The sequence below is a fragment of the Vigna unguiculata genome, chromosome 8, assembly GCF_004118075.2.
Source record: "Vigna unguiculata cultivar IT97K-499-35 chromosome 8, ASM411807v1, whole genome shotgun sequence".
NCBI lineage: Eukaryota > Viridiplantae > Streptophyta > Magnoliopsida > Fabales > Fabaceae > Vigna > Vigna unguiculata.
The window spans coordinates 8882442-8954530 of NC_040286.1; the positions used below are offsets into that span (position 1 = coordinate 8882442).

The following is a 72089-nucleotide window of genomic DNA, read 5'->3' on the forward strand; positions in this document are numbered from 1 at the left end:
TTAACACAATGGTTACATGTTGTAATTGAATATGTGGATTGAAGAGATCTTTTGAAGTGATCCTAAACAACAAAAGTTATTTTCTTACCACTAGCTTTTGATTTTCTCTATTTTGTATTTTTTGAAAGAGGAACATTATGGCATGCTCTTACAAGTTTAGGTTCAAATGTAGGGTTGGGTTGATTAACTTGTGAATTTGGAGGCAATTCTTGATTATGTGTCTCCATTACAACTCTAACGAGAAAGTCATAATCAATAACTACCAATCACAAAGCACGGAAAAATGTAAAACATTTATCCAGTTATAGACTACACTACAATTCACAGGCGCCACACTAACCTCCCAATTACCAAGCGTATACTCAACCATCAATCCAATATATATTTCTTGGCATTTCATGCACACCCTGCTTTATAATTTTATATCCCACAACCAAGCATGCGTGAAAATCTATTAAATAATAAAACTAACACACTAATGGCATACATCATAGTCAAGTACTCTCGACCACTTCAACTAGTATTGTTCCTTATCATAATTCCCTGCATTAATCACCATAAAGATCCCTTTAATTGCATTTATATTAAATAATTAAATATTTATTTATTTATTTAATTTTCCCAAGTCTTACCGGTAAAGATTGTATTTGTGAAATTGTTGCAAGTGTTATGTGAATATTGTTATGTTGTTTGTCCAAGAAATTTTCATTTTTTCACCAAATTTTTATGTGTTACAGGTATTTTTGGGTTTCAAAATTTGTTCCATTGTCATTAGTACAATAAAAACTACTAGAAATTGTGGTTTGTATTCTATATGGAGGCATTATCGCAAGTCATTAAATTGATATATGCTTTTGTCCTTGAAAAATTATGTTACTTTCATTTTTTGACCCAATTTTCAGAGGTGATATGGGAGATTTTTTTTGCAAATGAAATAAATGAATTATTTTAATTAAAAATAGTTAAACAAAAATTAAATTAAAAAATTAGATAAAATAATGTAATGTGTGAAACCAATTAATAAAATACAGTAATAACTATAGCAAAAAAAATATTAATGTTAGTTTAATGGATAAAAATATCTAACACTCATAAATTTATTTAAATGAGTTTAAAAAGGTATACAAATATGTATTAATAGAGTTAATAATATATAATTATAAAAGATCTAGGTTCGTGGACCTTACTTAAGATTTTCATTAAATAACTTAAATTTTACATTACATTAGCATAACATCATATTACATTGTGAGATTGTGATAAATGAGTCAAAACATAAAAGAATTTAATTATATTTTAGGACATTTTGAAATTTTCATAGAATATTACTTGATAATGCGTATTCCGGCAATGATTTTTCTTGATAAATGCACTATTGTAACGTCTCATTTAATTATTAAGCGAAATTAAAGGAAAACGTCACACAATATAAGTACAGTAGCGTAGTCCTGGGGTCTTTAACCCAACCCCGACAAAACACGGGCACACCACGATGCCAAAGGAAAGTTGAATACGAATACAACATAGAGTGTAGCGTAGAAATACAGAAAGAGATACATGGGCCATAGCCCTAAATAAAACACAAAGAAAACTCCAGCCCAGATGGCTAAGCAGCGGAATCACCATTTGCTTGTTGACCATGAGAACCTCGCCCATCAGCTCCCATCAACCAAGTCGATGATCATAGCAAGAAAGAACAGCCACATACATCACAACCACGCAACAAAACGGGTAAGCTAGAGCCAACAACATATTCATCATGCAGTTAAAATATATATTCATCATCCCATATTCATATAATCAACCAAACGTGTTATGACTCTCATTCAATACACTACGACTCGACTCGACTCATCCGGATACGTATAACTTAGTCGGATTCAGCGGATGCTTGCGCTTGTGGTGGATATCCCTGCTCGACTCTGAGCTGCTCATCTCCGAGCTATGTGTTACAAGTGTTCCGATAAATCAAATCTCCCTCACCACAAGGTTAGCCCTAAATGAAATACAGGCCTCCTGCTACTCTCCCCATAGGAGTCAGTCTGCTCTAAGTGAGACTAACTGGCCCCTTAGAGTGTCAGGATGCAGTCCTTACCTTGAATCCTTACCTAGTTATACAGATGGGGCACCACCATGAGCACCCACTAACAGGGGCCATGGAATTACGTCCCGACCACTGAAGCGCGACCCCAGAGGTCTCACCTAGAGACCCCAAGGAATTTACACGCTGACACGGACCAACATTCATAGCTCAGAAGTGAACGAACATAAAATCATATTTACATTTCCATACCAACCATGGAGATTAATTCCTCATACGCATCATATTTCGAATCCCTACCTCTAATCATCACCACCCCATGAATCTAGGGCCTCATCTCATATTAATCACGTGTTCCTGTGGTTCCACACCACTCATTCATTTCACATGCCAATATCATACCCAACCCGTCATAATCATTTCATGAATCATGCCAACCATACTTCATGTTCCATTATATGCATATCACTCATCATACAATCATACTCAACCAAAACAGATCGTTCAGGAACAAACAGACATCCAAAAACAGTACGGTCTCGCCCAGCATCTCGCTCAGGCTAAGGAGTCTCGCTCAGGCGAGACGTGCTTGCTCAGGCGAGCCTCCCCCTCGCCTAGGCGAGAGCACAAAAACAAGGGCATGAGCAACACGGGATCTCGCTTAAGCGAGATCCCTCTCGCCTGGGCGAGTTGCCTGCTCGCTCAAAAGTTGAGCGAGTCGCCTGGGCGACCTTTCGTGCAAAATCTTAGGCGAGATGGACTCGCTTGGGCGAGATTAACAGGTCTCGCCACTGTTCTTCACTGCAACAGCCATGAAAATCGAACCAACAAAGCATACAAAGCAGTTAATCACACCAAAACGAATGATTTATCCGTGCAATCAGTGATTCACTCAAGAACAGCCAAGACAACACCAAAAGACTGAGACTCTAACTTCCCGTACCTGGAAATAGGTTCGTACAGGACCTTCGACGCGTAACCAAGGAGCACAGCAGCTCTAGGACTCACTACGGAGCTGAAAACAGAATGTGCACGGAACAAGGCAGATTAGTACTAACCCTAACTGCGAAAATACAAGGGAAAGCCAAAAAGGAAACTTCGGTGAGCTAGAGGGGTACTTACGTGGAGTAGAAACTGATTCGGAGCTAGCTCGAGAGGCTTGGGGAGGAACCCTAGCAGAGCGTTCTGTGAGGGGGTATGGGGAGTGGCGGCTGGTTCTTTTCTGAAAGTGCAAGAAATGTGGGATTAGGGCAACGCTAAGGGTCTTTATATCATGGGCCAGCCTTTTAGGCCCAATACTGTAGGGCAGCCCACTAACTTTTAGGGCAGGAATAAAATGGGCCTTACAACTATCACATGATTTTCTTAAGAGATTGCGTCCATTGAAGAAACTTTAACGCAACTTCAAGTTTGATAGATTTATTTTCTAAAACGCGTTTCAAAACTTGTTTTACAAAACTCTCCTTCTAAGATTAGTTATAGTTCATGGTTCATTCGTTAACAAAGACTACATTCCATTCCTAACTGATTGAGTTCCATTAGGAAGACTACTACTGCAAGATAAAAAAAAATTGGTGTTATTTGGACCTTAGCCCCTATTGGCTAAAATTGTGTATTAACTAGAAAACCACAACTACATAAAAAGCAATGAGTATCATTTGGACTACAATCACTCTTGGTTGAACACAAAGCACCTTTTAGATCATAACCACTTCTGAAAAAATAATATTATTGGAAACACAGTCACTTCTATAGAGTAATACTTATAACACAATCACTCCTTATTAAATATAGTATTATTTGCAATGTAGTCAGTCATTTCTGCTAAACATAGAGTACTATTTAAAGCACGATAAGCTCTAGTTTTAAATATATAGTATTTGAACATCAACCACTACTATTTAAAATTGAATAGTTTCAAAGGATGTGATGTAAAAGGTCAAAACTTTGGTCACTAGAAGAAGTGGTATCATTATATGACGTATACAAAGGTCATCACTCTAAAAAAATTATCATCTTTCTTAAAACATTTCATTTTAACCTTAATTTCTTCTCTCTAAATTTATGAAGAATTTATTCATCCTTTCATAAATATAAAGTTTTTGGTGAATAACATAACAAGTTTACCTTATCAAAATTTCTTTTGAAGTAAGTTCATCTTGACCCCTTTTTCTCTAAATTGATTTTTGGTTTTTGGCTACATGTATGTATTGTGCTTATATGAAGTCTTTCGAGCAAAAATGAATATTTGTTAGTTCAAGATCATAAGAGTATGTTCAAATAATTGATCAGAGTCATTTATATACATGTTTAACTTTCCTATGAGAATACTGGACTTAATAGTTTAAGTTGAGTTTGAGCAAAATTCAGCCTTAACAAGTAAGGAAATCTATCTTCCGGATGTATAAAGATATGAGATTTTTATAGTATGATATAATTAATTGTTATATTGTAAAGATTGTTAAAAGTGTTGAGTTAGTGATTGTTTGAAGTTTAAATAGTTATGAAGATTGTTGATCTAATTTGGTTGTTTAAGTTTGGCTTTGAGTTTGAAATTTTATTTGAAAGTTTTGGAGATACACATTGACTTATGAATTCAATGAGAATGTATATTATTCTTTTAGTAGTTTAGAACTATGTTGATGTTTTGAGTTGTTTTAAAGTGGAAAAACTTTGACACATTGATTTGGGTAAAAACTTGAGTAGAGATGTGGATTTAATTTATCATATGAGTGGAAAGATGTTTCAATTATGTAGCTTTGTTGTGATGATAGTTAATGAAGATAGTATGACATGAGCATATCTTTGAGTCTAATTCCACGCACGTGTCTTCCGAAAATGTAGCCAAGTGTTTATGGTGGTTGATATCAGTAGTATTCCAACATGAGATGTATCTCGTAGGAAAATAGTTAGACACTTGATTTTGATGTTGATTAAATGAATGAATTGAAATCAGATCCATTTGAATGTATATATGAGATGTAAATAGAATATGTGCGTATGATTTAATTTGTAGACATGTATGAAAATTTTTTTTCTTCTAAACTTTAACTTGCCTTATTTTTTTTGTAATTGTGTTGTTTATCAATTATAATGATTGTGTTTACAAGAAATCAGAAGATGTTATAAGAAAACAGTCTTAGCATAAATAAGTTAAAATAAATATGTGTAAATATATATATATATATATATATATATATATATATATATATATAGATTTATTGTGTATGAGGGGTTTTAAATATATAATATCTAAATATCAACCACTACTATTTAAAATTGAATAGTTTACAAAGGATGTGATGTAAAAGGTCACAACTTTGGTCACTAGAAGAAGTGGTATCATTAGATGACGTATACAAAGGTCATCACTCTTCTAGGTTACTAATGAACACAAGCGATGTTCGTTCTCACAACTACAAGCCTTAGAAGCTTAATTCTTATGCATGATTTTGTACCAGAACTTTCGTCATTATCGTTGATCATTTTCTTTAGAGATATCTTCTTTATACAGAGGTTGAGAATTACAAAATTATGATTATGTCCCAAATGTTAACATGGAAATAAGGTTGATGTGCCAAGATGGCGTGGCACTTTTCTCTTCACAAAATAAATGTCCAAGCCCAAAAATGTCTCATAAAAAAAACTGAAATAATTAAGAAACGATAGTTAGACCAAGTAAATCAAAATTAATTAAAATTAAAATTACTGGCCTAATAAAGCCCAATAAATGAAAATGCACTAATAGTAGACAACTAAACACTAAACATTTCTCAAGATGGGTACATAAATGTAAGAAAATAAGGGAAAATAATGGCTCATCATAGGTATAGTGTCATCAATATCAAAAGGATCAATTTTAATGACATCGGATGTAGTCAAATAATGTGAGCTAATTAGAAAAGAAAAGAATGAAATATGTTCTAAAAACATAACATTATGTGAGACATACAATTTTTTACTAACTAAATCAAAGCAACAATATCTCTTTTGACCAAGACCATGTCCCAAAAAGAGACACAAAGCATACTTAGTTGATAATTTAGTACGCTCAACATATGGTTTTAGAACAAAACATGTACACCCAAAAACACGCAAAGTAGAGTAATAAAGTTCATGACTATACAATTTTTCAAAAGGAGACAAACCAAAATTATGTGAAGTCGGGATTCGATTCACAACATGAGTTGTTGTAAGAATAACTTCCCCCAAAAGAAACTTGGAACATTGACAGATAACAGAATGATCTTGCAGTTTCAACAAGATGACGATGTTTTCTTTCAACAAAGCCATTTTTGTTGAGGAGTGTTAGTGCAAGAGGTTTGATGTATAGTTTCATTAGAGGCAAGTAAAGTGGTAAAATAATCGCATATGGACTTTCCACGAAGAAAGTTTTTCATAACATAACTCAAGTAAGAATAATTTTTACCATCTGGAGAGAATCATCTTTACAAGTCGCAATAACAAATTGAATGCAAAATAGAAATGCAAGCCACATAGTGGAATCAACAAACAAAACATAATACAATCCTAATATTAAAAGATTACAAATATCTTAAAATGGCATAAAGAACGTGGTGCAGAACCTCCAAAAACGCCTCAAAGTAGAAAAAAAAATTGTGATTAAAAAATTGAGAAAGAGGCTTAAGGGCTTAGGGTTTATGAAAGAGGAACTACTGCAAGAATCTCTTCTCAGTCATAAAAGTTGAGAAGTAGGCTTAGAGCTTAGGGCTTATGAAAGAGGAACTACTGCAAGAATTTCATCGCAATCGCAATCATGGATCATTTGGGATTCTTGATACCATGTAAAAAACAAAGAAATATTTGAAAAATGGGATTTGTAGTATTGATTATATATAAAATGTTACATGTGTTATATATACACACAAAACTAACTCTAAAAGTCACAAATAAATGGATTTAAAACATGGTTCTATACTAACAATTACCATATAAAAAACCTAATAAATCATTTACTTATACATATGGTTTTAATTCAAATTCAAAATTGTCTTTTTAATTTTTACTTTTTCCTTTCTATTTTATTTAAATTTTTAGTAATTTGAATTAAACATCAAATTATAAAAACTGTACTTGCAATTCCTTTTACATTTATCCGCTTTTTTCAAAATAAAACAATAAATCTTCTAATTTCTTTTATCATGTTTATCAAACACAAATTTTATTTATCCATATTTTCATATGTTACAAATATATTTCCATAATATCAAAATATAAACATTATTATTTAATCATTTTTTATTAATTTGTGAAGTAATTTTCTTTTATATATGCTATTTACATTTTTTTATATTTTAACTACTTAATTATATATTTCTAACTTTTCTTGATTTTCTATATTTTTCTTATAAATAAATTAATATTAATATCAAAATTTTTAATTCAGCACATAATTAAATAACTATTATATTTTATATATTTTAATTTTTTTATATTTATTATATAAAAAATCAATTGGTATATTTGAGATAAACCAAAATTTCAATTGATTTATCACCTTGAAACTCAAAAATCATTTTTGAAACTCAAAAATCATTGCTTGACTTCGAGTTTTTAGGAATTGAATTTGGAACATATGGTATAGAAGTGTTTCTCGGTTAGGTCGGCCAAGATTTGGATTGGATTGAATTTCTACTATTTTCTGTTAAACTGCTCAGGTTGGATTGAATTAGACCATTAAGATTTTGAATTTTTTGTTTTGTTAAAAATTATAATTTTCATGTATTAACTTAATACAAATGTAATTTGTTCATAATAAAAAAAATCTCATGTTGAATTTCGGTCAACGATGCCAAACTTATCATCAATTTATATAAAAATTGATTAATTTAAATTTTGATCCAATTTAATCTATTTATAAATAAAATTGAACCCATTTTTCATTATATTGGAATAGATCTATGAAGTAACTTGAAACATTGGTCATCTCTAAAGTCTGATAATAATATTTGAAGAATTAAAAAGTACAACAACCGTACTCTCATGGAAATCTTTTTCTAAACTAAACGTGTACGCAGTCTGAAAATACTAGTCAAAATAAAGGAACTCAATTTTTCTTATATCATTATTTCTTTCGATTCACATTTGTAGTTAGCTTTTTTTTAATGCCAATTCAATTCCACAAATTATTTCTTTTTTCTATTTTATATTTACTACCAAATTTTGTATCTATTATTAAAACTTTTTATACGATATTTCTTTCATTTCCTCTTAAGTGTCCAATTTTGAAATATTTTTATTTTATTTCCTCTTAGTGTCATGTCTTCAATCATGCAAAAAGGGCTAGTTACTTTTTAAGTTACTATTTGTTTTTACACTATGTTGGGTTGTGGGTTGTAAAGAAGGTATATGAAATTACATGTGAGTAAAACAAAGGAAAAGAAATATATTGAAAAAGTTGAGTTATTTATTTAAATGATGAATATCATAAAAATAAAATAAAATAGTTTAAAAAAAATGATAAATTAGTTAATTAAAAGTAGAGATTATACAATTACAAAGCTATATAATTAGAGAGACATAAGAGAAAAGTAATTTTAAGAAAATATTAATTTACTTTATATTTTCATTGTTCTCTCCTCATATTTAACTAAATAAAATAAAACATTTGAAACCTAATAGAAAGTGACACTATTCTTTATATTTTTTCTTCTACAAATAAGGAAAATATTTTCTTTTTTTCCAATTTTCTTGGACCAGTCGCTCTCTACGACTTTTCATTTTTCTTCAAATGGATTTTATCCCATAATTTTTTTATTACAAATGTTAAGAACAAAATATATATATATATATATATATATATATATATATATATATAATTATTTTTTCATAAATTAAATAGATTTATATAAATTAGTTTATGAAACTTCTCTTTTATATGTTTAAAATTTTTATTTTTAATAAAAAAATCATTTCAATATTTTTAAAAAAGATCTTAAAAGAAAAAAAAAATAGACTAGTTCAAAGAAAACCGATTTTTAGATCTGAAGATAAGATGAATATTTTAGGAATCGGAATATGAGAAAAGATTGCGCATTGATTTCCGATTCAATGTTTTGCGCCTTCATTTCGCACTGTACTCGCACCATGCACACGCTCTGTTTTTATTTTATTTATCTATTTATTGCATTTTTATATGTTTTTTCTTAAATCTTTCTCATGTAATAAGCATTTCTATCTTTTAAAACGTACATGTAAATGTGAATGTAAATTAGACAAAAAAATAATAATATTTAAAGAATTTAGAACCTACTTTCACATTCCTTTCCAAAAAAAGTTAAAATTACTCAAATAGATAGGGTTTTTTCTTTTTAAAAAAAAAGTATCAAAATTGACAGATGTTTGGAAACACATTTTTTATATCAAACTAAAATTGCATATATATATTTGAGGTATTATCTTTTACGACCTTCGTAAAATTGTTTGATATAAAATTTCAACTTAATTAATACTTTTTTGAGACTTCGTCTCTATTACGTTTTATTGACTTAGTGTCATCCACATAAATTCTATTGCATACAAACATAATTTCTTGACGAAGATTTACTCAACTTCATTCCTCCTCCAAAGATCTTTTGAAAAGTATTTCTCAATAAATTTTTACTTTAAGACTTCCAAAATAATTTGTGTCTTTTATTTCTCATCTTGATTTTTATAGGTTCAACATTTTTGTTTTTATTACATTTTTTCAATAAGGTTGTCGTTCGTGAAATTTCATGTTTAATGTTTGTTTGTTACCCATCTTTTCTTAAAAGAATGAGTTATTACTTTAGTTCTTTCTTGGTTTAAACCTTTAAGTTTAAGTGATTGCTTAAAAATTCTCCTAAAATAATTTACAAGTATTGATTGTCTCTAAATTGTAATTTATACTAATCTATTTATCTTACACTTATGTTATTTAACAAAAAATGTAAAACAAACAACTTATATTGGTATTTATGAAGATTTTATTATGAAGAACATTAATTATGACATAATATATATATTAAAAATAAAAAATTTGGAATGATTAAGTATTTAAAAAAAACTTTTACAAATCAACTAATTTTAAATTATAATTGTGATTAATATTGTATTCTCCTAAAAGTCATTCTTAAGAAAGAAAAGTGATGTATTTAAAACTACTACACAATTGATTGCATTGTTTTTAGTCCATCTTTTCTCCTTAGTTGAATATTCAACATTGGACTTATGAGTGTTGGATTGTATTTCAATTCAACCATTCTTCAAAGCTCATAATGTCGTTTAACAAAAATTAATGGCTTAAGCCTCATGATTTGGTGGTTTAAAGAATCAACCTATGTTTAAAGTTTTCATTAACATTAACTCTATAAAAACTTTAAGGTGAAGACTCTATGCTTAAGCTGACCACATCTACACTAACCCTAGAAATTTTTTGTTTTAAGTAATTTTTTTTTCTTTCAAACATAGGACATTTTTATTCTCATATGATAGAAAATTATCAAAAATAAATTTTGCATTTTTTTTTTATTCTCAAGAAATCGTATTCACAAGTTGTAGGTTATTTATTACTATAATTCCCATGATGAAGATATGAAAGTGCTATTCCTAAGAGAATATATACTCGTATAAATTTTTTATTTAAATTAATTTGAATTTAAAAACTATTTCCAGGAATAGAAAATATAACCAAATACTTTAAATATAATGCAAAAAATTAATAATAATACTTTTAGAAATATGATTCTTAAAAACATGATTTTGTGAAACAAACACTCCCTTTTACAAGTGAGTTCCATTGCCTGATACATGAGCTTATTAAAAGATTTAATTAATTTGAAAATGAAAGAGGTTTTACTAAAATTATTAGATGACAAATTAACAAGTTAAAATAATCTTATTTTTAAAATATAAATATTAATTGAACTCATCTTTTAATCCAAGTTATACACGGTTAAAACCGTATTACTTTTGTTAAATTGATCTTATTTTTAGAATATAAATATTGAATGACCTGATTGATTAATCCAAGTCATACTCAATTAAACACTATGTGTTTGAAACAATAAAGCATTGTTTTTTTTTTTAAATAAATTAAATTAAACTTGTGGAAAACTCCAATTTTATTTTAATCAATCAAACCATAAAAGCATTAATTATATTGTTTTGAAGACAACTTAGGTGTTTGAATGAAAAATATATTTGATTCAATTAAAAAAAATCAATTAAATAAATATGAATCAAGTATTTAGTAAGCTATTGAACATAGCCATATTGAATATGATTGTTGTAAGCTTGATTGTGTCCTATGTGTCATATATTTTTGTATGTAATTCTATAAAATTAGTTGCTCAACAAAAATGTTAGACCTTGGTATATATTATTTCATGTTATTATGCGTAGAAGATTGTACATTGCAATATATATATATATATATATATATATATATATATATATATATATATATATAACATGTTTCGTTTATTTGTATTTGTCTTCAAAATATGTTTATTAACATAGACCATAATGTAGGCAATCATTTGTATGTTTCAAATTTCTAGTAGAATTATCTTATAACCTTGAGCATGATTGATAAATAAATGTTAATCAAAATTGATGAACAGTTATATTTGTTATTGCTATTACTTACATTTTTTTTTTATTTGAAGCATTAGTGCTTCAAAACATAAATTTTTTACATACATCCATTGTCTCTTAGTACTGATAATAGTTGAAATTTAGCATAGATGTATTCATCTTTTAAACTTCAATTTGTTTTACATGGTGATAAATAATATTTATGACAATGATAATAAATTATTATATTACAATAAATGAAATGTCTTTATATAATTACAATGAAAAAATTACAGTTATGATAATGAGTTAGAAAATAAAAATAAATATATTAAAAACAATTAAAATTCTACTCTACATAATAAAATAAACAACAAATAAAAAAATTAAAAATAAGTAAAAATGATTAAATGTGCCTTAGAAATAATTTGATATACCATTAAGTAAAATTACACAAAGAAAAATAATTGTATAATTAAAGGTGTTATAAGATGAAAAATACTTTGGAGGTCTAAGAAAACTTTTCAAATGTCAAGCTAGTTGAACTCTTTAGAGATAGTGAAAATTGATTTAGAAAAACAAAAGTTCTTTAAATGAAACAAAAATTAAGGACCAAAGAGAATAAAAAAAAAAGATTTTAATATTGCCTAATGAAAAGGTTGATGTGACTGAATCCTTAAAATTGAGAGTCAAACATTTTCATATGAAAAAAATAAACAATATATAAAAATATTAAAAAAGAGTATAAATATTCAAATTTGAGACATAAAAATTATTTGATTCATTGCAATTGATGATAGAGTTGAGCAACAGTCGTGTTAGGTCGGATTCGGGTCCAACAAGACCAATCCACCCCAATCCAAATTTAATATTTGAAATTCATATCTAATTGTTTATGATATCGAGTAAGGCGGGTTCGTGTTATTTTAGATCCAGAAAAATGTGAATGGATGTGGGTTATTTGTAATGAGAAATATGAGGGAGGAAGATCAGAACTTTCACAACTTATAGCCATGGCTTCCTCCATCTTCTCTACCATTTTCGCTTCTCTCCATCACCATGTCATCGCACAAACCGCTATTGCACCGCCACCTACGACACAGATTGAAACAAATTTGTCACCTACGACATAGATTAGAGCAGATTTGTCACCTACGACCATGAAAGCATCGAAACGTGGTTGTTTTCCTAGAAAAATACCACATGCCCCGTCAGCAAACAAGCCTTGTTGGATTACATCGATCTCAAACCTAACCACACTCTTGGAAGACTCATCCAAGCCTGGTGTACCATGAATGCTTCTCGAGGCATAGAAAGGATCCCAACTCCAACACCTCTTGTTAACAAGACTCCAATTTCTAAGCTTCTCAAAGGCATTTCTCACTCTCCTCTCGTAAGCCTTTGAATACTCAAATCCATCGCTTCAAGAAGCGAGACAAATAAGGGGTGCATGGAGGCTATGGGTGTTGTTGAGTCAAAAAAGGGCAAAGAGAAAGAGAACAAAGAGTGGGACGATGCAAATTAGGATTTTTGAAAAATTTTAATTGTGTAAGTACTGATTTCGAGTCAGGTCAGGTCAGATATCCATGAAAAAATAATCTGGTATTCGTACCCGACCATTTATAATCACATTTATCCATATAAGTTTATCCATTTAATTCGAATATGAAAATAGCTATTCGAATTCGTTTTTTTCTTTTCAAGTTTTACGGGTTCAAACGGTTAAAAAATTTTGCTCACCCCTAATTGATAATACATCATTTGAATATAACCGTACAAAGGTTGTAATAAGAGATCTTAGAGATGTGAGTGGATTTCGTGGATATAGAACAAGACAAACAATTATAAGAGAGGAGGAAAAAGTGTAACATCTCAAAATTTATACCACAATATTTTCAGTATGCAAAAAAAAAAGTTAAATAGTTATGATAATTTTGCAGTCATAAATATAAATATAAATATATATATATATATATATATATATATATATATATATATAAATATTACGTACATATATTTAAATATCACGTACAATCATTTATATATATATATATATATATATAATATCAGATAAACATTATAATGGAATTACGTTTACAAGTATAATACAAGTTTATCTTGGAATAAATGGTGCAAGTACATTGTTCAGGAAGAGATAGAGTTTCAATTAATGATATTCCATTCTTGTATTGCAAATCTCTGCAAAGATTAGATGAATTTAATGTTCAAGCCTTTATATATATAGAGCTGGTTCACTGAAAGCCATATGAAGCAAAGGAAGGAGAAAAAAAAAGAGAGATCTGAGAGTTAGAGAGGCAAATCAGAAAAAGGGAAACGAAACAGTGAGACTCCAAGGAGAAATAAGAGTTGAATCGTGCATTTATTTAGACTTTTTTCAATCTCTAAGGTAAGGGAACGAGACATTTATCATTCTATCTTTTGACTTTTAATTTTTCTTATCTCCTCATAATTTTATTTTATTTTTACCTTTAAGTGAGGTGTCCCTAAGCTCATTCTAATTTATATTTAGTTCTCGTTCCTATTTATTTATTTAATTATATTCATCTTCAGTTATGTACTGGTCCTATTTATTCAATTTATATTTATTCTCATTTACTTATTTATATTTATCTCCAATTCTGTATTGGTCCTTTCTATTTATTTATATTTATTTAACTATTCATTGATTCTATCTATTTATTTATATAATTATATGGTTTAATATTCAAATAAAATTTATGATAAATAAAGATTTGACTATTGTAGTTGGAGGTATGACCTTGGGGATATAAACGAGTTAGTATTACTCAAGATGAGATGTTCTTGAGTTACTTTGTTGGCCATGAGCTCATTTATCTTGACTAGTCACTACAAAATTAATCAATATCTTTATAAAGTATGATAAAATTCAGTTTTATGGATTTAGGAGAATTTTCATTTCATTTCATTTTATTATGATATGTTGTATTTTTTTGTGATATTTGTCTCACTTCCCCATTTTTTATTGTGTGTGAAAAACAAAATTTTATAACCTTATCATAGATGGTTGCTCCCAACATGCCTGATCCCTTCTTCATTGACGTTATGGCTGTTTTCCCGAGAAATGCATGACAAACCAACGCAGTAAATAATTTTGTAACATTTCAGGGAACAAGAAACTGTACCATTACTTTTCTCTCTACTCCAAACGCGTCGATTGTCATCGAAGGACAAATCGGAATTACCTTTTATTTACCTCCAACAGTCCAAGTGAATCCTATCCATAACCTCTTCCCTCCACCTGTTTGATAAACCGTATATGAGGGGGAAACTGTAAATAAATAACACTTCTTCCTCTTCTAGTGTAGGAAATATAAAATGTACTAAACAATGTAGATATAGGATGCATACAGTATTGTAAATACACACACACACACACACACATGTATATATATATATATATGAGAATACTTTAAGTATGATTTTGCCTTTAAATTTTATAAGTGTATTGTAAGAAATAATAATAATAATTAAATAAATAGAAAATTTAATTTTTTTAACGTCACATTAGATGGTATCAGAGCGACGTTTCATGCAAGATCTGTGAAATTCTCTAACTCATACAATTCCAGATGGCAAACATTAGGAGGAACAATGAATTAACTGAAGCAATGCAAGCTATCCGAGACATGGCTGCTACTCTAATGAGGAATCAAAGACCTGAAGGAAACCCTGAATCACAAGGTTTTGCTGAATTTAGGAGAAACAAACCCCCACCATTTTTTGGAGGATATGATCTAGAAAAAGCTGAGTTATGGATTAAGGAGATAGAAAAAATATTTCGAGTTATGAACTGTGCTGACAACCAAAAGGTGAATTGTGTTGTATTTATGTTAATAGGAGAAGCTGAATATTGGTGGGATGGTACTAGGAGATTACTTAAAGGAGGAAGAATAGTTATTACCTGGGATATATTTAGAACAAAGCTTTTAGAAAAATATTTCCCTAATGATGTGAGGAGAGCAAAAGAAATAAAATTTATGCAGTTGAAGCAAGGAAGTATGACAGTAGGGGAATATGCTTCCAAGTTTGAAGAGTTAGGAAAATACTCTACTTTCTTTTATCACCCAGAGGAAAGGATGAAGTGTATAAAATTTGAAAATGGACTTAGAGATGAATTGAGAAAAGCAGTAGGAATACTAGAAATTGCTGATTTTCCTACGCTTATTCACAAGTGTAGATTTTTGGAAGATTTTGAGAACAACCAAAATATCAAACCAAAGTATTTTGGACCCCAAACAAATAAAAATAAACGCAATGAGGGAAAACCTTACAATCGCCCACAATGGAGGACCCAATCCAACCAATCTTCATCAGGAAATTCTAATAGACCTGTATATGATCATATTAGATGCTTTAAATGCGGACAAGGTCATCATGCTAAAGATTGTTACCTTAAGGGACCAATCTGTTTCAAGTGTGGGAAACCTGGTCACCTATTCTCTGAGTGTGGATAACAAAAGTCACATTTCAATCCAAGTGCAACCAAGACAAGACCTACCACAACAGGAAGAGTATACACCATGACAGGAGCTGAAGCTGCTGAAAACCATGATCTAATTCAAGGTATGTGTTTTATTAAAGGAAAAACTTTAAATGTATTGTATGACTCAGGTGCAACTCACTCATTCATTTCCAATTATTGTGTTCAACATCTTATTATGTCGACCTCCTTTCTAAAAACTAGTTTAGTCATTTCAACTCCCACAAATGACTCGGTAATTACCAATAAAGTTTGTTTAGACTGTCCACTGTTCATTGAGGATAAAAAATTCCTTGTAAATTTAATATTTCTACCTTTATCTCAATTAGATGTAATCTTAGGTATGGAATGGTTATCTTCCAATCAAGTCCTTTTGAATTGTGCTAAGAAATCAGTGATATTTCCAAACTCTGAGAATCTTCTAAAATCACCTACCAATTCAAAAAGTGAGTCTTTAAGAAATGAAATTCAAAGGTACTTGTTATTATCTTCTATGGAAATAAAAGAGGAAGTTGAGTTGAAAAATATAGCAGTTGTTCAAAATTTTCCTGAAGTCTTTCCCAATGATATTCCTGGTTTACCACCTAACAGAGAAATTGAATTTTCCATAGATCTGATGCCTGGAGTTGGACCAATCTCTATGGCACCATATAGGATGTCACCCTCTGAATTAGCATAATTGAAGAAATAATTAGAAGAGTTACTTGAAAAACAGTTCATTCATCCTAGTGTGTCACCTTGGGGAGCTCCGATTTTGTTAGTTAAAAAGAAATATGGAAGTTTTAGGTTGTGCGTAGATTACCGTCAATTAAATAAATTCACCATAGAGAATAAATATCCTCTTCCTAGAATATATGACTTGATGGACCAATTGAGAGGAGCCTCTGTATTTTCTAAGATAGATTTAAGGTCAGGATATCATCAAATTAGAGTAAAAGTAGAAGACATACAAAAAACTACTTTCAGAACTAGGTATAAATATCAAGTGATGCCTTTTGGTGTGACCAATGCTCTTGCAATATTTATGGATTATATGAATAGGATTTTTCATCCCTTTTTAGATCAATTTGTGGTTGTTTTTATAGATAACATTCTTATTTATTCTAAGACTCTTGAGGAACATGAGGAACACCTTCGGATTGTCTTGCAAATCTTGAGAGAAAAGGAATTGTATGCTAAATTGTCTAAGTGTGAATTCTGGTTAGAGAAAGTAAAATTCTTAGGACATGTGATTTCCAACAAGGGAGTGTTAGTGGATCCGACCAAAGTAGAAGTAATTTTACAATGGGAACCACCAAAAACAATGACCGAGATTCGCAGTTTTCTCGGTTTAGCAGGATATTATAGAAGATTCATTGAGGGATTTTCTAAAATAGCTACGCCTTTAACCCAACTCACCAAAAAAGGCCAAGCTTTTGTGTGGACAGAAAAATGTGAAAATAGTTTTCAAGAACTCAAGAAAAGATTAACCACCTCTCCTGTTTTAGCATTACCTGATCCTACTGGACACTTTGTTATATTTTGTGATGCTTCCAAAATGGGATTAGGTTGTGTTCTTATGCAAGATAGAAGGGTAGTGGCATATAGTTCTAGGCAACTAAGAACACATGAGAAAAATTACCCAACCCATGATCTAGAACTAGCTGCCATTGTTTTTGCACTTAAGATATGGGGACATTATGTTTATGGTGGTAAGTTTGAAATTTTTAGTGATCATAAGAGTCTCAAATACTTGTTTGACCAAAAGGAATTAAATATGAGACAAAGGAGATGGATGGAATTTCTAAAAGACTATGATTTTGAATTACATTACCATCCAGGAAAGGCAAATGTAGTGGCAGATGCTTTAAGCAGAAAATCTTTACATGTCTCTTCACTAATGATTCATGAAATGAATTTGTTAGAAAAATTTAGAGACATGAATTTTTCGGTCACCCTAAGCCATGATAAAATGCAATTAAACTCCATTTAGATCACTAACAATTTACAAAAGCAAATCCACGAGGCACAAGAAAGAGATGAGTTCATTAATAAGAAAAAGAAATTGATAGGTCAAAGGGGTGGGGAGAATTTTGGCATAGATAAAATCGGAATTTTGAGATTTAAGGACAGGATGTGTGTACCCAATAATGAGGAAATTAAGGAAATGATTCTAGAAGAAGCACATAAAAATAAATTAAGCATACATCTGAACACAACAAAAATGTATCAAGATCTCAAGAAAATGTTTTGGTGGCCCAAAATGAAAAAGGAAGTGGCACAATATGTAGCAAAATGTCTAGTTTGTCAAAAAGCTAAAATAGAACACCAAAAGCCAGCAGGAATGTTACAATCCTTAGATATACCTGAATGGAAATAGGATAGTATAGCAATGGATTTTGTAGTTGGCCTCCCACGAACCATTCAAAAATTTGATTTCATATGGGTTATCGTGGATAGGTTAACAAAGTCTGCTCATTTCTTACCCATTAACATTAGGTATTCATTGGAAAAATTGACTGAATTGTACATAAAAGAAATTGTCAAGTTACATGGATTTCCAACAAGTATTGTGTCTGATAGGGATCCCAGATTTACTTCTAAGTTTTGGGGAAGCATACATCAGGCCTTGGGGACTAAACTCCATTTTAGCTCAGCATATCATCCCCAAACTGATGGACAATCAGAAAGGACAATCTAATCTTTGGAAGATTTATTGAGAGCTTGTGTATTAGAAGATTCTGGTAGTTGGGATCGATGTCTGCCTTTGATTGAGTTCACTTATAACAATAGCTTCCATTCTAGCATAGGTATGTCACCCTATGAGGCATTATATGGAAGGAAATGTAGAACACCTTTGTGTTGGTTTGAGACCGGTGAGAATTCAATATTAGGTCCTGACATGATTCAACATACAACCGAGAAAATCAAAATGATTAGGGAAAAATTGAGAACAACTCAGAGTAGACAAAAAAGTTATGTTGACAAGAAAAGACGACCTCTTGAATTTCAAGAAGGTGATCATGTATTCTTGAAAGTAACACCAATCACTGGAATTGGAAGAGTGATGAAATCAAAGAAACTCACTCCCCGGTTTATTGGCCCTTACCAAATTCTTAGAAAAATAGGTCATGTTGCTTATCAAATTTGCTTACCTTCGTTCCTTTCCAACCTTCATAATGTCTTTCATGTGTCTCAATTAAGAAAATATATTTCTGATCCAACTCATGTGATAAGACCTGATACAGTACAATTAAAGAATAACCTTACATTTGACGCAATGCCTATACAGATTTTGGATAAGAAGGTTAAGGAACTCAGAGGCAGACAAATTCCTCTAGTAAAAGTCATTTGGAATCAAACTACTGGAGATACCACATGGGAATTGGAAGAAAAAATAAGAGAAATTTATCCTTATTTGTTTTAGTAAATAAAAAGCTAAATTTCAAGGACGAAATTTATGTATCTGGGAAGAAAATGTAACATCTCAAGATTTATACCACAATGTTTTTAGTATGAAAAAAAAATGGTTAAATAGTTATAATAATTTTTCAGTCATAAATATATATATATATATATATAATTTAATATCATAATATTATAAATGTTATAAATCAGAATATATATACGTAATATATTTGAATATGAGTACGTAATATTCAAACGTGTGTGTATATATATATATATATATATATATATATATATATCAATCAGATAAACATTATAATAGAATTATGTTTACAAGTATAATACAAGTTTATCTTGGAATAAATGGTGCAAGTACATTGTTCAGAAAGAGATAGAGTTTCAATTAATGATATTTCATTCTTGTAGTGCAAATCTCTACAAAGATTAGATGAATTTAATGTTCAAGCCTCTATATATATAGAGTTGGTTCGCTGAAAGCCATATGAAGCAAAGGAAGGATGAAAAAAAAAGAGATCTGAGAGTTAGAGAGGCAAATCAGAAAAAGGGAAACGAAACAGTGAGACTCCAAGGAGAAATAAGAGTTGAATCGTGCATTTATTCAGAATTTTTTCAATCTCTAAGGTAAGGAAATGAGACATTTATCATTCTAACCTTTGACTTTTAATTTTTCTTATCTCCTCATAATTTTATTTTATTTCTACCTTTAAGTGAGGTGCTCCTAACCTCATTCTAATTTATATTTAGTTCTCGTTCCTATTTATTTATTTAATTATATTCATCTTCAGTTATACACTAGTCCTATTTATTCAATTTATATTTATTCTCATTTACTTATTTATATTTATCTCTAGTTCTGTACTGGTCCTTTCTATTTATTTATATTTATTTTAACTCTTCATTGATTCTATCTATTTATTTATATAATTATATGGTTTAATATTCAAATAAAATTTATGATAAATAAAGATTTGACTATTGTAGTTGGAGGTATGACCTTGGGGATTTAAACGAGTTAATATTACTCAAGATGAGATGTTCTTGAGTTACTTTGTTGGCCATGAGCTCATTTATCCTGACTAGTCACTACAAAATTAATCAATATCTTTATAAAGTATGATAAAATTCAATTTTTGTGGATTTGGGAGAATTTTCATTTCATTTTATTTTATTATGATATGTTGTATTTTTTATGTGATAGTTGTCTCACTTCCCCATTTTTTATTGTGTGTGAAAAACAAAATTTTATAACCTTATCATAGATGGCTGCTCCCAACATGTCTGATCCCTTCTTCGTTGACATTGTGGTTGTTTTCTCGGGAAATGCATGGCAAACCAACACAGTAAATAATTCTGTAACATTTCAGGGAACGGGAAACTCTACCATTACTTTTCTCTCTGCTCCAAATGCACCGATTGTCATCGAAGGACAAATCGGAGTTACCTTTTATTTACCCCCAACAGTCCAAGTGAATCCTATCCATAACCTTTTCCCTCCACCTGTTCGATAAACCATATATGAGGGGGAAACTGTAAATAAATAACACTTCTTCCTCTTCTAGTGTAGGAAATATAAAATGTACTAAACAATGTAGATATAGGATGTATACAGTATTGTAACTATATATATATATATATATATATATATATATGAGAATATTTTAAGTATGATTTTGCCTTTAAATTTTATAAATATATTGTAAGAAATAATAATAATAATTAAATAAATAGAAAATTTAATTTTTTTTAACGTCACAAAAAGTGTTAGCAAAAGAAGAAAAAGTTATAAAACTAAAGTCTAAGAGAATAATATATACATATACATATATATATATATATATATATATATACATTTATATTCATACATATAAAGTTACCTAATAAATTGTGGGTACTTTAGTAAGTTAAACAAGGACATGGTTAGCTATTAGGACATATATAGGGTCATGGATTGAGTGGATATATAGATATCCATCCTTGTCCTCACACCCTATTGAAAAAATCAAGTATTGCCCATATTCATACTCGTATCGAGTCAATGCGGAGATTATCTATTAAAATGGGAACAAATTTGAACAATACTCATGACAACAAATTTATTTGTCATCCCTAGTTCTTGGTAAGCTTTGAGAGGTGAAAATTCAAAAGATGGCATCAAGAACATAAAATATATTCAAGAAATGGAATGTAAATTGACAATAGATGATAATGAACATGAGAAAAGTAAATGAAAAATGGGTAAGATAGTGTCTTGAGTATCTTACCAAATGTATACAATCTAAAAGGTTGAAAAGACCTTGAAGTCTCTTGACGCACTCTCTTAGATGACCAAGAAACATAAAGAGAATGAGACACTTAGGAAAACTTGAACTACACAAGTAAACTCTCACACAAAGAACATACAAAAGGTTTTTCAAGCTCTTAAATGTATATTTAGCTCTTAGGTGATTTCACAAGACATGGATAATCTTCTTTTGTAGCAAAAGAAGGCATATTCTATCTACTCTAAATTAGAGTCGTCAAAGTGGGTCAGAACCCGTGGGCCAACCCGGCTCACCATGGGTTGGGGTTGGGTTGGGTTGAATTTTTTTTACAAATGTCAATACGAGTCAATTTTTGATTCGGCCCACCAAGAACTCTGCTCACCCGGGTTGAACCCGTGATGAGCCGGGTTAGCCCACCAACCCGTATGGTCACACACATTATGTTGAGCTTTGCAATGTTGGCTGTTTTTTTAACCAAACACATTAGTGGGTTGAAAAATGGAAACCTAACTTCAACTCCAAATAGATGGGGATAAAGAATATGCTTCAAGAGATTAAAATATTGTGGATTTATCCATTCAAGACTCTAATATTATAGATGGATAAGTGACAAGAATGTTTTGATCTTAAATAGTATTTTTTTTTTTAAATTTTGGTTTGTATTGGAGTTTAACATCATTTTGGATTGTATTTAGATTGTATTGAAGTTTATTTAAACTTTAATCCGAATTATAATTTATGACTTAAAAAAATTATATTTTATTTTAATTAAGTGGGTTAGTGAGCCAACCTGTTTAACCCACCAATCCGTGGTGGGCCGAGTCGGGTTTGAAGTTTTTAGATTCGCTTATAAGTGACCCGGGTTGGGTTGGTCCACCAAGTGGCCAACCCGTGGTGGATCGGGTCGGGCTGGGCGGCCCATTTTGACAGCTCTACTCTAAATGGAGGTATGAGACTTTATTTTGTAGATATTCATCTAGGGTTATCTATTCTAATTTGGGTTAGCATTATTCAAACATTCAAATAAGTTGTTCTAACATGTCTTTTCCAAGCTATTTTTGTTTTCATATGAAAGACTTTGTTATATAGTTTTTTACATTTTTATATTATTTGACTTGTCTTCTTAGAAAACCTTTTAAAACCATTTTTTTTATTATTTTAAAAGTCTATTCTTAGGATCATGTCAAATACAAGAAGGAAAAATCATTCAACTTTAAAGGTTAAAATGAGGTAGCTAGAATGTGGAGACATACTATAAGAATAGTAAGATCTCCTTACAAAATGTGAAGTTGAAGGTGTAGAACTCACTACAAAAATAATCATGAATGGCTTGAATCAAGACAATGGAATTTCATAACTATAGAAATTTAGAGTAACTTGCCCACGAAGTTACTAATATAAAACCACAACTTAAAGAGGAGAAGTTCCTACATTAAATTAATATCTCATTAGTGTCGCATGAAAAAAGAGGCAACCTCTTACTAAAGAATGATAAACATTCTTTCAAGATTTCTGGTTAATATCCTTCTTTTAAACCTTTCAATACCCATAACTCAACATCTTCTTCAACAAACTCCAAATCTCAAGAAAAGATAAGTGAGATAAAAAAAAAAGTTAAATATTTAGATTCTAAAGACATCCTTTTCACTTTTCCAGACAAAAAAAAAAAAAAAACTATGTTAATGATGTTGAAAATTTCTCTTTATCTTCATCATCTTAAATTATTAGTAATATTGAGTTTGAATTAACTCTTATGAAAAATATTTTTTCATAGTGAGGTGTATGTTTGAGCTAATACAAATTTATTTGATGAAACTAAAAAGGAAAACATATTTGATATAAATACTAATTATTTATCATATATAATTTTATTAATTATTTCATCATTATATTAATGTTAAGGATAATTTAACCGTTGTTACAATTCCAAATATTAAACTAATGATTGAGAGTGAACTATGGTTAAATTATTTCTTAAATTTAATAAAATAACATACTATTTTGGCTTTTAAAATTATGTTGATAGGTTACGGCTTTTAAATTTATATTTTGTGGGACAAGTTAAAACAACATGTTTGAGGAATAATTTCAATAATTTGACTGTGACTGCAATCATGGCGAGGCCAATGTTACTAAATTATTGGATATTCATTGGATAAGAGTTAAAACAATGAAATAACTTGTCTTTTAAAAAATCTAAAAACATTGAAATTTCATTTATAACTGTCTTGATAGGTGTCCTGAATCATTAATTCTCTATCCTATTTTTCTTTATGAAAAAAAAAAAAACTTGTATTGTATGAGTATGACATTAGATGGAATTAACAAAAGGGTTCAGGGAATAATTTCTTTTCATCCGTACTCTTTGAATACTTTTATTATTAGTATGTGTTAGTGAGATATTTGAACTCAAAATTTATCTTTTTTTTTTTAATTTACCAAACAAATTTTATATTTTTAAATTGTTATTCACTAAGATAAACTCATAATCTCTCATATTTTATTTTAATTTACTACAAGTGTGACAGTATTCTTTATTTTTAAGATACTAAGTACATCTATCTTTAATTCAATATTTTCTATATAAAATGGTTGAAAATTTTGTTACAGAAATATAACATTATTAATCTATTTAATTGTGCATTTGGAACATCATAAAGAAAAGGGAAAATGAACAAAAATTGAATTTTGAACTGGAAGAAAATAGAAAAATGTAAATAGTTTAATTTTAGAATTTAAAATTTCAGTATTTCCTTTTTCATTTTATACAATAATATATATATATATATATATATATATATATATATATATATATATATATTTATCTATGTTTTCGTGCTTATGTTTATTATCTTTTGACATACAAAAGTATTGAGTTTACGACTTTAGACAAAGAAAAAAAACTAAAATGCCTAGAAAATTCTTATATAGGTTTTATCCGAAACTATTTAAAAATTAATGAAATAAAATATAATATAATTTTATTAAAAATAAGATCTAGAAAATTGCTTAAGAGTAAAAGTGGTATAATTGAGATAATAAATATTTTATTATTCTCCATCCAAAAAGAATATCATCTTTCTTAAGATTTTCACCTTCATTCATTTCTCTCTAAATTTATGAAGAATTTATTCATCCTTTCTTAAATCTAAAGTTTATGGTGAATAACATAAGTTTACCTTTTCAAAATTTATTTTGAAGTAAGTTCATTTTGACTCCTTTTTTTTAAATTGATTTTTGGTTTTTTGCTACATGTATAGTATTAGTGTTTGCATATAAAGTCTTTCGAGCAAAAATGAATATTTGTTAGTTTAAGATCGTTTAAGATCATAAGAGTATATTCAGATCATTGATCAGAATCATTTATGTACATGTTTAGCTTTCCTATGAGAATAACGAACTTAATAGTTTAAGTTGAGTTTGAGCAAAATCCAGCCTTAACAAGTAAGGAAAGCTATCTTTCGGATGTATAAAGATATGAGATTTTTATAGTATGATATAATTAATTGTTATATTGTAAAGGTTGTTAAAAGTGTTGAGTTAGGGATTGTTTGAAGCTTAAATAGTTATGAAGATTCTTGATCTAAGTTGATTGTTTAAGTTTGGCTTTGAGTTTGAAATTTTATTTGAAAGTTTTAGATATACACATTGACTTATGAATTCAATGAGAATGTATATTATTCTTTTAGTAATTTAGAACTATGTTGATGTTTTGAGTTGTTTTAAAGTGGAAAAACTTTGACACATTGATTTGGATAAAAACTTGAAAGTTAGTTAGGTCTTATAAGTGAGATTGATTTATGATAATTTTGCATAAGAGAAAATAGAACCACAATCGAGCCTTGTCTTTATTTTATTTTCACTCAATTGAAGGAATTTTCACTGAAGAGAAAACACTAATGTAGCTAAGTTTTTTGTTTCTACTAAATTTTCACTCAAATGGGGAATATTCCTCTCAAGCGTGGTAGTTTTAGCTCAAGCTGAAATAATTTATAAAAACAAAAACAAAATTTTTTTTTCTTCTTTTTTCTTTTTTTGTTATTTGTTTGTTGTTGGTTGTTTTAATTGATTTAAATATAAATTTTAACCATGCATACAAATGTTGATTTTAGGTATCTATGTGATAAGTCTCAAATGATGAATTGTAAACTTAGTTATTTTTAAGGAGAAAATATTACGTTGAGATGTTTAGGTTGTGTATTGAATTAGGGATTCGTAAGAAATATTTTGACTCTACTTTTATTGAAATCGCATACAAACAAAAATAGCATACAATGAGTTGAAAAAGGTTTCTATGACCTATTTTTTGTATAAAAAATAATTATGTTTGGTAGGTGATAAGGATTTAATTTATCACATGAGTGGAAAGATGTTCCAATTATGTAGCTTTGTTGTGATGATAATTAATGAAGATAGTATGACATGAGCATATCTTTGAGTCTAATTCAACGCACGTGTCTTCCGAAAATGTAGCCAAGTGTTTATGGTGGTTGATATCAGTAGTATTCCAACATGAGATGTATCTCGTAGGAAAATAGTTAGACACTTGATTTTGATGTTGATTAAATGAATGAATTGAAATCGAATCCATTTGAGTGTATAAATGAGATGTAAATAGAATATGTGCGTATGATTTAATTTGTAGACATGTATGAAAGTTCTTTTTCTTCTAAACTTTAACTTGTCTTATTTTTGTATGATTGTGTTGTTTATCAACTATAATGATTGTGTTTACAAGAAATCAAACGATGTTATAAGAAAACAGTCTTAGCATAAATAAGTTAAATATATATATATATATATATATATATATATTGATTTATTGTGTATGAGGGGTTTATTTTGTGAAAAACTTTAAAAGAAATAATATAAATATTATCTACTTGTTACTCAATAATAATATAATTGTTAGTGAGATGTTACAACTTCAAATAGAATTGATTGGTATTAATATATGTACTACACATGTTCGAGTACATCTTAGTCACGTGGATTGAAAGGTATTTGACCCAAGTGTACATGAATATAGCGACATTGTATTAACCTCTTCTTTAATATTGACAAAAATGAGATTAAGTTGAGGAAAATGCTAAAACATATTAGGAGAGTGTTAGACAAAGTTAATCAAAATAATTAAGCCATGTGGATTAAACTCATCCTCGTAAAAACCCATAAACATGAAATAAATAATCATGGTACACAAAGTAAATTAATTATGTTTTATTACTATTACATTTAATATTGTCTAACATAGGCTGACTTGGACGTCAAAGTGTTTTTAGCATGCACACCCATTTCTACTTTAGAGAATCAAGTACCTAGAAAAATGTGAAGTGGTAAATTGGAGTGTTTGCGAAGAGTTCAAGGATATCTTTCTGAAATATATTCGATTTTATAAGTAAAATATAAATAATTTTTTTATCTTACTTTAGGATTTTTTTTGTCTATCATTTTTATATATAAAAAAACTAATTATTTATCTCTTAAAGTTGAGTAAATTATAAATTAAGCTAGTGTATATTACTTTTAAAAGTGTATATTTTTATTACTTTTAAATTTAGGAAAAATAAATCTAACTGTAAAGCCCACTTATTTTTACTCTACCCTAATTCTAAAGGGGTTGCCCCATATTTGTTGGGCCTAGGGTTGGCCCATAAGGAACCAAAGACCCTAATCCCAGCTAACACTCTCATTTTCTGCCACTCTACAAAAACACAGTTGCCTTGCTCTCCTAATTCCTTCGACAGTGCTCTACTAGGGTTTTGAGACCCATTCGATCCCAAGAGAGTTTGACTCTTTCCCTCATCCACCTCCTCGGATTTGTTCTCAAACTGTGGTACTCGTAGCTTAGGTGTCGAGGTTTTCCGCTAGCTCTTTCCAGGTAAGAGAAGCTAGGACTTTGTTGTTTCAAGTTTTATATGCCTGTTTGGTTGATTTTACGTACTGGGTGGTTGATATATATTATTGGTTGTGTGAAAATGTGTGGATTGTACTACTATGAAGATGCGAATCTGTTTCTACACGCGAGAGAGTAGTGAGCTCTGTTGAACTCGCCCAGGCGAGCGGGTTGGTCGCTCAAAACGAAAGCTCTCGCTTAAGCGAAGAGCTCTCACCTGAGCGAGTACAGCAGCAGCTCACCCCCCTCTCTGTTTCAAGGACTCGCCTAAGCGAAGGCCACTCGGCTGAGCGAGAGTAGTCTCGCCTGAGCGAGTTGGGCTAGCTTGAGCGAGACCTCGACGTGCTTCCTATTGCAGTCTCGCCCAGGCGAGAGCAGGTAGCTTGAGCGAGGGGTTCCTCTCGCCTGAGGGCTCTCTAGCTTGAGCGAGATTGGGCAAAGTTAAGTGTATAAATGTATGCTTCACATGATTGGTTGATGCGCACTTTAAACACTTCAAGTCATGATGCTATATGTACTCTATACGTTATATTGAGGCTGGAAGTTGATGTGTTTGGCATGAGCTTGGGGTGATATATGCTTGGTTAGTTGGGTATATATATACATATTGGCATGAGATTTATGTGTATGAGAACTCTATGAGTGGTTGGTAAAACATGGATAAGGTATGGGTAGGACGTAATCCCATGATCTTCATAGTGAGTATTCATGGTGGTGCCTCAGCGTAAGGACGTAATTCCACGAGGGTATCGTGGTGGTGCCTCAAGGCCAGGACGTAATTCCACGGAGGCCTCGTAGTGGTGCCTCATGTACGAACGTAATTCCACGAAGGCCTCGTGGTGGTGCCTCACTACTAGGACATAATTTCACGGACTCGTGGTGGTGCCTCGTTGTACGTATTCAGATGGTCAATTCTAAGAGTCTTAATTGTTTTGGTAACTTATGTGTGGATGTCTGTTGTTTATGCTTGATTGTGAAAGGTACATGTTGAGTGTCATGATATAAGAATCTCTTTCATTAGCTTACCCTTTGCTTGTTTGATTGTTATGTGTGTGGTCTTTCTCCTTTGCGATGATCATCAATCTTTATTGATGTGAGCAGATGTGAGAATCCCTAGAAGTGGTAATAATAATAGGAATGCTACAACGGATGGAGTTTTATTAGATTAAGATTCTCTTGTTTTGGATTAGACTTTGTGCTACTTTTAACTATTGTACTTCGTTTAGGCCGTGTGTGACCTCTTTTCTTTTGGTATGGGTAGACATGGTGTGCTATATGCCTCCATATTCCAAACTTTGTATACTCTGAATATTTTAAGTATGCGACATTTTGTTAAATTGGATTTATCTTTCAGTGGAACGTTACACTAACAGGTGACACTAAAAGTTCTAATTATGCTAAGATTATTTTTAAAACTACAGCTTTTTAAATTTTTAAAATTTGAAGAATAAAATTACAATAGCAGTTATCACTATGAATAAATAAAAAAATGTCTAGTTTTTGCAACTCCAGTAGTATTAGTGCCAATTGGATAAAAATAACATTTTTAAATCAATTTTAGAAACTAAGAAATGAAATCTTAATTACAAAAAAAAATCAATCTCTTAAATAAATAAAAAAACTAAATCAATAATTTAACCTTTACAATATACTATAATCTAATTACAATATACTATAATCTAAGAAGATTAATAATCATAATATTATTGACCAACTCCAAAAGCAGTTTTGAAATAATCCAACAAATAGCCAAAATTAGATGCCGTTGTGTCAGAAGCACGGAAAGTTAGGGCGCGTGTAGCAGGTCAAAGGTTGGAAAAGTATATATGTAAATATTTTTATATTATATTTATTATTAGTAAAGCAATTTTATATTGACTAAAATAATTTTACATAATGCAAACTTTTAGTTCCTGCACAAAATAAATAACATTTGTGTTTTTTCAAAATGGATTTTCAAACAGACTATAAATTTTTTCACAGATACCGTGAAATTTAATGATTAAAAAATATTGATATAATGTAATAAATATTTTTGATAGTTTCAATGTAATAAAAGTATTTGTGACTTCAATTTTCATTTATATTTCTGAAAATTCAGTTCACCCAATTTATTTCTTTTAGATTTTTTTATTCATAATTTATTGTCAACATCAAATTGACTTCAAATATTGCTAAAATTTAATTTAAAAAAATAAAATAGAAGCTGACTACTGTTTTGTTTACTTGTTTGAGTTTTAATTAAATATTTTTAATGCTAAAACCGAAATAGTAGAAAAAAACTAAAATTTTTAAATTTATTTGAAATTAATTAACTTACTAAAAACCAATACATTCAAAAAATTAAACTAGTACGTAAAATTAATTTAATCGACATAAATAATTTAATGATTATAATATATTATATGTTTAAAATTTATTCATTTTGTCAAGTTTTATTTTGTAAAAGGACGTTACTTATTTTCGTTATTCAATGACAAACGGTCATGATAGGTTTATTAATTTTTTACAATTCAACTTTTTAAGTTTTAAGGTAAAGTTTTCTAATTCATTAAAATTAAAATAGGAACACACATTCACCATTTATGATATTTGAATTCTCAAGAACTTGTATAACGTTAACAAATATTTTTATTTTCATTAAAATTTTAATAGAAGTAGCTTAAGATAGAAAAATCACCAAACTCAAGCAACACCTAAAAAAACCTAACATTAACATTATATCAAAGAAAATAGTAGAATTAGATAAGATACAATGAGCCAATAAAAAAATTTATATAAAAAAAATTAAAACATCAACTATAATTTTAAAGTAAACATTTTTTTCTTATATTTTTTTTCTTTTTTATCTATTTCTACTTAATATAAAACTTCAAAAAAAAAAAAATACAAGATGATTCACCACCATCTTTTATATTGGGTATCAATTTTACAACTTTATAGATTAAATTCTGATTCTAATCCGTATCACAACATTCTCATAAAACATTTTTTCACATTCCCTTCTCAAGCATCTCATATTTCATTCCTATTTAACCACTGTTAGAACAATTAATCAAAAAAAAAAAAAATTCTTTACTCAGAACAATGAATCTAAAAATCATCTGAATAATATATATAATGCTAAATATTTATGTAAACAGTACATTTTTTTTTTCTAAACTTAAAATTTTTTTTTGAATAATTAAATTCTCTGTGATTAAAAAAAAAGAATTTAACTTATAGAAAACGAAATTTTGAACTAGAATTAACATAACACGATTTAAAATTCGATCTAAAAATCAAATTTTAACCTAAAAGAAGCTCTCTATTATCTATATAATTAATAAAATTTAGCAAAAACATGTTATATAAATCCGGAACATGATACTTTTGACAAATTATTTTTGATAATTTTGACAAAGTTTTCTTTTTAAATTAAACAAAACCTTTTTTTTTTTCCTTTTTCAAGTCGCACTGAATATTTCATTCATTGAGGTGTTGCCTCTTCAACGTTGTTAAAATTTTGTCAAAATATAAATTCTAAATACAAAGTATATCATTTGGATTTGAAAATCAACAAGCAAACAAAAAAACTACTCAAAAAAAATGATATTATATGAACTAAAAATAAAACTAATTTGCATATAAATGAATATAAATTTCATCTTACAGATCGATTATGTAAAATTGCTTCTTAAATGTATTGTTTCATTTAGGATTAGATATGTTTTTGGTCCCTTAGCTTTCAATGAAAATTGGAATTAGTCCCTCCTCAAAACATTGTTCCAATTTAGTTCCCCAACTTCAGAATTGTGTGAATTTAGTAAGCAAATTTTGTTAAGTTTATTTAAGGTTTTAAACGCATTTCATGATAACATTTGAGATGTTTACATCGTTTGACACATTTTTGCTTTAATATTAGCAAATAAACCATCATGAAACGCATCTGAAACATCAAATAAACTTAACAAAATTTGGTTAAAAAGACTAAATCCACACAATTTTGAAGTTGAGGGACAAAATTAGGCCAAAGTTTTAAAGATGGACTAATTTCAATCTCTACTAAAAGTTGAAGGACCAAAAACATATTTAACCCTTTCATATGCATCATAATGTTATCTGATCACTGATTAATATCTGATTTCACACATCCACGTCGCGAAATAATAATAACTATTCATGTTATAATCCACCTCTTAACACATGACTAATTAATAAGAAGAGATTATATTTAAGAATTAACCCTAATTATTTTTTGTTAGAAGATTCCTCAATGGTGGAATGTGGATCCCACAACAGAAACAGGAGGCACCCATGCCTAACAAATTTTCTGAGTTTGTTTTAGTTTGGAAAATAATAAAATTGTAGTAGAGTGACAGAAAAGTTTTGTACTCTCTCTGTAGCCACACATGCTTCTGCTGCAGCTGATGTATTATATATAAATGAGAATTGAGAAAGGGAGCACCCAGAGAGGTTCACGGCTTCACTCATCTTCTTCACCTTCAATCTCTTTCCTTCTGCTTCCTTTTTCCCCTCTCTGCATTTATTTTCTTTTGGACTTTTCCACTCATTCACCTTCCATTCCCTCTATTTAACCCTCTCTTTCTCCTTCACTCTTCATCTCTCTCATCATAATCTTCTTCTTCTTCCTTCTTCCAAAACATGGGTGGCATCAGCCTCGAAGAGATCAAGAACGAAAACGTCGATCTGGTACTTCTTCTGTTACTTCTTCTTCTCAGATCTTTATCTACCCTTTTCTTTTTTCTGTCAAATTCTGTGTTCCCTTTTCTTCTTTTCATCTCCATATCTACTCTTACCCTTTTCATCATTTTTATCACCATTTTCTTCTTTTCTTTTCCTGCAAAATTTCAAAAGAAACACCCAATTACCAATTCATTTTTATTTAAATTAAAAAATACGATAAATATAATTAAAGAATTAGATTGTTTCCTTGTAAAATAAGTTTTTTTTTTTCTTTCTGGAAAAATATAACTGCTCTTTTGTTGTTTCTTTTTCGTCCTTTTCATTGTTAAGAAAATGGTAACAGGTTCAGAAAAGTACTCTTTATTTTAGAAACAATTATTCTTTTAACAGTTCGTCATGAATTGCCGATTGTGTAAAAACAAATATTTTCATAATTTTAAATTATTTAACAATTCTTTTTTTACCGGAGTGACAAAATTTTCAGAGTATTAATTTTTCTTGCGGTGTTAACTAGTTTGTATGCTTTTTAATTTTTTTTTTCCTGGAAAATTCACGAGTTCTGAATGAAACTTTAACTTGCAGTGTTCCCCTCCAAACTCGATAAAAAAAAATTAAATAAAAAAACTTTTATGACAGTTATTTTTTGTGAGGTGGGTATATTCTTACAGTGTACTTGAAGAAGCTATAAATTCTCAGAACAAATAATTATTAATTATTTTTTACTAGGTAAGAATATCATTATTAACCTATGATATCTAACACCTAGATAATTCATTCGATATGTTTGCATATTATTATATTATTATTAATTAATCTTGTCTTCAATGATTCAGAAGATTCATATGTTATTGTTTGTTGTTCAAATATTTAGAATATACGTATTTGGTACGTATTTGAAAGAACACATGAAAGATGTGTGTTGAAATTTCTTAGGATATACGTAATTGGGTCGCTACCTACTTTTGGGAAATTGCTAATCTGTGATTACTCAAAACGCAATTTGGTAATTAAATGTGTGAACTTTTATGTGAAGTCAACAAAAATCTCTTTTTTTGTCTAGGTTCTTATCTTATCTTTGAATAACTTTCGTTCATGGTTGTTTCAAATTTCCACAAGTTATTAATAATGATCATTGTTCACAATTATTAACTATATAACCACCATTTCCTTACTTTTAATCGTAATTATTGATTACTAATAATATAAATTCTTTTTTTTTTCTTTTTTTATTTTATATATTAAAAAAATTAATATATTTTAAGACGTAAAAACTAATATATATCGGTATAATTTTAAAGAATAATAGAAAGAAAACATGAAAAAATTAATACAAAGTTCTGATTTATTTTTGAAGATAGAATCCATAAATGTTTGATAGAGACCACAAAACTGGTAACCTTTAGTTATATTTTTCGAATTTGATTTTTTTTTTTTTAACTTTTGGTGTTATCTATCTTCAAAGTGTGATTATATAATATTTTAAAATTTTAGTGTATCAAAATTAATGTATTTTAAAAATATAACAAAAGTATATTAAAAAAATCAACCATATTTCTTATTTTAAAAATTTTAAATTTAAAAAGGGATTAAAAGTGTACGGATTTTGTATTTAAGAGTTTTTATTGATATTTTAAGTAGTCGTTAATATAGTTGAAATTGAAATATTAAAATCCTGTAGGAAGATTGAATTAAATGTAATGACAGGGAATAAGGTTGTTGTGAATATGTTTTCACTGTGGAAAGAAAAGAAAAAACATTTTGTATTTTGTAAGTTCCGAGAAATCTGCACCGTACGATGATGATCATCAGTGGCGGCTAATCAGAACTAAAAATAGTTGTTGTTTCTTCAGCCACGGCACGCTTCTCCGTTTTCCTTTACACACTATCCGATGAACATTCTGAGATTATTTTTCTTTTTTCTTTTTTACTTTTTCAAGTATGTGAAATGCCTTTTTGTTTTTTCGCAAAATTAACCGTGAATTTAAATTTTATGTGAAATAAAAATAAAAAAGCTAACTATTTTATCAAAAAAAACGTATATAAATTTTACTTCAGTTGTAGTGTTGTTGATTTTTATTTTTCTGTAGATTTTTTCTAGAAAGATAACAAGAAGAATCCTGACATATTTCATTTTATTTTAAAGTGGATAAAATTAGACGCTTTAATTGAAATTAAGGTTAGAAACATTTGCTTTAGACACTTTTTCTTTTTACTTTAGTGTGTCATTAGAGTCAACACTTTGATCCAAATTTTATGTACAATCTGATTTTTGCACTAAGAGTATAAAATATAATTATTTACTCACTTAATGTTTTTCTATATATTTTTCTTATATTTTAAATAATTGGGTCCTTTGACATTGTTTTTAAATAAAAATCAACTTCCTTTATAGTTTTAAGAAATAATTTTTACTGTTTATGTTTTGAATAACGTGGTTCAAACCTTTTTTATTTAATTTATAAAAATTATTTTTTATTTTTATTTTCAAGAATTTCTTAAATTTTTATATTGTAAAAATCGATTTTCACAATTTTTATATAAGTTTTGAATAATATGATACTTTTGAATAAAATACGTGAAGTAAACCATATTAAAAATATGAGAAATGTGAATTTATATATTAAAAATATAAATATTTATTTAAATATTAGAGAAATGAATGCCATTTTATTAATAACATGAAAACGGTTCGTATTTATTTTAAAACTAGAAAGAATATGAGTTTCATTTCAGTATAAGTTAAATAGAAGTAAATAAACTTTAATCTTATTTATATTGCTAAATCTAAATTGAGTCCAATAATCTTCTTCAAAATTTAGGAAAATTTTAATGTTTAGGTTGATTTTTTTTTGTCTATTTTTACTTTATGTGTGTTCTGGTTCTAATCGTTATTCATTTTTAGAAATCAGTAATTCTAATAATTTGATGTTTACTTTTATCGTATTTTTTTATTCTTAATTTGATTATTTTTCTCTCAGCTTATTTGAGTTTTTAATCTTTATAGCTTTTATTATCGGTTTTAAATAGTTTCCAATTATTACGGCTTTGGTTGAAAACGAACAAAAACCTTAATGAGCAAAATTATAAAAAGGAAATATTAAAATTGATACCTATGTTTTTGTTCTTATTGTTTCATCCATCTATAGTATTTCCATATTGTTTTATTTTACTTTTCAAGATTTCAAGGCAAAATGGAAAACGAAATATTCTTTGAGTGTGAAACTCTAAAGTCTGCATCTTTTTCAATTGATTTTTTAAATCTAACTCAATTACAGTTCAATTTGTCGATTGGATTCCATGAAAATGTCTTAAGTATTTTTTCTTCTCGGTTGAATAATTTTGCAATTAAATTTAACCAAGTCATTTTCCCAAGAATTTCAATCAAATGCATATTAAAAAAATAATTGTAAAGAAGTCAGGTTAAATTTATATCGACTTATATTATTATTTTTTAAAATATAATTTTAAGGAAAATTAAAATGATTTATGAGCGATGTTACACAACGAAATTTGGGTACGTAAAAAACATTTTTTCCCAGTTAACACCATATTATTTTTTAGAGCTATATTTGATTTTATTTTAGAAACAAAATTCCATGCAATAGTTATTGAAAATTTCAGCACAAGCTAAGTATTGCTTATATAGAGAAACTAATTCAAAACTGAGTAGGGCGAGTAAAATAAAAAATAAAAATAAAAGTATTCGTCTAGGAAGATAAATTAATGAAATATTAATTTTAATTTTCTTTGGTGTTATTTTACTCTATTTTTAATGATTAGTTTGTGGGGTGGACACTACTGTACCTAACTGATTGAAGAACTTTGATGTGAAGTTTCGCAGAATTTTGAGAAACTAAACTTTTGAAGGAATGAACAGCTTAACCACTATTAGTAGCAGTATATCTGAAAGAGCAAAATCAATGAGCTACATAAAATTTGTACACATTTTGTTCATGTTGTTGAGTATTTTGAGGAATAACAATCATTGAACATAACCTTGTTCCCAGGAACGGATTCCGATAGAGGAAGTGTTTGAGCAGCTGAAATGTTCAAGAGCAGGTCTAACATCAGACGAAGGGGCCAACAGGCTCCAAGTCTTTGGACCCAACAAATTGGAAGAGAAAAAGGTATGTTTTTTCCACAAAAATCTCACTGCAGTTTATGTTTTTTCCTTCATTCGATGATGTCTTGTTGGGTGATGTAACAGGAGAGCAAGTTTTTGAAGTTCTTGGGGTTTATGTGGAACCCTTTGTCATGGGTCATGGAAGCTGCTGCTATCATGGCCATTGCTTTGGCAAATGGAGGAGGAAGGCCACCAGATTGGCAAGATTTTGTGGGAATCATTGCTCTGCTGGTCATAAACTCCACAATCAGTTTTATTGAGGAAAACAATGCTGGAAATGCTGCTGCTGCTCTTATGGCTGGTTTAGCTCCCAAGACAAAGGTTTTCATTTTATCCTCAAACTTTTTAACAAAGCTAATGCACAATTCGGTCCTTGAAAGTTGCAACTGGTATTGTTTGGAAAGACTTGATAATGAGTTTAAGACAAAACTTTAGATGCAGTCTCTTAAGTGTTTTTGGTGTTGTTATGGTATAAAAACTGGTTTCACTTCAGATTTGTGTAAGCAAGGCTTGCATTAATTGTCTACGTAGAAACTCCACTCTTTGTTGATTCAAGTGTTTGCATTATTTATGCAACCATTTTTCTTTTATAAGTGTTTCTTGAAACTTCTGTCGAATTAATTTCAGGTATTAAGGGATGGCCGATGGAGTGAACAGGATGCTGCAATTTTAGTACCAGGAGACATAATCAGCATCAAGTTAGGAGATATCATTCCAGCTGATGCTCGTCTTCTTGAGGGTGATCCTCTGAGTGTTGATCAGTCTGCTTTGACTGGAGAATCTCTTCCAGTGACAAAGAGTTCCTCAGATGAAGTGTTTTCAGGATCAACTGTGAAGAAGGGAGAGATAGAAGCAGTTGTGATAGCCACTGGAGTGCACACCTTTTTTGGCAAAGCAGCACATCTAGTGGACAGCACCAACCAAGTTGGACACTTTCAGAAAGTACTCACAGCAATTGGTAACTTCTGCATTTGTTCAATTGCTGTTGGAATCGCCATCGAGCTCATAGTCATGTACCCAATTCAACACCGAAAGTACAGGGATGGAATTGACAATCTGTTGGTGCTCTTGATTGGAGGAATCCCCATTGCCATGCCTACTGTGTTGTCTGTCACCATGGCCATTGGTTCTCACAGGCTCTCTCAGCAGGGTGCCATAACAAAAAGAATGACAGCTATTGAGGAAATGGCAGGGATGGATGTCCTGTGCAGTGACAAAACTGGGACTCTCACTTTGAACAAGTTGAGTGTTGATAGAAACTTGATTGAGGTGTTTGCTAAGGGTGTTGAGAAAGAGTATGTTATCCTTCTAGCAGCTAGAGCTTCCAGGACTGAAAATCAGGATGCCATTGATGCTGCAATTGTTGGCATGCTTGCTGACCCAAAGGAGGTAATGTACCGAAGTCTAAATCTTTTGAACTTGAATTTTGGATATAAGTATAATTTTGATGTTTTGATTGATCAGGCACGTAGTGGTATCAGGGAGGTACATTTCCTTCCATTCAATCCTGTAGACAAGAGGACTGCACTTACCTACATTGATTCTGATGGAAACTGGCATAGAGCTAGCAAAGGGGCTCCTGAGCAGGTAAATATGAGTTTCATTGGTACAATCTTGTGATGTGTTTTTGAAGATGAAAAACAATGCTTTTCTCCCGCTTCAGATAATCACCCTTTGCAACTGCAAAGAGGATGTCAGAAAAAAGGTTCATGCAGTGATTGATAAGTTTGCTGAGCGTGGACTTCGGTCTTTAGGTGTTGCAAGACAAGTAAGCAAAGTTGTTAACCTTGTGTCTATTTCTATGTTTGATTAGAAACGAAAACCCTTTCTTTATTGAAGCTTCATATGATATGTGCAACAGGAAGTACCTGAAAAATCAAAAGATGCTGCTGGTGGACCATGGCAATTTGTTGGTCTGCTACCATTGTTTGATCCTCCCAGGCATGATAGTGCTGAAACCATTAGAAGAGCTCTTAACCTTGGTGTGAATGTTAAGATGATTACCGGTAGGATTTGAAATCATGATCTGTTGTAGCTTGAACTGTATAATGAAAGCCTATAGCTCTAAACTTGCTTTTGGCTCTGCCTTACTGTAGGAGATCAGCTTGCCATTGGAAAGGAAACGGGTCGAAGGCTCGGAATGGGAACAAACATGTATCCTTCATCTGCATTGCTTGGTCAAGACAAGGATGCCTCTATTTCAGCTCTTCCAGTAGATGAGTTGATTGAGAAGGCTGATGGATTTGCAGGAGTATTTCCTGGTAAGTCCTTTAGATTTATATATGTAACGAGTGTACCATATTTGACTCAAAGAGTTATATAATTCATTTCATTGTTTAGATGATGATAGTAATGATGACCAAATCATCAAATTCTTTCTTTCAACTATTTCAAACACCTTTTATTTTTCCATGGCTTCTTCTAAGTTCTATGCAACTATTGAAATTGCTATATATTTATCAGCAATGTAATTATGTTTCAAATTGAACAACATCTTAAATGTTTTAATCCTGTACTCTTTGTATGATATTGTAGAGCACAAATATGAAATTGTTAAACGGCTGCAAGAAAGGAAGCATATATGTGGAATGACTGGTGATGGTGTAAACGATGCCCCTGCATTAAAGAAAGCAGATATTGGAATTGCTGTTGCTGATGCCACAGATGCTGCTAGAAGTGCTTCTGATATTGTCCTTACTGAACCTGGTCTAAGTGTCATTATTAGTGCAGTGCTAACAAGCAGGGCAATTTTCCAGAGGATGAAGAACTATACTGTTAGTTTCCCTGCTTCCCTTAACTTTCTGGCTTTGTTTTAGCGTTTTTAGCTGTCTGATATCTAAAAATTCAATTGTGAAACAGATCTATGCTGTGTCAATCACCATCCGTATTGTGGTAAGTGTTGGAATTGGGTTGATAGATACAAAAACTTGTCAGTTTTTTTTCTATACATTTATGAAGTTGAATCATAAACTAATGTGGTTTATTTTTTATTTTGGTAGTTTGGTTTCTTGTTTATTGCGCTGATCTGGAAGTTTGACTTTGCACCCTTCATGGTTTTGATTATTGCCATACTAAATGATGGTAAGATAACATTTTCTTGATTTTTCATGTTGTTTGCTGTCATTTCTGCCAAAATGTTTAAACTGATGTGATTATACTACCATGTGTTTAGGTACCATTATGACTATATCAAAGGATAGAGTTAAACCATCTCCACTTCCTGATAGCTGGAAACTAAGGGAGATATTCGCTACTGGCGTTGTGCTAGGCAGCTACATGGCTCTAATGACAGTGATATTTTTCTGGGCCATGAAAGACACCAACTTCTTCTCGGTAAATAATTTGTACTCTTGTTTCCTTTTTACCCAGAATGATCTCCAACTTGTTGAAAACCAAGGTCTATGAGCATAACTTTCACTCTTGCAGAACAAGTTTGGTGTGAGGCCACTAAGAAACAGTCCTGATGAAATGATGGCAGCCTTATACCTACAAGTCAGTATAATAAGCCAGGCTCTAATCTTTGTCACAAGGTCTCGTAGTTGGTCATTTGTTGAAAGACCTGGTCTTCTCCTACTAGGAGCTTTTCTGATTGCTCAGTTGGTAAGATTCTTATTCTCCTATCAGCAGTGTTACATGAAATTGTTTTTCAGTTATCTGATTTCAGTATTTTTATTTGATCTGAGCCAACCTAAGACTTTGTTTTTGTTGCCATTGTTGTCTAATCTTAGTATTGTAGAAGCATCAGGAATCACTTAGTTTTTTGAGTTGTCCTTCTACTGAAATTTTAAACTATGTTGATGTTTGTATATTAAAACGGATTTTAATATATTTTAAAATATCAAAATCAATGTCTATCAGTATAATTTAAAGGTTCAATAGAGAGAGACAACGTAAAAAATTCAACAAAGAATCCAAATTCAAACATCATTTGTTATGTTTAGACATGTCTGATCATTAAGTTATGCATTTATTCCTCTCCAAAACAACCAAAAGAAAAAGAAAAAGATCTACTACTAAATCCAAACGATTGTTTAGTTTTCTTGGCTTTCTTTGGTGGTAACAATAACTTGTGGTGTAATTGACAGGTAGCAACTTTTATAGCAGTATATGCTAACTGGGGCTTTGCAAGAATACAAGGAATGGGATGGGGTTGGGCTGGTGTAATCTGGCTTTACAGTTTGGTAACCTATATCCCTCTTGATTTTCTCAAATTTGCAATCCGCTACATACTAAGTGGGAAGGCTTGGGACAATCTTTTGGAGAACAAGGTATGTTCTTTCCATTTTCTCTTATTTAACACTTGCTACATTCTTGATCTACTCAAAAGGTGCAAAGGTTCATATCATGTTCATGTTCATGTTTCCTGATCACAGACTGCTTTCACAACAAAGAAAGACTATGGAAAAGAAGAGAGGGAGGCTCAATGGGCGGCTGCGCAGAGAACACTTCATGGTCTTCAGCCACCAGAAACTTCCAACCTTTTCAATGACAAGAATAGCTACAGGGAGCTTTCAGAGATTGCAGAACAAGCCAAGAGAAGAGCTGAAGTTGCAAGGTAACTCATGAACTTATACCATTATACTTACTCTTTCACTGCATAATAAAAATTGTGTTGAGAAGAGTGCCTGAGAGTTGGTGTTGCTAGATTTTTCAATGTGTGATACTGAGGAAAAATGAATGAGATGTATGATGTTTGTCTAACAATAGTTGCAATTGTGTCACAGGCTTAGGGAGCTTCATACTCTAAAGGGACACGTTGAGTCAGTGGTGAAGCTGAAGGGGCTTGACATTGACACAATTCAGCAGCATTACACAGTTTAAGGAGCTTGGACAAGCTTCAAGAAGAATTGATTCAGTGCTTTTTTTGAGAACAAAAATCAGATATAATGACGAAGAAAGACTCAAAGGCCATGCTCAATCCATCTTTTAAGTTACATAAGAAAATGAGTCCTGTGAAAATTTGAATGGTCTCTCACTGTCTCCATCTTTTGTAGGAGATACTATTTTCTTTACGTATTAAATAACATAATTGGTAGGGTTTACTATCATCTTTTTATCTGGTGGTATGCTAGTGTTACTGTTTACTAATGTCATACTAAAAGCTCAATACATTGGTATTGATACCTTTGCTCAATAAGTCAATGTTAAACTCAATCTAAATTTATGTTTTCCTCTAGTTAACATAAATTTATGATACCTCTGTTACCCCTTTTTAGGATGTTATTTTTTTTAGTAGTTCTTGCTTCCTAAAAGTGTTTTAATTTGCAGTTGCAACTATGGTTAACTCTTACTTATATACTATAGTTTAGGTATATCTCTAGTCAACATGAGATCACTAATATACCCTCTAACATGGAGGATTGAACTTCTCATGGGAATAGGTATTTATAGGTAGTCTGATAGTAATTTAATTGTAGTTGATAAGATAGATCCAAAAAATATTTACAGGTGGTTCGATAGCAGTATGATTGCACATGAGATTATGGGTCCAATAAATCTTGTTAAAATAGATTTTGATACGATTTTGAAAAGTTTTAAGCTTACAAATTGGACTTGCAAAATAATATTTGCACTTATATACTGAAATTGAAACATATCTTTAGTTGATATGAGATTTTCAATGAACTAAAAGCATTATGAAGAGAAAAACATTACCCAGTCAAATGTTGGTTCCAAGCCATCCAACATTTTTTATTTCATTTACAAAAAAGATGTTTCATGGTTGTGAAGTTCAATTTATTACGTTGTGGACATATGCTAAAAACTGTTTGATGCTTGAATATACCACTTTCACAGATGATTGGATGTTTTTCATCTCATCACTAAGTACTATACCTATCTTAGCTTTCAAACTTACATTACATACACCAAGTCAATCATAACAAACATGATTCAATAATCAAACTCAGATTACCACAAGATCAACCATTCAACACGCAATTCAAATGAAAATAAATTACAATTAACTTCTCTTATCTTGTTTAAATTGTCTTTGCTCTTAAAGGTGCTCTTTAGAGCTCTAGTAACACAAGAATACTTAATTTAACATCAAAATCCCCAATTAGAAACCTAAGCACACCATCTTTATCATAGAGCAAAATAAATTGATCAAGAACTCTTTTGAGCTACATGCAAGGCCTAGGTCTTTGATACGCGTATAAAAATTGCAAGAGTAAAACTGAATGTATTTAACCACAATCAACAATGTAAAGTTCAATGTAATGAATCATTGAACAGAAAGGAAACAATCTTCAACAGAGCAACAGAACTCCTGATCTTGACAATAGCATCAGAATGGCAACAGATCAGGAACTATACGCATAACCCCTCTCAGAGCACATAATCTCTTAGAAATACATTATCTCTCCTCCGTCTCATACTTTTCCTGAGCCTCTGTCCACATGGATCTTTTGTAACGGTTTTGCTCTCTACATCCAACTCAACATCAATGTTATTGTCATTGCTTTTACACGTTACAAAGCTCCCTCCATTGCAAGCAACCTTGTCCTCAAGGTTGAATTCAAGAAAAGATTGTTGGATCTCCAAGACATCTTCCCATGTGGCTATAGCATTATCCAAGAAATCCCATTGAATTAAGACTTGAGCCACTAGATGAGATTGGCGCATAATAACTCTGGATTCTTACACTTTCAGCGGTTGCACAAAAGGACCTTGTTCAGTGCTGGTGAGAGGCAAAGGTAAATAAGTTTGGGAAGGACTACCTCTAAATGCCTTTAACAATGATATGTGGAAGACCGAATGCATTCTTGTAGTATTAGGCAACTTCAATTTATAAGAAACTTCTCCAATTCGTGCCTCAATTTCAAAGGGCCCAAAATATCGCATGCTTAGTTTTTGTATTTTTCTTAAGGCAACCGAATGTTGTCTATAAGGCTGTAATTTTACCAACACTAAATCACCCACATTAAATTGAAAATCCCGTCTTCTTTCATCCACTTGATGTTTCATGTATAGTTGAGCCTTAAACAAATTACCTTTTAACTGTTGCAGTATTGCATCCCGAGCCTGTAATATCTCTTGAACCGATATTGGATCACTAGGATCAGTCTCATATTTGATGACGGGGGATCTCTCCCATATATGCCTTAAAAGGGGACATTCCAATACTCTGGTGTAATGAAAAATTATACCAAAATTGAGCCCATGGAAGCATAGAATACCACCCTTTGGGGTTGTCAAAAACAAAGTAGTGAAGATACATTTCTAACATTTTATCCAAAACCTTTGTTTGACCATTTGATTGAGGATGGTATGAAGAACTCATGGCAAGGGTAGTACCTTGAGCCTTGAAAAGATGTTTCCCAAATGAGCTAATGAAGACTCTATCTCGGTCTGAAACAATGGAAAGAGGGACCTTGTACAGTTTAACTATGTTATTGATAAACGCTTCTACCACTACCTTACTAGTATATTCAACCTTAAGGGGAATGAAATGACCGAACTTCGAAAGCCTGTCCACCACTACTATAATTGTTGAATACCCCGAATACAATGGTAAGCATGTGATGAAGTCCATTGATATATCATTCCAAACATGTAAAGGAATTGGCAAGGGCTATAGTAATCTAGCTAGCAAGGATTATTGCACCTTACCTTGTTGGCAGATTTGGCATTCTCGCACATGATGCATCCCAGACCAAGAGAATTGAGAACAAATGCGGGCTATGGTTTTTGCAACACCAGCATGACCACCGACTTTCGATGAATGAAATTCAAACAACACTTGATTGATAAGGTTGTCCTCTAAAGGCAACATGATACGACTTTTCCATAATAATACTCCATCCTTAATCAAGTACTCATGGTTTTATTGCGGCTTTGCAAGACATCTTTCATAAATTTCTTTCAACCTACCATTTGTTTGTGTTAATTCAACCACTTTTTTAAACAACAATTGTGTGGGCTCTAACAATGCCAACATAAAACTCCTTGATAACGCATCAGCTGGAATATTGTCTTTCCCTGGTTTATATTGAATTGTAAAATCAAAGCCCAAGAACTTTGGCAAAACCACTGTTGTTGTTTAGTTTGAAGACGTTGTTCCACTAACTCTTTTAATCTCCTTTGATTTGTTTTAATAATAAATTTATGGCCCAAAAGGTAGTGTTGAAATTTTTCCAAGGCCTCCGTAATAGCATAAAACTCTCGTGTATATGTAGGCTATTTTTGCATCCTCAACGACAACTTCTTAGAGAAATAAGCTATGGGATGATTGCCTTGGCTCAAAACTGCGCCCACACCTATACCCGAAGCATCTGTTTCGAGAACAAAAGGTACTGAAAAATTGGCAATAGCCAAAACTGGTGCAGTGGTAAGTGCTTCCTTCAACTGTATGTAAGCGGTGCAAGCTGATTCAGACCATTTAAAGGCATCTTTCTGTAACAACTTTGTTAATGAAGCTGCTATTTGAGCACATCCTTTTACAAATCATCAGTAATAACTCGTAAGACCAAGAAACCCACGTAACCGTTTCAAATTCCCTAGACATGGCCAATCTTTTATCGTCTTCACTTTATTAGAATCCATAGCAACCCCTGCTCCTGACAGAGTGTGACCCAAATAATCAATTTCTCTTACTCCAAATGAACATTTGGAGACTTGTGCATACAAGTGATGTTGTTGCAAAATCTATAACACCACTTCTTAATGGTACACATGGTCCTTCAATGTAGTGCGATAAACTAGGATATCATCAAAAAAGACAAGAACAAACCTTCTCAATATACCTTGAAAAAGGTCATTCATTAAGCTTTGAAATGTCGTCAGGGCATTTGTTAACCCAAAAGGCATTACAAGCCACTCAAAATGCCCATGATGTATACAAAAAGCAGTTGTATAATGATCCGCGAAATTCAACAATATCTGATGGTATCCAGAACACAAGTCCAACTTCGAAAAATTGTGGCCCCAAATAGCTCATCAATCAATTCATCAACTATCGGTATTGGAAAATTGTCCTTAATAGTAAGAGCATTCAATGCGCGATAATCCGTACAAACTCACCAAGATCCATCCTTCTTTTTCACCAAAATAATGGGTGAAGAAAAAGGACTTTTACTTGGTTGAATAATGTCATCTTTAAGCATATCTGCAACAAGTTTTTCAATTGCCTCCTTTTAATTGTGAGGATGACGATAAGGCTTTACCTTCACTGGATTAGATCCTTCCAATAGGGGAATAGAATGGTCATGCCCCCGATGTGGAGGCAACCATATAGGTGCAGAAAATACTGACGCATAAGTGTGCAGTAATAACACCAATTCTGGTTCTATATTAGCTGGCAACTCTAAGGATGGAAAAGACTGCGCATTAGAATCAACAATTTTCATACTATAAACCTCTGCAATGGAGTTAGTATTGACCATTCTGCGTATATGTTGCATGGGTCCATGATTTATATCTCCTTGTAATGTTACAAATTTCCCATCATACAAGAACTTGAGATTCAAGGATTCATAATCAGCAACATGAGGACCAATAGTTTTTAACCAATTAGCCCCCAAAATAAGGTCTACACCTGAAATGTGAAGTAAATAAACAAGAATTTGAAACAAATTCTCCTAAGCGTGTATGACCAATTTCTGAATAAAACCTTCTGTTGTCATGTAATTTCCATTTCCCACCATGACTTTGAACATAGGTGTTGGTTCTATCGGTAACTTCAAAAACTTGGCAAGACGTGGCTACAAAAAATTATCCGAGATTCCTCCATCTACCAACACTGTCACCGCTAATTTATCAATATGCGCCAAGAATTGAATGGTACCAACACCAAAAACTCCTTTGAGAGCATTTAATGATAGATGAGGATCTACACTTCCACTTGCTACAACACTAACAGACTACTCCACATTAGGTGGTGGTTCGCCCTTAAGATCCAATGAGTCCTCCTCCAATTGCAAAAATAGATATTGCCTATTAGGACACTTGTGATTGAAAGTGAATTTGTCATCACAAAAATAACATAGCCCCTTCTCTCAACAAAGTTGCATTTCAGCGGGACTGGTCATTTTAGCATTACTATTGGTCAATGGTGGAGTCGTAGGTGTCGATAATAAAGGAGGAAGAGATGATTTAAATCCAGCTTTGGGTTATTGTGTTGAAGGATACAAATTTGTGGATGCTACTGGTGAATAACGTTGAATAGGTGAAGAGTTAGATTTTGGAGTGGGTGTATATCTATCTCCAAATAATTTTTCCAAAGCTACTACTTTCATCATTGAAGTATGGGCTTGAACAACCACATCTCTTTTAATTTCCGTATGAAGACCACTCAAAAAACAATTTAATAAAGCTTCATCAGATAATCCCATTGATCTGTTTGCCAATGACATAAATTTTAGGTAATAATCTGAAACGGTACTTGTTTGTTGCAATTTAAACAACTCTGTCATGGGGCAATCCAACGCACGAGTTAAATCATGCCATGAACGGGTTGTAGAAAGACGTTGCAACATTTGAAACCATGGCACAACTTCTTTTTCAAAATGCATCGCAGCTATTTCGACTCTCTCTGCATCTGGTGTGTGATGATAGTTAAAAAACTTTTCTGCCTTGAATATCCACTCCAACAGATGATTGACCATCAAAATGTGGAAATCTGAGTGCTATATCTTTAACCTGAAAAGGACCTTGTATTTTTGTTTCCCCCACTGCGGCACCATGAAGCTGAGATTGGGATTATACAATTAACTCCAAGGATTGTTGTAATTGATCCATTCTAGCCTTCATCTTTGCCTGAACAGATTGAATATGCGTGCGTTGTTCACGATCTCAAAGTTCTAATGGACCCATTAATTTGTGTAGTTCATCAGAATGACCACGTACTTCAGTCTGTAATTCTTTCAAATGTGTGTTCTCATCTATGGCATCAATGAAAGCACCAATTGACATGCGTATAAAATTTGCAAGAGTAAAATTAAATGTATTGAACGACAATCAACAATGTAAAGTTCAATGTAATGAATCATTGAACAGAAAAGGAAACAATCTTCAACAGAGCAACATAACTCCTGATCTTGACAATAGCATCAGAATGGCAACAAATCCAGAACCATACGCATAACCCCCTCAGAGCACATAATCTATTAGAAATACATTATCTCTCCTCTGTCTCATGCTTTTCTTGGGCCTTTGTCCACATAGACCTTTTGTAACGGTTTTGCCCTTCGCATCCAGCTCAACATCAATGCTATTGTCATAGCTTTTACACGTTACAGTCTCACATGCATCTCAATAGAAAGAAAGTATCTCAAAAAGGGCAAAAAAGAAAAATTTACTTTGTTTGACTTTTTGATCGGATGATTGTGTAGAATTCTTCACCACACGATTCTACGGTCTCTGATTTACAAAAAGATGAAGACTCAATATCCTAAAGAGAAGAGAAAACTAAGAGATATATTTTCTAGAAATATAGTGATTTTATAATAATGAACTTAAGTTATTATAAATCTATTTTATTATTTGAATATTTGAATATTAAAATATTATAGTGTCATTATTTAAAAACCTCTTCTACTCTATAAATTCTTTGATTGAATTTTTGGAAATAACCTATATGAAATGTGTTCCGAAAAAACGTGAAATATTTTCTGAAAAAAAACTTTGAAGAATGAGTTCTTTTAGCATTCTCTGTTCTACTTCCTTTGTAGCAGTGGTCCGGTGGTGGTGACGGTAATGACAGAAATGGTAGTAGTCATGTGACACAATGATGAAGGACATTTGAATTTTTTTTTTTCTTATATTGTGAGTGTAGGAAGAAATTTGATGAGAATACAATAAATGATTGCCTGAAAGAAGGTCTAGAAACCCACTCAAGACCCAAACACAAGCTTTGATTCTACATTTTCTCAAAACTATACAAATTCACTCAACAAATATATAAGTTGTTGATCCAATTACTCTTCTTCTAAAAAATTCACTAAGCAACAACAAATATTGATAATTAATTCTATTATTTGTGAATCTCTATTTTAGAGAACATTTGTTTGAAGAATCCTCTTTTTGCTGGTTTTGTATTTTCTTTTTCTCTTAAGTATTTAGATTAGTGTTTATTCTTAAATTACATCTTAAAATGAGAATCATATAAACATAACAAGATTCTAATTTGTATGAATTATATATATATATATATATATATATATATATATATATATATATTTTCGTGTACAAAATTATTTTCTAACTTTACCTTTTAATATCTGACATTTTTTAAATTAAAATAATTATTTAATTCATTTTAATTATTTTTAAGTTAAAATAATTTTTTATAATAAAATACTACTAACCAAAATAAACAGAAACTATTTATCATAAAATTATAAAAATTACTTATGTTTATTTTTATAATTATGACTTTATTAAATTTTGTCATTATAAAATAAAACACGTATATATATATATATATATATATATAATAATTTTTTGTATACTAAATAATAAATACATTACTTAATTAAATTATGTTTTAAGACATTTAATAATTTTAATTTTGAATATTGTTTTATTTAATTATCTGAATATTTTTCTGTTTCTAATATTAAACTCTATATTAGACCTTTTTTTAAAAGGATTTGCAGAAGTCATATTTAAACCATAATTTTTGTTTTATGGAAATCATAATTACACTTAGTTGAAACTGTGGATTTTAAGCTAAAAATTTGAAATTTGAAAAATTTATTTCTTTTTGACTAGTGAAAACATATATATATATATATATATATATATATATATATATATATATATATATATACTTTTTTTAAGTTATTAAAAAATAATAAAATTATTATTATTATAAATAAATATAAATAATTTTTACAATTTTATTATAATATTTATTTTAATTTTAAAAATAATAAAAAGTAGTAAAATTTTAAAAAAGGATCAGTAGTTATAGAATAAAATAGATAAATATTATTTTTAATTTAAAAGAAATAATTATTTAAAGGGTAAAAGTAAAATAAGAATTGTGTACATAAGCTTATATGATAGTATATATTTTAAAAATGCATTTTTTGTTTTAAATTCCCACCCAATTTTCATTATATAACAGACAAACCTTTCCTCAGATCACAAGTTACTGATTCAAGAGCAGAAGGTTTCTTGTTCATAGGGTTTACACTCAAACCTAGTTCGTGAGTATTATTTTTTTTCACTGTAAAATTAGTTTATTTTTCTTATGAATTCATCAAATGGATCTTCGAAATAATTGCAGATTCAGGTTTATCCATGGCCACTGAACCAAAAGCAGCCACCGAGGACGTCAAGATCGACCTCTTCGAAGACGATGATGAGTTTGAAGAGTTTGAAATCAACGAAGGTAATCAATCATAGCAATCTCACTCTCTTTCTATTTTCAATGCAAATCTCGTTTACCTTGTTTAGGATTTTGATTGTTTTTTCTAGAATGTTTTACATTTGGAATCACCTATTTGACGTCGTTTTGATCCATAAAGAATCAAAAATTTAATGCTTAACAAGCGTGATTTGTTAGTTAGTTTACTTCATCCAAAGACAGGCGATGCAATGGAATGATACATAGACAAATAATTCTCTGAATTTCGGTTACTTCTTTCTTTAATTAATTAATTAATTTTAGGAGATTCGGCATTTAAAAGAAAAACCAATAAGAACAAAAATATATCTTTTAGGGATTTCTGAACTTTCTCACAAATTTTATGTTAGCATTGATGGTACATTTTGTTATTTGCTATATGATTGGATATTTGTGTAGTTTACTATTGTGTATGGTTTTTTATTTGTGTAGTCTACAATTGTGAACAAAGAATCTATAGCTTGCTTCCACCATTGTGGTTCATCTCTATAGCTTGCGCTCAACCTTGCTTGTCTGTTCCTTTTTTGCAGTTCTCCTTGCTTCTCTGTTCTGTTGTTCTGGTTCCTCGTCTACTCTGTGCAATATGAAACTCCTCTTTTTTTTTACCCTCTACTTTGATTTGTTGCGATTATAAATCAGACTCTTTGACTTTGATTTGTTTATTTCTTTTAAAACCTACGTTTATTATTTTCTGTCTTTTGGTTAATTGGTTGAATAGTCTTTCTAGTCCTTGAAAGTATTTGTCATCTTCTTGTCAATCCTTAAAAGTCTCTAAATTAAAAATTAGTACTCTAAAGTAAGATTTGTCTTTCCCGTTAGTCCTTTGTAATGAAGTTAGTTTTCTATTGTGACATGTTAAGTGACACATCAGCTCTACTTGTCATGCCAAGTTGAGAACAAGGTGGCAACTGACATATCACTTAATGTGTCTTGTTAGCAAACCAACTCTAGTATGAAGAGTCTTCGCTCTAACATACTAAGTTTTAATTTTTGCTGCTTTTAGGGACTGACTAGAGGACAGCATAGACTTTTACGGATCCAAAAAAACTATACAGCCTTGTTTTTTTCTTCCTAAATCTCCTATTTTGCAGAATGTTTGATTTAGATTTTTTTTATTTCTTTTCTAAGGAGCTAGGTTAGGTGATTGTGAGTTAATTATGTTCTGTATGTTGTCTGACTGATTCCTTGTTGTCTTACATCTATTAGTTGTGATGTATAAATATATGGATTTGAACTTTTAGTTTAAATTTAGTTCATTGTTATCATTAACAAGATATTTTTCCTACCCTGTCATTTTTATCACATGTATATCTTTGTGTATAGTTTTGTGTCTTTTGGGAGGATCTTACAATCTGTATTACGATCTTGATTTTCACAACATTGATGTGTGCCATGTGTGTGTTGATACAGTGGTCTCAGTAGAGAGATTATATTTAAAAAAGTTGGCTCTATATCATCAAAACCTATAAATGCAAGCAGTTTTCCTCTTATAAGATAACTATGATATATTTTTTTTTTAAATTGGCTCTGTGTCATCAAAATCCTCTAAATTCAGGCAGTTTTCCTTTTCTATACAAAAAATATGGGGCTATTTTTGGTTGGCTACTTAAAGAATCATCTGCAATACTTGGTTATTTCACACAGAAAAATTAAACCACTTAAGATTGGTTGATGTTCATTTTATTTTATGTATGGTTATGTGGATTTTATGGTGTAAATTTTGGGCTCAAGAAAATTTCTTTTGATTGAGATGTATATATGGACCACTTAAGCCAGGCTATTGAACCTTGTGGTATTGTTTTGGTGCTAAAATTTCCTTTCCTTATTAGATGTAATGGTGGTGAGCTTTGTAGTCAAGCAATGTGGGATACATGGACAGGGTGAAAGGACTTCATGCAATTTCACAATTAAAAGTTAATAATTGTAATATCCCACGCCCTACAGTAACAGTTAAAATTTTTGGATGTACGTGTGCAGTACGCTCTACATAGAAGCAAAACACACTATGTTCCCCCCCCGTCTTTTTTATTTTTATTTTTATAAACTGTGCTTGATATGAACTAGAACTCATGCCTGTGCATATTCAATTCTACTTTAACATTTTCAGCCATACACATTGGATTTGAGATAAGGCTTTGGTCTGTGATGAGTTAGCTTTTCATGCTGTTGATCCTGGTTCTCGTTAGCAATAACACTTTTAGTGTGCAGATATTAGGATTCATATAATTGCTTGAATTATTTTATTTTCTTTCATTTCTGGTGATGGTATTTGGATTTCTGGTGACTGCATATTCAACTTGATTTGTTGGGGGTGTCATTCTAATGTTTCTTCTTATTTCAGAGTGGGATGACAAGGAGGAAGGAAAGGAAGTGACTCAACAGTGGGAGGATGATTGGGATGATGATGATGTCGGTGATGATTTCTCTTTCCAGTTGAGAAGGGAATTGGAGAGCAACACTGAGAAAAATTAAACACTGATGTAACTGAAAACTATGCCTTGTTAGGAAGGAAATGTAAGACAGCAAGAACAGAATAGGAACATAATATTCCTGTTTTCGAATATCTGTGTAGAAGTTATTGAGTATTTGTACTTAAATTGAATTCTGCATAATTTGGTGAAGACTGGCTTTAAGATTTTATCTACAAAACCTCAAATAATTCGCTTATTTTCATTTTGGGGTTGGGTATGTGCTTGTTTGTAAAACGTTCTGGCCAAACTTGTTTTCCCCACTAATTCCAAAGAGGGTTTTCGTATACAAGAATCAACGTAAACAGAAAAGCCTGAAAAAAATTTAACCAAGGCAGCATTTGGTAAATGACTTAATACCCGTTATGCTAAAAAAAAATTGGGTATAATAATTCTTTCAATAAGCTCTAGTTATTTTCAAACGCTCCCAAGTTTGACACTTCTTTTGGGATAAAAGTATATCTGTTTGATTCAGTTTTAGTTATCATTAAGGAAACTGAATCAATCTATAAGGAACTTTCATTATTGTGTATGTTTTAGACGGACTAGCTGTACATGATTTGGTTTGAGATTATAGCTTTTTTTTCTCATAGAAGTTTTATTAAAAAGAAAGTGTTTGATAAAAGTGCACTGGATTGAATCAAACCAAACTGATGTATATAGAAATGCATTTATAGCAAAAACAGATAAAAATGAAATAAATGTTTGATTTCTTCAATTAGATTGCATCGAAAGCGCCCAAAAACTGAAATCATGACTAGTCTCTTTTGAAACAACTGCAGAATCAGAATTCTACTAAACTGACTTTACTGTAATTTTAGCATTTATAACCCAAACAAACAGATAGAAGAAATCAATAAGATTATTTAACAATCATCTGAAAATGGTCTCAATTAGTAGCTCAGTTAACCATTGAGCAATCACGCCGGATTTCACCCTGGTGTCCTGTTTTAATACCTATTCGTCCTAACTTTGTTATGGCACTTACAAAAGACGTTTCAAAGACTGTGTTGTTGGATGCAAATAAGTTCACTAGCTCTCTTGTTCTTTTATGAGTAAACAAAGCTTGATCAGAAGAAAGAAGCCCTTTTCCTTGCTGAAGATTCTTGTAGTATTGATTATCAAATATCTTTGGTGTTACTGGGTCCATTTGAACCGCTGCTTCGGGCTCTGCATTTTTTGGACACTTTTGTTGGAGCTCTTTTGCATACGCAGGATTAAGTGTATGATCAATGCTTTTATTGCCTTTGAAGTTGTAAATACGTTTGGAGAACTGGTTGCAATGAGAGAATCCAACAGTATGTGCTCCTGCAACCACTCATTTCAATCTACATTATGAAACTGTTATGTTAAAAGTAAGATTGATGCAAAACACAGTACTTGCTCTGCTCATACTTGATTTTGGAGTTAAAATGTAGTTTGAAAATTGATTAAAACCAAAAAGTTGAACACTGATTAAAACTACCATCCTTCTGAAAAAGATATGTTTGAGTCATCCCAATGTATATAAAGAAATCAAGTTCAGACTCATGGATAGCAAACAAGTATTTAGTTCATTATGATTGAAATACCTGATAGAGCAACTAGATCAGTTAGGGTTAGTCCATGTGAAGCAAACATTTGGTTCAGTTTTTCTAGTTTGAAATCAGGAAGAGGTATATGGTTTCTAACACTGCCTTTTGTTGACACTCTCCCATCTAGCCTTCCCAACTCTACTGCATAAGATGGTCCTCCTGCCTGAAACCACTGACTATTAACAAAGTACAAACAACTAACATTTATCCATAAAAAAAAAAACATGAATGTTCATTTGATGTTCACAAGGAATAAAATGTCAAACATCTGTTTCCACATAACCACAAAAGATGTATTAAAACAAATCAAAAGAAATTGATACTCTATGGATTATGCAGAGATCCAAATCAAAAGAATTATTATTACCAATGCTATGACATCCCTAGTTGCCATGGCCAATATGTCAGCACATGAAACCTTATTCTGGCAGCCAGGTACACTGTCAACTGCAGCCTTGGCTTTGATCACAGTGTCAAAACCATCACCAGCCAGTGAAAGATCTATAGGACTATCCTTCTCAGATGTGTGGTTTGTTGAAGCTAGCATCACAGAAGCATCACACCCCTGTTCAACACGCACAAAATAGAATCAAGTCTTAGTATAAAATCAAAAGTGGTGCATGCAAAGGAAAAATAAGAGAGAGAGAATGAGTTATAACAGTTCTGACCCTAACAAAACAATCATGGAAGAACAGCCTAAGTGTAGCAGGAACTGTCACATCTGTCTGCTGAAATTTCACCTCAACTGCTCTCCGAACAATCGATTCAACATTTGGACATGTGTTTCTGTAGTAGTCAACTCCAAGTTGAGCATGACAACCAGCTATAAACACAAGAAGAAACACAATAGCATGCAAAATGAGGCTCAGAGAAGTCATTTTCACTTTGTTGCAGTTCTAGTGTCTGGGATATTATTACATTTGGTTCAGTTCTTGCATCCTTAAATACTGAAAGGAGAAACAACTCTCTCTTTGAAGAATCCAATGTGTTAAATTTTGAAAGAAACAGAACAAGAGCTACACACCAAGAAGAAGTACTTTTGGAAAAGTGTTGAGTGATTTTAGAATATCTGAGATTATAATTGAAGAGGTTGCATGTAGGAGTGGTGAAACAAGTTGTTTATTAAAAGTGCTCCTAGTAAGTAACAAAAAGTTAACTGGTCCCTCACATAATGTTTTGATGCTTTTCTATATTTTACTTGTGAAGTTTGATTCCTGCAAGAAGTGAGGTGGTGGCTCTATGCACAGAAATCTCAAATGTTGGCATTTGGCCAATGATTTACGTAAATCCGTTTGTATTGTTGTTTTCTGGTGTATAGAGCATATGATATCCACTTCAGGTATTTACTTTATTAGGGTATTTACAGCACCAACTCACTTCAAAATGAATGGAAGAATATCACGCTGTACTTAGCCATGTGTTCCCCACCATCTTCTGCTTTTATTTTCTTTCGGTGACTCTTCAGGATTTTATTCTATAGAGTTAGCTGTTCTCTACATACTCGGAGACAAAAATTACGCACAGCTTTTGCTCCTTGCATCTAATATTTATATTAATTAAAAACTTCTTAGAAGTTGGAGATGCGGGGGATCGAACCCCGTGCCTCTCGCATGCAAAGCGAGCACTCTACCATTTAAGCTACATCCCTGATTGAAAACTAAAAACACATAGGTTGATTTAGTAAAGTTAAATTATACTTCTGGTTCCTATTTTTATTTGAAAATATCGATTTGGTCCCTCTCAATTAGGTCCTTATTTTTGAAAAATGATATCAATCATGTCATTTCTATTAAATTAGATTAAACAACGGTAATAGAACAATGAGTAGGTGTGATTGTGTCTGCATAAACAATGACTAGACAAATAAAATATTGACGTGGATTATTTTGTTATAACGGTTAAATGTATATTACAAATTAGAGTTTTTGTAACAAGAGACATCCGGGATTATGCAAAATTGAGGTTTTCTATTTGAAGGGAACTAGGATTGAAGAGTGATAGAAGATTAAGGTGTAATAGAAGATTGAGGTGTTCGATGAAGCTGATCATCTTTTGCATAAACCTGCCACAAGAAGACCTTTGGATCACACAACAGGTGTGACAGGTATTTGAGGTGAAAAATTCAACTCATCAAAAAGGCTATGAAGATGCTAAACTTTGGAAAAGGAGGTATGAACTCCATAATTCAGGTTTTTTATTTGAAGAACACAACGATGCAAGGAACCAAGGAGTTCAATTATCTGATTTTGGTTCAAAATTACTATCTTGAGATCATTCACAAACATGTGAGTCCATAAAAGTATGATGCATAAGAAGTGGAGTGATCTATATTTGGCTCATTTTATTTTTTATTTGATTTGTAGATCATAGTATATACTCCATTTTGGTGCTACACGTCTCGAGTTATATTCTCAAGATTCATGAACCACAAAAATAAAAAGAAGTGAGTGTGCCTAACAATTTCTCTTGTATATCTTATTTAACCACATTTTTTTAACATTGTGATTTGTAAAGGTTCATAGTCCCATAACATCTTCCATGTGAGTATGGTGGTTTGAGGAGAAATAACTCTTCAATCCCCATTTTCCTTCGAATAAAAAACCCCAATTTGGCAAAAGAATCCTCTTCATTACAAAAATCTTAATTTGTAATATACGTTTAATTATTATAAAACAATAATTCACGTAACTATTTTATTTGTCTACTTACTGTTTAAGCATCCATAACCATGCTCACTCACTGTTCCGTTAATGTCGTTTAATCCAATTTAATAGAGAAGATATGATTGATACTATTTCTCAAAAATAGAAACATAATTGAGATTTATAAAAATAGAGGAAACAAATCGATATTTTTGAATCAAAATGAAGATCAATGACATAATTTAACCTTTTAGTAATTTCTAAAAATTATAAATATTGAAATATTTTGTATCAAAAAAATATTTTGTAACACATGCATGGTATTTTATTTATAATGAACTTTTTTATTTTAAAATATCTTTTTGTAAAATCTAACTTTAATTAAGTTTTATAATTTTTTTCTATTATTTAATTGTATATAAATAGCAAAATTAATATGTTGCATTGCAAAGTTAGGTTAATTCGGTTTCATTCCAATTATCTAATCAATTTTTTGTGAGATGAAAACAATAACGATTTCAACCCTTGTTTATCCATAAAAGAAAATTTAGTTTGATAAAACTTGTAGAATTAGGCACAATAGTAAAAATAGTAAAATGACAGCAGATATTTTGTCTCCCAAATTCATACGAAATCTTTTAATAATCATATATATTATGGATACAAATCTTTAATACTAACAAAGAAAGAAATAAAATATTATAGAAATGCGGACAACATGTGATTGAGAAAACAAAATATTACCGTAGAAAAAGTTGAGGATACTTAATGTAGATAATCAAGTGATGAATAACATTTTTCTTTGTTTTTGATTCTAGTTTATTTTTGTAGTGATTAGTTTGATTTTGTAATGGTTAATTATTGATATTTTTTTTTTCAAGTGAATTAATTTTCATTTGATAAGGTTTTAAAGTTTATGTTCATATTAAAAAAAAAGTTAAATTTGTTTGTAATTCTTAAATGTTGACTTAAAATTGGAATTCATCCCTATCTTAAATATTGACAGAGTTTGGTCTCCAAACTTTAAAAATGAATAGATATAGTTATCATAACCCAATTGTGTAATTTTTTTACGTGCCAAATGCGTTTCAGGTTGTTTATATTGTTTTGAGATATTCCAAATGAAATGTCATTGTAGAACACAATTTAACAAGTCCAAAAAAATTAATGTCATTAGGTTAAAATGACTATATTCATTCATTTTTAAAGTTTGAGGACCAACATATACATCTTGAAACAATGACTAATTCCAATTTCGCATCTAAATATAAGGACTAAAAATATATTTAACTCAAAAAGAAATTAGTGACTTATTGATCACAATTCAAGTTTTAATGTGTAAGAGAATTTATGTTTTATCAACTCTTGTTGAAAACATACAATAAAACAAAAGTAATCAAAATCAATAATAACAAAGATAGGAAGAGTTTACAAATCACAATGGAAGTACACAAGAACTTAAAATTTTGATACAACCTTTAAAAGTTCAAGTTCTGAAAGCACTCCAAAAAAATTCATGTTAATAACTTAGAAAACCTAAGTTAGAAATAGGAGTTGGTGCTTGGTTTGAAGGTAGAAAACAAAAACATATTCAAAGAGTATTCACAAAAAGAACTTATATTTTGAAAAATTATGAGTGGGGGCTCAAACACATGCAACTTGTGGTCCATCATAGTAAGTTGTCATTCATTGCTATTAGTTGTAGTCAGCCACCATTGTAGTTCTTGTGGAAAACCTTCAAATCTAGAATGTTTTTCCAGGTGACAGCTAACCGTATTGGTCTTAGAAGTTGGTTTAGCTCCATGTGCCTCCAAGCGCTCAATCTTTGTCCACTAATGCTAGGTGCGTGTCACCCATGCACCACTTTCCTCTCACTGGACCATTGTCACGTCTCTCTCACAGAGCCTACTGAACCTCCTCGTCTCTATTATGACTATTGATACATCATTTTAGCGTGGTTGAAGGTCACCCTAAGATTCTCATTTTGTCTTTTTTGGTTGTCTTCTCTGTCAATGAAAATGTTGAGACATGTTGTCTCCTACGAAACTTTTAATATTACTTTTGAAAAACTAAATGAAAAATAAATTATATATATATATATATATATATATATATATATATATATATATATGTATATATCTTGGTCAACCTTAGTTGAACTTTGTTTCCTTAAGGTTTCCACGATCACCTTAAATGATAAACACATATAAAACTGAAGTGTGATGACTAATTTTAGATTATATTTATCATCATTTATTTGTATTCAAATATTTTTAAAAAAAACTATCAAATGTTAATAATGTTATTAGGTTCTATGTATAAACAAACCTTGTCTTAATCAAAAGTGATTATTTGTTAAACAATACTTAGTGGGTTACTATGGAGTGACTACGTTCTAAATTAATTTCTGACCTTTTGAACAAAAATGACTATGTGATTAAAGAATACTTGACGGGTTAGTTAAAAGTGACTATGCTCTGAAAAAAAAAAAAATACTTGTATAGATTATTTAAATATGACTACAAGTTGAAATAATATTTGTGTTGTAACTTGCACATTAATTCACATACTAGAACTCAATTTGTTGATTGAAGACTGAATGTAGTTCTTCATACAAAACCCAGATTCTCTTTATAGTCAAATTTTTGAAGAAAAATAGATTTTTGTATTGAATACATTGTTATATATTATTATTGTTATTTTGTTAAAAGCTTTATTTACTAGACAATAAACAATAAAAATGGACCTAAAAGCTCTTAGAGATGTTTGGTGGAGAAACTAAGTTATCTTGGGTTGATTTGGAAGTTAGCCTATTTTTTTGATAAACATGATTTATAGTTTTGGTGTAAAGATTCATGAAATTTTGGAAGTTAATAATTTTTTAACCTTATTGATAGACAAACATTATTAATGGACCTAAAAACTTATTTGAAAACTGTGAGAACCTAGAAATTTATATTTTAGGAGTGACAATGTTTTAAAATGATGAGACCTTATTATTTTAATAAGAAAAACACTTAAGTATAAATAGAAATTTCATAAAGAGATCTCATTACTTAAAAACACTTTATCTCTATAATAACTTTTCTATAAGAGTGTTCTTCCCTTTCTCCAAGTTATCTGACTCCTTGTTCATATGATTGAAGATTGGAGACCACTATGATGATTCTCTTGGTGAGTTCTTCCCTTCTATACGATTAGTTTCTTCAAACCATGTAAGTGGTTTTTTGTTCGTTGTCTTTGGATCTCTTTGTTCTAGGTTGCATGTGACCCTCTCTTGGTCGCATGTGGGGCTTTAGTCTTCTTTATGAGTATTTTTTGATTAGTGATCATGATGGTATGGTTTGATCATGTTTGTGATGGTTTCTATGTGTAGATAGAGCATCTTGTGAGTTGAAAGGTGTGGTTGTTGTCCTAGAGCTTTGAGGTTGATCAATCAAGGTAAGGGAAGCTAGTTGATATTAGTGTGTGCGAGTTTGATAATATGTTATATTTTGCATGTTAGTGGTTGATTGTGATTTGGTAATGAAATTGAGTTGTGTGGTGGATTTTGCTAGTATGTATGAATTATGGTATTTTAGATGGATTGATCAAGTATTGCATGTTGTTTGATCTTGTGATAATTAGGAGAAAGATGAATGTGAGTCATTGATCAAATTGGTACCAATCACTATGTTTTAAAAACTATTTTTTGACTAATACCTAAAAGAGGAGTACCAATTTGAATTATAAACTAAGTCCAAATTGCGCATAAACAACAAAATGCATTTGTTGTCATCTGATGTGGTGTTCAGCGATAGTTTTCATTGTTGAATGCCACTTTTAACGAGTTGATGGACGTTGTGTAATATCTCAAGATTATAATATGCTATTTTTAGTATTGTAAGACCAAAATTTCTACTATACCATAATCTTCATCTATAAAAATCATATTATAAGTTCTCTGTTTAAAAAAAGAAATATATACATAAATTAGTTAATGCTTTTTTTCACTAAAAAATAATAGTAATATTACTATATATAAAAAAAACTTTATGAAGTATATAATTAAGAAATTAGCGTTAACAATTAAAATAATAGTAATACTAGTGTGATGAAATAATATTTATTTTATAATACTAGCAGTTATTGTAAAAGTTTTGAACGTTGCCTCCAACATTTATTTTTTCGCTACAGCAGTTTTGTTTGTGGTGCAAAGATTCTTCAGTTTTGATTCCATAATTATTGCAATGATTATGATTCATTTTACCCATGTACGTTGCAAATATGCTTTTGAACGTTAGGTGAGCAATATGGATTTTCAGCCCATTCCATTCAATCCTTCACACCTATAAATAGGTGACTTTGGTGCTCTCCAAAACACACCATCTCTCATTCTTCTGTTTCATTCTTCAAGCTCTCTTCTCTCTCATATTTCTTTCTTCTACTATCTGGGTTAAATACTCTTACAAGAGAGTACTTTCTTGCTAGTTCTGAGATCCTCAGAAGATCCGAGAAGTTCCTGTTGTATCCTGGGGGGCTTGTGCAACACACCGCGGATAAGTCCTTAAGGACAATGATTTTACACGCCTCATGAAGTACCTTTTGTTCGTGATTTGTCAGTTATTTACATCAATCTTAAGGACTTATGGCTGACAACAACAACTCTACTACTTTGGAGAATCAAAATAGTTCCGGAACTCCGACCGTCTTTGCGAAACCATTTCTGGATGTATCAAAAATTGAGGTATTCTCTGGGCAGAACTTCCGACGCTAGCAAGAACGTGTGTCTACTCTTTTAGACATGTATGGAGTGGCTATGGCTCTCTCAACTTCGACACCTAGAGATGTCAACGGGGCGGGTAGGGTACGGGTAGTAGCTCCCCCGTACCCTACCCGCTAGATAAATATCTACCCCGTACCCGTACCCATATCCGTCGGGTATCCGTTATGCGGGTACCCGTCTATTTTTTTCATACCCGCGGATATCCACGGGTACCCACGGGTATTTACAAAATTATTTAAAAAATAAATATTTAATCATAAATTCAAATAAAATAAAATAAAATACATCATTGTCATAAATTTTAAATAAATTTTAAACTAACTCAAGTCCAAATAATTATAAAAATAAATATAAAATGACATTCAACATGATGGAAATTCTTTAATTAGTGTTTTGATCAACAAGTCCAATTTCTCCGATTGATTCCTGAAAAATAATCAAATAATAAACCTCAACTGTCACGTGCCAAATATTCTTATTTTGATTCCATCATTTGACAACAAGCATACCATAAACGTCACTATCTATATATGGTTTGATGTATATGCCCAATTTTAAAGAAGGAGAAGAGAAAAATGTTAAGGGATGTACTTGAAAGAAGACAACGTACTAATACTTGAAGTTGGAAGAATGAAGACAGAAGACAAGATATGCAACTTATAAAAAATTAGGACAAAATGTTTTTTACTAATATGTATATATATATATATATATATATAAGGGTATTTTTGTGAATTAAAGTTTAGCGGGTACGGGTATCCACGGATACGGATACTATGATACTCGTACCCGCCCCGTTAACATGCGGGTATCAAAAATACCCGTCCCCGCGGGTAGCGGGTATCCATTTTTAATATCCATTTCTTATCCATTGCAGGTTTTATCCGCGGATACCCACGGGTACGGATATTTTTGACATCCCTATCGACACCTGACAAACCTACTGCCAAACAAGTTGAAGATTGAACTTATGCAAACAAGGTGTGCTGACACACCTTACTTAGCGCCTTGTTTAATGATTTGTTCGATGTGTATTGCTCATATAAGGAAGCGAAAGAAATTTTGGATTCGTTGATTCTCAAATATACTGTTGAAGACGTCACCCGACAAAGGTTCGTCATAGGAAATTACTACCATTGGGAGATGATCGAAGATAAAGACATAAAGATTCAAATCAACAAATATCACAAGTTATTTGAAAATATCAAAGCAGGGAACATACTTCTGCTTGATGAATGCCACTTTTAACGAGTTGATGGACGTTGTGTAACATCTCAAGATTATAATATGCTATTTTTAGTATTGTAAGACCAAAATTTCTACTATACCATAATCTTCATGTGTAAAAATCATATTATAAGTTCTTTGTTTAAAAAAATATATATACATAAATTAGTTAATGCTTTTTTTCACTAAAAAATAATAGTAATATTACTATATATAAAAAAAACTTTATGAAGTATATATTTAAGAAATTAGCGTTAACAATTAAAATAATAGTAATACTAGTATGAGGAAATAATATTTATGTTATAATACTAGCAGTTATTGCAAAAGTTTTGAACGTTGCCTCCACCATTTATTTTTCCACTGCAGCAATTTTGCTTGTGGTGCAAAGATTCTTCAGTTTTGATTCCATAATTATTGCAATGATTATGATTCATTTTACCGTACGTTGCAAATATGCTTTTGAACGTTAGGTGAGCAATATGGATTTTCAGCCCATTCCATTCAATCCTTCACACCTATAAATAGGTGACTTTGGTGCTATCCAAAACACACCATCTCTCATTCTTCTCCTTCATTCTTCAAGCTCTCTTCTCTCTCATATTTCTTTCTTCTACTATCTAGGTTAAATACTCTTTCAAGAGAGTACTTTCTTACTAGTTCTGAGATCCTCGGAAGATCCGAGAAGTTCTTGTTGTATCTTGGGGGACTTACGCAACACACCGTGAATAAATCCTTAAGGCTAGTGATTTTACACGTTTCAAGAAGTACCTTTTGTTCGTAACTTGTCAGTTATTTACAACTATTTATATATTATAATATATGTATTATAGATATGTATATTAGTCATAAGTAAATCTATATACTATATAATTACAATATTATTATTAAAATAAAATAAATAGGGGATACTTACGAAACAATCTGAGATATTAAAAGTAATAGACAAGGTTGTAGCATGGTCTTATCCATCTGTCAATCAATAAAAAAAATCTAGAATGAGAAGTTTATTATGAATGTAATTAGAACAATGTTCGGTAAAATCTAGTTAAAACTAAACTAATGGTAATCATTACAATGAGTGTTATAAATATGGGTAAAGGAGTTAAGGTATGGGGTGGAAAAAAATAGAGAGAGAGGATTAGTGCATCCAGTATAAGATAATAGATAAAAATAAAAAAGATGATAGGTGGTGTGAGTTCAAGATAACAACGAAGAAAGAAAAAAAAATATCATCAAAGTTTTAATACAATCATGATATATCTTTTACAATAACTAAGGTAGGGAAAGAGACATTTACCATCCTTATATTATATGTGAGGTGTTACAAATCCTATTTTATTTCTTTACTTACTATTTTCAAGTCATTTTCTTGTGTAGACCCGTAATAAATAGAAAAGGATTTTTTCAATCACATCATTTGGGTTCCTAGAATATGGTGTCCTTGGGGCTTTCTATTTGATTGTATTGAAAGGCCCAATAATTTGAGATTTCCCTATTGGATCAAGTCATTTCGGAACAAGTGGATCATTTATGATTTAAGAGGATGAGTTTCAAGAAAATGATTCAGAGTTCTTATAGGGTGAAACCATGCAGTACTGGACAGAAAATAGATCTTCCAAAGAAGAGGACTTTTTTCGAATAAGCCAATTCATTTGGGACCTTGTGGATCCACTCTTTTTCCTATTCAAAGATCATCCTTTTGTCTATGTGTTTTCACATCGACAATTCTTGTCACCAAACCTATCTTCTTAAAATTATTACATAATATCTCTTATATATATATATATATATATATATTGACATATATGCATTTATATATCTCTACGGTGCTTCACATATATTATTCATGCATATAACTATCATTCACATCCTTATAATAACAATAATATTTATTTATTTATATATACATTTATAAGTAATATTACTTATAACTACATAATATATATATATATATATATATATTATTTAAAAAGAATTGAAAAATAAAATAATGATAGATTAGAAACAAGATATATGGATAAAAGAGATGATCAAGTCAAATTGTTCTCATAACAAACAATAACAATATAAGATAATGTAAATGAGGAAATGATGGAGAAAGTATGGGTTGAGGTACGCAAAGCACTATCTTTAGAGAGAAAATGCCTCCACTGCACAGGGCAATACTCAATATTATGCGTTCCTCCTCTAAGATACAACACCCGTCAGATTGATCGAGTGCAGCAAAGGATCTCTGAACCTTATGAACACTATTGTTTTTTAAGAGATAATATAGAGAAGAAAAAGAAGAACACTTTTGAGAGGGAGAACTCTAGTGTTTGATGTGTGTCTTTTCCTCATGCAACTAGGTGGTATTTATAGGTGAAAAAAGGAGACACAAGAGTAAATGACCATGAACACTTTTTCAGTTTCATTTTAGTTAAATTATAAGAGTTTTATTGAATGAAAATTAAATATTAATCGGGCATTGTTACATATATATATATTTTTATATATGATTCCAAAAACTAGTTGTTATATTTTCTCAAGGTTAAATTAATTTATAGTTGGAGGTTTTACCTTAGAGATTTAAATGAATAAATTTTATTCCAGAAAGATATTCTTGAATTATTATTACTAGCCATGTGAAGCTCATTAATCAAGACTAGTCACTACAAGAATAATTTATACTTGCTCTAAAAAAAATGTATGTATTATATGTTGAACTTTATTTCATATTATCCTTATCGTGTTTGACTCACTTTCCTGTTTTTATGATTGTGTATGAAATACAATTTTTATCACTACAAGAAATCTGTTAATTACTGATGGACTAATACCGACGGATAAATAGTCGTCGGTAACTATGATTTACTGACGGATTTAACGACGAATCTAGACCGGGAAAAATACTGACGGAAATATCTGTCGATAATAACACAACAAACATCTGGCGATGAACATATCCGTTGGTAATATCACAAGGGAGATTTGGCGAGGGATTTATCCGTCGGTAAGGTGACGAGACAATTATCGACGGGTGGCCGACGGATAGATCCGTCAGTAAGTTCGCGGATTAAACTTAAAAAAAATTCCTTTCCCCCCATCACGAAAATCCGTTGCTGCTGCCACTGCCTCGCCACTCCAGTCGTCACCGTGCCGGCCTCCTTCCAGTAGCGTTGTCACTGGCCTCCCCCATTTCAAAACGCATGTCTTTTCCTCCTAGGGCATCACCGTAGTCGCCACCATTGTCGCCACCTGTTGCTGCTGCCACTTCCGCTATCGTGCCACTTCAATCGGCATCGTGACGGTCTCCTTCCAGTAACGCTGTCGCGTGCCTCTTTCCATTGCGAAACTCAAAACCAAGTTTTCGGTAACGCTGTTCAGGTAAGGGTTTTGTTGTTCGAGCAATCATCCAACCTTTTAATTCATCCTTACCAATCATTTTTGTACTGATAATTGCTTCCATTTTTGTAGTGAGAGGAATTTGAATTGGGCTTCCGCGTGAGTGGGGGGTTTCTGCGAAGAAGGGGTTACTGTGGAAGGAGGGTGTTGTGTTTGGAGCTGCTCCAGCCGTTGAGGCACTTCGGTCGTCGAGGCGCTCTGACCATGGGGGTTTGGTGTTGTTGGGCTGTCGTGGAGGCACCCGTTTTCCTTTAATTTTTCTTACTACTACTTGCATCTGAATTGAATGTGATATGAATTGAATGTGATATTGATGAAGGATTATGTTGTTCCTTTTTAATATTATTGAATATGGTGTGAATTGATTAAGAAAGCTAAGCGAAATCCCCACTGGACATTAAGATAGCAAGTTATCTAGATGTGAAGGTTCCTTTCACAAAGCTCAAGAGAAGAAGATGATGGATTGATTCAAAACAAAAAGGAAATGGAATGCAAATAAACCATAGAAAACAAAGAACAATTAAAGGAAGAAGAAAACATAAAATGGAAAGGAAAGAAATGGTAAAAATGTGAGAAGCACGCCACTACAAGGCTAGGCTAGAAGCCATGGCAACCTTGAAGATGAGTGGATGTGTGCCGCCACTTGCTATGCAAGATAAGGCTTAAAAGTATTCACTCCCAAGGGAGGAAACTCTCACAAATGGTTGAGACACAAGAGTGTTTTTACTTCAAAATGTTCAACCCTTTTACATGCCTAGGAGCACCCCTTATATAGAAGAGTTTAGGGGCCTCTAAGCAAATAAAAGATACCTAAGGATGTCTCTACAAAAACCTAACCCTAGCTTCTAGAAACTAGGTCAAATAAGGTTACAAAAATGAGAGATAAAAGAGCTAACTATGGTGTGTGCAAGGCTAATTTCGTTCTAGCACAAAAGGAGACAAAGAATGTGTCTCATATGTCTCCAAAAAGTGGTCAAAGTGTGCTAAAAACAAAGGAGACCAAAGGTACATAGGTACACTTGCTTCATGCCTTTTACTTTATGCTTTATGCCTTTGCTTTACTCTCTCCTCCACATCATTTATGCTCCCCAATCACCATGCGCCACCTAGCATTGCTTTCTTACTCCTAATTAACCTACAAAGCAAATAAACATAGATTAGCATGTTGGCTTAAGTCAAGTCAACTACAGTGAACAAGTCAAACCTAGTCAAAGGTCAACAAGTCAACTAAAGTTGATTCAACTAAGTCAACTTAGGGAATCAAAAATAACAAACACAAATGAAAGGGATGAAGGATTAGTGAACTTCCTTTTTAAACATGCTTAGTCTTCTTAAGCATGTACCTTCATCCTTGGTTGGGGTCAATCCTTCATCAAATATGCATATGAATTGAATGTGATTTGAACCATCTCTGAATTAAATCGAATGTGATTGAGCATGTTGATGTTGTGATTTGAAGCATCTGAATTGAATTGAATGTGATAGAGCATGTTGCTGTGATTAGAAGCTTAGTTTTATGATAATTATTTGTACTTGACTTGGAGACGCCAACTTTGGCTTGTTTTCATTATTGCTGCATTAGCCTAATAAGGTTTAACTCTTATTATGGCATGTGGTTGATTTGGACAGAAAGATCACTTTCCAGTGTTTTGAGTTTTGGTTTTTATTTTTTGCACACACCCATAATAATTTGCTGCAGAAAACAACCTATGCAGTTTCCATATTTGATTTTAGTCGTATATAGGATTCTCATGTCTTGTGTTTATGTGGAACTTTTAATTGGTGGCCCCACCCACTCTTTCTTATCCATAATCACTCTTACTCACCTTCACCCTTTTGTTTTCCCAACAAAACAACCATGTCCATTTTCACAACTCACAAACCAATGTTGATATGTTCACATTTACTTGCCTTCACTACCCCACATGAGTTAGTGGAACAATTTGAAAAGCAACATGATCTCTATATAGATGCATGTATTCTAGCCTAGTTTGAGTTTTAGGTAGGATTTCAATTTTGAGTTATTTCTTAGGTTCGTTTTGTCATTTTAAGTTTCTTGAGTAGGTTCTTTGTGCTGATTTTACTAGTTTTCATAGATATCATATTAGAGCAAAAATGCAAAAAGTCAAGTCATGGTCAACTTAAATTTTCATCCAATTTAGTGCTTGTTTTGGCCACTGTTTCAGTTGCATTTTCTGCCATGGCATCACTGTTTCTGCATCAAACTAAGCCACAAAGTTAGTCACTCTAATTCAATGAGAAAAACATTAACTAAGTTGTGAGTGGTATACTACTTATGCATAAACTCAGACACAAAAGTTAGTCTCCACATACGAATTTTCGTTTTCCATGTTATTCCTCACTTTGGCCTTAGTTTTCATCATTCTTATACTAATTAGATTGTGTTTGCATCATTGCTTAACAATTCCTTTACTAATTTGGTAGTCTTAGCTCATTTTGGTCAATTTCTAGTTCATTTTTTGGGTTTTGACTAGGCAAACTCGAATTACCTTGTTAATTATGAGTTGTGATCTTTTCTCCACCTTTATTTTGTTAATTAGAACTTTTCCAAGTAGTTTTATAAGAGTTATATGCACTAGTGTACTTAATTTCTTAATTTTCGCAATTTTAGCATAGTTTAGTGGTAGTTTTAGGTCTTAAGGACTTAGATTTTGAGTTGTTGTTATTTTTAGTCGTGTGAGCTGTTTTGTAGTCATATTTTGGCATTAGAAACTTGTGTGGATAGTTAGATTAAAGTTGCATAGGTTAGGGTAGTACATGCACATAGAAGAGACTTAATTTAGTAGAGCAATCTTGGTTTTAGGTAGTGATTTTGTGTAAATCTTTTAGGAGACAATTTGTGAGTTAGGATTAAGTTTTCTTAAGTCATTTTAACCTTGTCTAGATAGTTTCTATCCACTTCTACCCATGATTTAGCAAAACCATAGTTTTTAGCCTAGTTTTAGTGTGTTTTTAGAGGTTTTAGGTAGTGAAAGTTTGAGTTTTAGGTAGGATTTCAGTTTTCAGTTATTTCTTAGGTTCCGATTGTCATTTTAAGTTTGTTGAGTAGGTTCTTTGTGCTGTTTTTACCAGTTTGCATAGATTTCATATTAGAGCAAAAATGCAAAATGTCAACTCATGGTCAACTTAGCAACTTTTCATCCAATTTAGTGCTTATTTTGGCCACTGTTTCAGATGCATTTTCTGCCATGGCATCACTATTTCTGCATCAAACTAAGCCATAAAGTTAGTCATTCTAATTCAATGAGAAAAACATTAACTAATTTATGAGTGGTAGACTACTTATGCATAAACTAAGTCACACAAGTTAGCCTCCACATTTGAATTTTCGTGTTCCATGTTATTCCTCACTTTGGCCTTAGTTTTCATCATTCTTATACTAATTAGATTGTGTTTGCATCATTGCTTAACAATTCCTTTACTAATTTGGTAGTCTTAGCTCATTTTGGCCAATTTCTAGTTCATTTTTTGGGTTTTGACTAGGCAAACTCGAATTACCTTGCTAATTATGAGTTGTGATCTTTTCTCCACCTTTCCTTTGTGAATTAGAATACGTGTATTAAAGCACCCTAAACATTCTCCATTAGTTTGCACTTGCATTTAAGGTTCAAATAAAAAAGTCAAAGTTTAGTCAACTTTCTAAATGGCTTCTTGTTTTGCAAGTACAAATGATATCTTCTTTTTGTGTAGTTCCTTCTTCTTTGACTCAACCGCAACCCTTCTCTGCTGTTTTTGGTATGTAGCTTTCATTGTAATTTGTTTTTGTTGTTTGAATATATATGATTGAAGTATGATTTTAGCAAATACCAATTGCTTTAATTGCTACCTTGAAATCAAGTAAACTACCTTGAAATCAAATGCCTTCTACATGCATGGGCTTAAGTAGTAATAGGTTTATTACTTAAGTCCAATGTTTGATAATTGTCCTTTGTTGCACTTATGCAGTGTAACATAACATTTTCCTCCTTTGGTTTGTCCTAGGACATGGCCAAATTTCCCATCCAATTGCTTTATATAATTGGTACCTTGATCATGATTTGTATGTGAATTGCTATTGGACTAAAATAATACTATAAATTTGGTCCAAAAATTGAAATCAAGTTAACTAGAGGTGTGCTAGAATGAAGAAATTATTCATGCACCCTCTATCTTTGCCTTCTACATGCATGGGCTTAAGTAGTAATAGGTTTATTACTTAAGTCCCATGTTTGATAATTGTACTTTGTTGCACTAGCATAGTGTAACATAACATTTTCCTTCCCAGGACATGGCTGAAGTTCCCATCCACCGTGGTTGGATGTATGACCGTTGTTATCCTGGAAGAAGAGGTTTGAAGGAAGATTTTCTCATAGGAGTTGAAGACTTTGTTCGGACAGCTCGACAATATAAATATTATGCTCTTGATGGAGGGATTAGATGCCCATGCTTAAAGTGCCAATGCACTAAAATTTTGAAAGACGAGGTAGTTAAAGTTCATCTATACCAAAAAGGATTCATGCCAAATTACAAGATTTGGACATTTCATGGTGAAGAAAAGCCCTCTGTTGATTTGACTGCATAAGAAAATTGCCTTCATAGTTCAAGTACTGGTGCACACACCTCTAAGATGGATCAATTTATGTATATGTAAGAAATGGTGAATGATGCTCTTAATCGACATGCTTCATTTGAACAACAAGACAATAGTCGTTTAGAAGAGTCTCCAAATGAAGCCACTCAGAGGTTTTACAATTTATTGGCAGAGGCAAATCAACCTGTATTTGAAGGGGTAACAGAGTCAAAATTGTCAATATGCTTAGACTTTTGGCTTGCAAATCTAATTGGAACATTCCCATCCAAGCATTAGACAATATGACAAAAATCTATTTAGATCTAACACCACCAAATAATTCTTTGCCAAAGAATTATTATGAAGCCAAGAGATTAGTTTCAAAGTTGGGATTAGAGTCTAAGAAGATTGATTGTTGTGTTAATGGGTGTATGCTTTTTTATGAAGGCGGCTTTGATGTGGACTATTAATGACTTCCCTGCATATGGAATGTTATCTGGTTGGAGCACACATGGTAGATTAGCTTGTCCGTGGAGCACACTAAGACATTCACATTGAATTATGGTCGGAAAAGTTGTTGGTTTGACTTCCATAGGAGGTTCTTGGCCACTGATCATCAATTTAGGAGAAACAAAAAAGCATTTCGCAAAGGAGAAGTTGAAATGGATAGGCCACCTCCTAGGTTGACCCCATCACAAGTTTGGAGAAGACTCAAAGATTATCCAAAAGTGACTAAAAATGGTGTGACAAGGATAGATGGGTATGGAGAGTGGCATAATTGCATCAAAAGAAGCATATTTTGGGATCTTCCACACTGGAAAGATAACTTGCTAAGACATAATCTTGATGTCATGCATATAGAAAAAAAAAATTCTTTGACAACATCTTCAACACCGTGATGAATGTTAGTGGCAAGACCAAAGATAATGACAAGGCAAGAAAAGATTTATCTTTATATTGTGGTCGAAAAGACTTGCAGTTGAATCCACAATCTAATGGGCGGTTGCTCAAACCAAAAGCGAATTACACCTTCACAAAAGATGAATCTAAAATAGTTTGTCGTTGGATCAAGGAACTAAGAATGCCAGATGGTTATTCTTCAAACTTGGCAAGATGTGCTAATATCGAAAATGGTAGTATTCACGGCATGAAAAGTCATGATTGCCATGTCTTCATGGATACATTACTCTCTGTTGCATTCAGCTCATTGCCAATGCACGTGTTAAATCCTCTAATAGAAATTAGTCATTTTTTTCAAAGACTTGTGCTCAACGACACTAAAGGAGCATTCACTGAAAATGTTAGAGGAAAATATTCCAATTATTCTTTGCAAATTGGAAAGAATATTCCCTCCTGGGTTCTTTGATTCAATGGAGTATCTCCCTGTTCATTTGCCATATGAAGCATGGCTTGGTGGGCCAGTGCAATATAGGTGGATGTATCCATTTGAAAGGTGATAAACCATGATTACTATATCTTTGTATGTTTTAGACTTTTATTCTCGTTTCAAATCACAATATATTCATTTCTTTTTATAGATTTATTGGGGAATCAAAACGTTTTGTAAAAAACAAAGCCTGAGTGGAAGGATCAATTTGTGCAGCCTA

The 72089-nt window shown here is 31.3% G+C and overlaps 3 protein-coding genes and 1 non-coding gene across 4 annotated transcripts; 2 read left to right on the plus strand and 2 right to left on the minus strand.

Moving 5' to 3' along the window:
• Nucleotides 1–32095: 32095 nt before the first annotated feature.
• On the plus strand, nucleotides 32096–41713 carry LOC114193839 (plasma membrane ATPase 4-like). Its single transcript, XM_028083785.1, has 16 exons — nucleotides 32096–32378; nucleotides 36380–36499; nucleotides 36580–36816; nucleotides 37123–37884; nucleotides 37960–38082; nucleotides 38159–38263; nucleotides 38357–38501; nucleotides 38592–38756; nucleotides 39031–39269; nucleotides 39355–39387; nucleotides 39495–39576; nucleotides 39668–39828; nucleotides 39922–40095; nucleotides 40581–40763; nucleotides 40869–41050; nucleotides 41220–41713. Exons 1-16 carry the CDS (start codon nucleotides 32331–32333, stop codon nucleotides 41314–41316), a joined length of 2856 nt encoding a protein of 951 aa, XP_027939586.1. The 5' UTR covers nucleotides 32096–32330; the 3' UTR covers nucleotides 41317–41713.
• Nucleotides 41714–49493: 7780 nt separating this feature from the next.
• LOC114193788 (protein DSS1 HOMOLOG ON CHROMOSOME V-like) lies at nucleotides 49494–52493 on the plus strand. Its single transcript, XM_028083723.1, has 3 exons — nucleotides 49494–49649; nucleotides 49730–49834; nucleotides 52191–52493. The coding sequence occupies exons 2-3, from the start codon at nucleotides 49744–49746 to the stop codon at nucleotides 52319–52321; spliced, it is 222 nt and encodes a 73-aa protein (XP_027939524.1). The 5' UTR covers nucleotides 49494–49649; nucleotides 49730–49743; the 3' UTR covers nucleotides 52322–52493.
• A 614-nt stretch (nucleotides 52494–53107) lies between these two features.
• Nucleotides 53108–54934, minus strand: LOC114193823 (peroxidase 16-like). The gene is made up of 4 exons (XM_028083767.1): nucleotides 54560–54934; nucleotides 54259–54456; nucleotides 53889–54054; nucleotides 53108–53625 (listed from the first exon to the last, which is right to left on the minus strand). The coding sequence occupies exons 1-4, from the start codon at nucleotides 54767–54769 to the stop codon at nucleotides 53219–53221; spliced, it is 981 nt and encodes a 326-aa protein (XP_027939568.1). The 5' UTR covers nucleotides 54770–54934; the 3' UTR covers nucleotides 53108–53218.
• A 532-nt stretch (nucleotides 54935–55466) lies between these two features.
• TRNAA-UGC lies at nucleotides 55467–55539 on the minus strand. The gene has a single exon. It is a non-coding gene; the product is annotated as a tRNA-Ala (tRNA).
• Nucleotides 55540–72089: the final 16550 nt, after the last annotated feature.

What these genes read in the sequence shown, in the direction of transcription:
- LOC114193839 (XM_028083785.1), top strand. Translation starts at nt 32,331, where the DNA reads ATGGGTGGCATCAGCCTCGAAGAGATCAAGAACGAAAACGTCGATCTG. An exon ending in TATTGCCATACTAAATGATG is followed by an intron (nt 39,577 to 39,667) that starts GTAAGATAACAT and finishes CCATGTGTTTAG; the next exon opens with GTACCATTATGACTATATCA. An exon ending in ACAATCTTTTGGAGAACAAG is followed by an intron (nt 40,764 to 40,868) that starts GTATGTTCTTTC and finishes TCCTGATCACAG; the next exon opens with ACTGCTTTCACAACAAAGAA.
- LOC114193788 (XM_028083723.1), top strand. Translation starts at nt 49,744, where the DNA reads ATGGCCACTGAACCAAAAGCAGCCACCGAGGACGTCAAGATCGACCTC. An exon ending in AGAGTTTGAAATCAACGAAG is followed by an intron (nt 49,835 to 52,190) that starts GTAATCAATCAT and finishes TTCTTATTTCAG; the next exon opens with AGTGGGATGACAAGGAGGAA.
- LOC114193823 (XM_028083767.1), bottom strand. Translation starts at nt 54,769, where the DNA reads ATGACTTCTCTGAGCCTCATTTTGCATGCTATTGTGTTTCTTCTTGTG. An exon ending in TCCATGATTGTTTTGTTAGG is followed by an intron (nt 54,457 to 54,559) that starts GTCAGAACTGTT and finishes CGTGTTGAACAG; the next exon opens with GGGTGTGATGCTTCTGTGAT. An exon ending in TGATCTAGTTGCTCTATCAG is followed by an intron (nt 53,626 to 53,888) that starts GTATTTCAATCA and finishes GAGTGGTTGCAG; the next exon opens with GAGCACATACTGTTGGATTC.